A 71,749-nucleotide genomic window follows, 5' to 3' on the forward strand; every position below is an offset into this window, starting at 1 on the left:
GCAATTTACACGCAGCCTGTTTGAAAGTTCTTTGTGTTTTTCTCAGGAAGCGTGTTCACAACAGTATTCAGTTTATTAACTAACATAGGCTTTCTATAAAACACAAAAAAGGAGGTAGGATCAGAAGTCTAACTACTACTCGCTGTTTCTTAGAAGTCTGAGAAATCTGTCCTTTGGATTAATGTATGCAAACAGCAGAAACTACTTTGCTTGGAACTACATTTTTAGAGCAAACAAAGTTGCCTCTTGGCACCACCTATATCAGCACCACTTAAGCTACAGTAGAAACAATGAATCTTTGTTTGCTCGAGTCAATGGACTGCTGTTCCTCACCCGGATAAAGAGCAGACAGACATTAGAAATCTCTTTCTCTGTCTCTACAATGTCAATCTGAAGACTCAGAGCCAGGCTTAGGCTCAGGGGCATTGTTATAAATTACGATGGCCGCAGACGACCAGTCTGTGCGGTGAGTCTGTCTCTAACCTCGTTTTCCCCTGCAACCTCTCGATGCTCACCCCTTTGATGTACGCCGCCATTATGCCTAATGGCCCTCATCTCACACAGGCTGTTGGGGCTTCATTAGGAGCTGATCAGGTGGCTGGAAGAACAGACATGTTCCTGATAAATCAATGCCAAAGTTTGAAGAGTTTGCAGAGAGACTGGAACCATATGGACCTGTGATAAGTCCTGCTCATCTGTAAAACGATGTGAATAAATCCAAGCTGATGGCTTCTATAATGGGCCAGAAGATCATGACTCGTTATCATCTAAAGGCTGTTGGAAATCATGCATATTTTCCTAATCAATGCATTTTTTCTAACTTTCGATCTATTTTCTGGAAAATCTACTTGCATGAACAATAATCACGAAAGCAACGGTTCATTAGCTGAACTAAATCCTTCACCATTGACTTGTCAGATTGATGACTGTCATCTCATCATCATACCACGATGACACAGTTCTAACAAGACAAATATCAGGGAGACACACACCACTTTCTTTGATTGGATCAGCACTTGGAACGACATTTCCATTTTTGGGGAGGGGGAAACGGTTTGAGGATTTCCTCCCAGTGTATCCTGGGGACAATTAGCGTACCAGTCAGCAAAACTAAGTGTGTCCATCTAAACCAATTACACAGCCTTAGTGGAGGCAACGCTAGCCGGTGGCAGGGCGGATGGCTCCTGTACTGATTAACCAGCAGACACATTGACCCTTGGTGCCCCCTGAACTCCCTAAGGGGGAAAACCACTGTCATAAACAATAAATCCAGCCCTTGCTCCACTTCAGCTTAGCCAAGACCTCCGAATAAGCAATATCCCATTAGACATGAAGTGAGTATGGATAATAACAAACATGGCTCCTGCTCCACTGATCTTTGTGACTGTTTATGTTACGGTCGGATCAGACAGTGATACAATACGGAACCAAACAAAAGGACGGAACGTGATGCGATTAGGAGTTTAGAGGAAGTCCTTTGGGCTTCTGGGTTTTCCTTTGTCTTGAAGATTCGGGGATTGTGAAATGGATGTGATTAGTAAGATACACTTCTCCGAGACTCATTTAATGACTCTAGGCGTACTCTATCAAATGTACGTAATATAACAGAGCACATAGAAGTCCAGTTATTGAACAAAGTTTGATCTTCGAAATAAAAAAAAAGAAGCAGCTAATAGCAATAGAACTGTTTATCTGTATTAAAGGATAATTAATACATACAAGTGGCATTACATAAATATGAAATGATTCTTGTACAAAATATTGAAAGTTTAATTGTGATAAAAAAAAAAATACGATTGCACTTCAAGAGCCAAAAAACATCTGGTCAGGTCTTTTTTTGAAATTTTTGAAAAGCACAAACAAATAGAAATTTGCTGACATGCGCTTGATTTCTGTCTCCTGAAATACCGCAGGCACATGCAAAACCTTTTGTGTTTGTAAAAACATTTTACTTCTATAGATTTTTTTAAAAATACGTCTAAAACGTGATCCTGTTTCGCTTTCCGCCTGCATCAAAATACATACATACCCTTATTGTGTTTAATTCAATAACAAGCACAAGCCGTTCTTCAGGCCTTCCATAACCAAATCAGAGGGAGAACAGGATCCATTAATACCCTGAGGAATGAGAAGTCTCTCCATTCCCTGTCTGTCAAAGAGAAAACGCATTTCACCATTTCCCTCTTGCCTTTTGATAGATCCCTTTGCTCCAGGCACCATTACGCATGTCAAGCTGTAACAGAATTTCCACAAGCTGAAGCACAGGTTAGAATTAGGAACCATTATCCTGAATCATATTTGAAAATGTCAGAGCCCAACAAAGCAGGAGGTGTGCTGTAGCTCTGGCTTCAGACTCAGTATGACGTACCAGGCACTGATTGTATTATATTAATGTATCAATTACATTAAATGTGATTGCCCTTTAACTGGGATCAAAGCTGGGGCTCTTGTTCAAGGAGATCATCAGATTAGACGGGGCGACAGATACATGGCTAAAATAATCAGCAAAGGGTGCTTGGAGGGTCATGTGCTGCCTGTTAAAAGCGTTCTTTTATGTTGATTCGATCTGATACCAGTGATGTTTCGGTTGTAGTAAACGACATCTGTATGGGATGCGGTTTGGGGGTCAGCATTTTCAGCATCATGTTTTATCATTTGGGTTTCTGCTTTTGTTTCAGCACTTCAGTATACTGATTTTGTTCAATGCAGCTTTTTATACAGCTTCATTTGGCTGTGTAAAATAGAAATGCATCAATACCATTACTGGTGTCAGCCCATTGTGTGATCTATTGTTTGTCTTCATACTCGCAAACCATTCGACATTATACAATATACTGGACATACAGGTGCATCTCAATAAATATAAAAAAAAAAGTTGATTTATTTTAATAATTCAATACAAAAAGTGAAAAATATATAAATTTATCACACATAGAATAATATATTTTAGATCACCTCACATGCATGTTCATACTTTTCAGTAGTCCAACATTTCTGATTTTTTTTAAAAAAATTTATTGGTCTTAAGTAATATACAGAATTTTTGAGATACTGAATTTTTGGATTTTCATTAGCTGTAAGCCATAATCATCAAAATGAAAAGAAATAAACACTCGAAATATATCAGTCTGTGTGTGATGAATCTGATGTGTATATAATATACGAGTTTACATTTTTTTTTATTGAATTACTAAAATAAATCAACTTTTTAATGATATTCTAATTTATTGAGATGCATCTGTTTTGCATAATTAATGATCAATGAATATTTTAATTACAATAAGAAATGACAGGCAGGTGCTCATAAAAAAAAAATAAAAAATACAAATGGTTACTTTTAAACTTTGGTTAAAAAAAGGTACTTAATAGTAGTAAAACTAAACACTCTGGCCAGGAGTTTTTGATTTCTGTGCAGCCTCTTTCTCAGCGTTGAATTCCTGCAAAATAGTGAGTTTCGAAAAACTTTTTTTATAAAGTTTTATAACTGCATAACACATGTAGAATGTTTGCTGTTGCATTCCAGAGCAATCACAGGGTCCACAGGTGCAGATGATTCCCATCATAAACATGTGAATCTCACATACTAAGCTATGTGCAAAAAAAGGACCACTAGTGTTACAACCGCATTAAACTGAAACGACGCTATCGCACAATAGGGAGGCATCATGATTTATCATTCCACCTCCACTACTTTAACTATAGTTTTGTATTTAAAAAGAAAAAGCTAATATTTAGCTTCATACTGTAACTCATATTAATGGATATCTAGGATTGTTAAAATGATGTTTAACATAATATATTATAGTTTTTAACTTACACAATATCTGATGCAGATCTGGAATTTCTGTGTTGCCTTCCATGTTATTTTAAAGCAATCTTACCTCACACTAAGTGCGTGTCCCTCAGACACCTCCTCATACCAACACGCCTCCTTTAAGGCAGGTGATCCATCATTCTCCATCTATCTCGCTCCTGCACTCAGACAAACCCTGAGCCGGTCGCCTCACCAGTCTGATGTTAACACACAGACTTGAGAGCAGCGGCCGAGAGAGAAGTGCTCCCTTGTCAATTTAACGCCATTACGGAGGGTGCAGGCTTAACGGCTGTCAGAAACACTTCACACTCACTCCTGCTCTCAGATAAAGTGTCTCTATATACAACAAGGTGGACAAAAAACTATACCAAAACACAGGAACAGAAAATTTTATTTATCCTGGTTTAAATACAGTTTATTTTGAAACAAGGCCATTACTGTGCAAAGATTTAGGATTTTTTTAGGCTAAAGAATAAGGTATATAATTAACCAATTATACCAAGCAATTGCTAATGAACATCGATTTCATATGTAGGTTGAATCACAGTCATTAACTGAAACAGAAACAGGGGTACAGGAGACTTTAAGCTGGGTGAGGAAAAGCCGAACTGTCTGTGGAAGACAGTTTCATGTCGCAGGTCACACACCGTGGCAAGATGGAGCAGAAACCACTGGCAGAAACGAGTGGGACTGCAGCCAAAAAGTCATACCTCCAACATGGAAACAAGGCAAAGGGACTTAACTGAGCATCACCAGAACCCTGGATACCTCACAATTAATTCCTTTGGGGTTGTTTGGGGAGGAGAGATGACTGAATCAAATCAACTGGTCACTGGGGTTCTTCAGAGATCAGTTCTTGGACCGTTCATCTTTTGTATATACAGTCCATCACTGGGACCCTTCATTCAGGCACATTGTTTTTCCTACCATTTTCTAAACTGATGACACACAGTGCTATCTCTCATTTTAACCAGATGATCCAAAAGTCATGGTGGAGGTTAGGTTTCCTACAAGAGGCATGGTGGAGGTTTCCTACAAGTTTGGGGCTACATTTTTGCAAACAGAGTTGGATTAAAGTAGAGTGCATAGACTTGTCCATCAAGCAGAACCACCAGTAAGGCGTCTGACTGACCCTCAATTTATTCTGCAGGACAACGACAATAAAAATACTGCCAGTGTCAGTTAATACTATCATCAGCACAGAAAAGAACAAGAATTCCTAGAAGTGATGATTTGGCCCCCACAAATCCCTGATCTCAACATTATCGAGTGTGTCTGGCACAAAACTTCTAACCATTAGTATACCATCTCTCGTTCACACCATCATTAGGTTTGTGCAAAGTGCCAACCAAAATGTCAGCAAAACAAGTCAATTATTAGGGAATTAATCACAAGGTACTATTTACCTGTTCAAGATTAGTGTCTTAGAAACAAGGATAAGAAACAAGTATGCCACAATTTATTGAAGTGTATTGTATTTTATGTTGAAGGACCCCTTTAAAAGCACCTTCCAGAAGCCTAAATAACAGCATCAAAAAACAGCACACTTTATTAGAAAATTGTATTGCGTAATCAAGAGTTTTGGAAACGTATGTGATCAGACTCCGGTCTGTGCTGCCGCCTAGTGGACAATTGTAATACCGCAGCTCAAAATTCCCATCCATAACTCTGGGGTGGCAAATCTTTAAAGCTGGGTTTAATATTATTGTATCATTCATTTTATTATTAGCAATGGTTAAATACTATGAATTACATACTATTGCTGCAATTGGAATTGTAAAATGTAGACGAATAAACCATTAGAAAAAAATATTAAAAAAGTTTGATATTATAAACCGTTTATAAAACTAATTAGCACTTACCTTGGTCTCATGGTTTCATGGCCTCCACACACTCATGGTCATGGTTTTAGGCTCAGGGTGATTTCCTTCTTCGTAACAGTGTCTCTTTTTTAAACAACGTAGTGCTTTTATAACAGTGGTGGTGAGTGTTCGCGTCATCTTTTTCATTGGGAATAATTGGCGCAATTTCTGTGTCCTATGAATTTATGACTCAAATTTATGACAATTTGACTCTATGAAAGAGTCAAATTGTCAGGCCCAATTAGCAGTGGATGTAAAATGATGTTTATCTCACTGGCTTTATGGTTATATACTCAATTACACTCTATGGTCATTGTAAATGTGCATTATTGAGTAACTTCATGACTTCATGCTACACTGCAAATCTTGTGTGTCATCCATTCAAATTTCCTGACCCTGAACCACAGGCTTGCATTAGTTACTGTACATTTCTAACTCCCTCAATAGCCTTTTCCTCCCAAGCCAACACCTGTGTAGTGTGAGAGGATTACTTACCTCCACATGAAAGCTTTTTCTCCTTATCATTCACAGAGCACATTAAAAACAAACACACCAAAAAATAATCAGGTATAAAAAATGTCTGTCATCCCTCTGAATGCATCACTGCTCACTTTCTATTCTAATGTAACCCTTCGAAAGAAAGAAATGATGAATTTATATCATTCCAAACACCTGATTTATTTACATTACGAAGGATTCAACTGTCAAAAGGTTTAATAGAGAACTTCAGTGATTTCTTGTGCTTTTTTTTATTTTTTTTTTACATAGTCACTTCTAAAGTAGGGAAGGAATTATGCTGTTACAGAAAAACTGGAAAATGAAAGTAATGTCACACAAGGCAAAGCATGACCAAGCCAATGGTGATGTTTTTCCAATGACCGCATGCCCTGCAATGTTTTATTCCTCTGCCACAGTCAGTTTTAAAAAAATAAGTTGTTTATACTCACAAAAAGCTCCTCCATATAACTGATGTTTCCTTTGCTGAATCTTGTTTTCTTAATTATAAATTATTATAAATTGTGTAGAGCATCTCTCTCTCTCTCTCTCTCTCTCTCTCTTTCTCTCTCTCTCTCTCTCTCTCTCTCGTGTTATATATGTGAGGTATGAAATGCACCAGAATATCTGTATACAGTAACAAGACTTACACAATGGTAATAAAGCTTTTTATTTGTGTATCCCATTAATAATTCCTGCACAACATAATACCGAACCCTAATTTTAATTTGTAATATAAACATTGTACAAACCCGATTCCAAAAAAGTTGGGACACTGTACAAATTGTGAGCAAAAAAGGAATGCAATAATTTACAAATCTCAAACTTTTATATTTTATTTACAATAGAATATAGAGAACATATCAAATGTTAAAAGTGATACATTCTGCATTTAATGAGAGCTGCACATTCCAAAAAAGTTGGAACAGGTAGCTATAAGAGGCCGGAAAAGTTAGATGTACATATAAGGAACAGCTGGAGGACAATTTGCAACTTATTAGATCAACTGGCAATATGACTGGGTATAAAAAGAGCCTCTCAGTGTGGCAGTGTCTCTCAGAAGTCAAGATGGGCAGAGGATCACCAATTCCCCCAATGCTGCGGTGAAATATAATGGAGCAACATCAGAAAGGAGTTTCTCAGAGAAAAGATTGAAGTTATCATCATCTACAGTGCATAATATCATCCAACGATTCAGAGAATCTGGAACAATCTTTGTACGAAAGGGTCAAGGCTGGAAAACCATACTGGATGCCCGTGATCTTCGGGCTCTTAGACGCCACTGCATCACATACAGGAAAGCTCCTGTAATGGAAATCACTACATGGGCTCAGGAATACTTCCAGAAAGCATTGTCGGTGAACACAATCCATCGTACCATTTGGCATTGACGGCTAAAACTCTATAGGTCAAAAAAGAAGCCGTATCTAAACATGATCCAGAAGCGCAGGTGTTTTCTCCGGGCCACGGCTCATTTAAAATGGACCGTTGCAAAGTGGAAAACTGTTCGGTGGTCAGACGAATCAAAATTTGAAATTCTTTTTGGAAAACTGGGACGCCATGTCATCCGGACTAAAGAGGATAAGGACAACCCAAGTTGTTATCAGCGCTCAGTTCAGAAGCCTGCATCTCTGATGGTATGGGGTTGCATGAGTGCGTGTGGCATGGGCAGCTTACACATCTGGAAAGGCACCATTAATGATTAAAGGTATATCCAAGTTCTAGAACAACATATGCTCCCATCCAGACGTCGTCTCTTTCAGGGAAGACCTTGTATTTTCCAACATGACAATACCAGACCACATACTGCATCAATTACAGCATCATGGCTGCATGGAAGAAGGATCCGGGTACTGAAATGGCCATCCTGCAGTCCAGATCTTTCACCAATAGAAAACATTTGGCGCATCATAAAGAGGAAGATGCGACAAAGAAGACCTGAGACAGTTGAGCAACTAGAAGTCTGTATTAGACAAGAATGGGACAACATTCCTATTCCTAAACTAGAGCAGCTTGTCTCCTCAGTCCCCAGACATTTGCAGACTGTTATAAAGAGAAGAGGAGATGCCACACTGTCGTAAACATGGCCTTGTGCCAGTTTTTTTTAGATCTGTTGATGGCATGGAATTTAAAATCAACTTATTTTTCCATAAAAATGAAAATTTTTCTTAGTTTAAACATTTGATATGTCATATATGTTGTATTCTAAATAAAATATTGAAATTCGAAACTTCCACATCATTGCATTCTGTTTTTATACACAATTTGTACAGTGTCCCAAATTTTTTTGGAATCGGGTTTGTATATATATAAAAGAAGGGCATCCAGCGTAAAACATGTGCCAAATCGAACATGCAGATCACGAAATGTTGATCCGCTGTGGCGACCCCTAGAGGGAAAAGCCGAAAGAAGAAGAAGAAATATATATATATATATATATATATATATATATATATATATATATATATATATATATATATATATATATATATTCTTTTTCTTTTTTTTCGTCTTTCAGTTGTTTAATGGCCTCAGATAACATATCTGTAGTTGAAAATCCATCCAGATAACCATATTTAAAAACAATAATCATCGTACATTATATTGTTCATAAATGAAAAAACAAATATGCTGTATTCTTTGACTAAGCCTCTGGTGTGCGCTGTTTAAGTTTATTATAACGCTTGTTTTATATCACAGTTATTACACTTACCGACAGCATTTATGAATTCAAGTGGTGTGTTCTGGCGTCCAGATGTGGTACATGGCTGTTACATAAAAAACATTCATTAAATATGTAATAATTCACAGTGTCTTATACTTTTAACAAAAAAATGATTTTAAATAAGGATAAGATTACATAACACTACTGTAAGAAAGGTTGTAAGATGTACGCTGATCCCACGTGCATTAAATATTAGCATAACTCAGACCACAAAATAACTGTATATATATATATTTCTGTTCTACTTCAACTAAAATATCTTCAGTAAAGAAAAAAAGGATCAACCCAGCCATTTCGGTTGCACAAGCCAGTGCACTCTTAGTGCCGTTCCCAAGCTCGGATAAATGTGGAGGGTTGCGTTATGAAGGGCATTCAGCGTAAAAACATGCAAATCAAACATGCGGATCACGAATCAGAATTTTGTAACGTAGTCCATAACCTAAACCTGACAACTCACCTGTGTCTCTTGTTCACTTTGTTTACTAATTTCTTCGCGCCGTGAGTCTGTTGCTGGATTCTCTTTCTAATGAGGTAAAACAAAGTACACAGAATTCTGGTCTATTATATACATTAATAATAAAATTGAGCATTCATGAAAATATATATAAAAAAACATTTAATAATATTTTTTTTTTTTTATCTAAATTGTCACTCTAATCATTATACTGCAGTTAATATGTACACTGGACCGAATTCACATACACAGAATTCAAAGTTAATTGAATTCTGGTCTACTTTACTGCATACACAAATTCAAGAAAAGGAAAAGAAATCAGTGGAAATGTGTTTCCATACTTACATGTGTAGAAGGTCTCTGTTTACTTTTATTGTTTCTATTGAACCATTCTAAATAAGTTAAATTTATTTTATTAATTGTTTTACATTCATAATAAGAGCATCATCTTGTAAAACAACTTATTTATATATAAAGTAACAAATATTCTTACCTTTAAATAATTGGATCTGTATTTAAAAAAATAAAACATAGTTTAAGCAGTGTACTTATACAACTCCAGAATTGTTTAAATTATATAGTCTCATCAAATGAACAAACAAGGATGAATTAATAGAAGAAAACATTCGATATCTCTTTATTTTCAACTCAATGTCACAATCACCATGGACAGTACCAAAATTTCAAGGCTACAAAATTTGCTGCGAAACCTTGAATTATGGTCCTGAAGGCACCTACTCAGGTTTGGGTCATTGCTGTTCGGCCAATTTAGCCTTACTTCCTGTTGGAAACTTCTCTGTTAGATACAATAATTACAGGAAGACCTCATGATGTTATCAATTATTTTAAAAACATTTTGAGGCTCAATCTGAGAATACATTGTTAACTTGTTTATTTGGTGAAGATACGTGGTAATCCAGGGGTGTCCATGGAAACATGGTTCAAAAGTTGACAATAAACAATCCTCCTAATAAGACCTAAAGTTGAACTTTAGAGCATTAGGAGCACTTGTCCAAAATCTGGTTAGAATGTTCCCTAAACCCTCTTTAATGCATCCATCAGAGTTCACAAACTGACAAATTAGCCGTAATAATAAAAAAATATATTATAATAATGATTATTCTAATTATTGCATTTATTAAAAAAAAAATTCACAATTATTTAAAAAAATCTTTTTACTGTTTATTATGTTGAAGCATTTAAATAACTCTGGAATTCTGGATTGTATACTTAATAATTGCTGGTATGAATATGCAGAAATGTATATCTTGTCTTCAGAATGAACAGCAATATATTCTTAATTTTTTGTTGCTTTTTCCTCTACATGAGAACATATTGCTGGTGAAAGATCATATCAGTTATACCTTTTTAATGGGTATACATGAATAAGAGCTTGGAAAAGCAAACTTTTGTTAAAATAAATACCTTTGTTTTTGTTTTTATCTGTGTTTTAATATTGTTGATGACATCAGCATTCCTCTTGCATTGCAGTAATCCCTGATCTTCATAGAACAGACAGTCATATGTGATCATATTCTCTCTGGTTACGGCTCTGCTGCTGTCTGATACTAAACACTCTGGATCAAACGTGTGATGGAGCACCACCAGAACAGCAGGTTTTGTGGCTTTTGAAAAATATAAAAATATTAATTTACACATTTTATATAATAAAGTTATGAGTTTTAACTACAAATTAGTAAAAAAAGATTGTTTTCTACCTGAAATTTTATGAAGACTTTTCTCTGCTGCTTCAATGTCAGTTCCAGCTCGTGACACAACAGGGCAGAAAACCAGAATAAAATCACATTCATCCACTGTTTTCACCTCCTGCAGGCAGGGTGTGCGCTTTTTTAGCCGATCCATAAAATACTTATGAGAATTCAATGTTTTTCCAGTTACATGAATAAAGAACTTGTTCCCGAGCAATACAGGTTTTATATTTTCTGTAAATAAAGACAAATAATTTGTATAAATAATAAAACATTTATTTCCTTGAAATGCTCAAGTCAGTGTGGGCCTGTAGGAAACAAACAACAACAAAAAGTTTTTGATCATCATTTCTGAAACATAAACGTGATGAATCATGGTGTCTGATTGATCTGCAAATTACATACTATTGCTTTGTTGTGAATTTGAAAAAAGCTTTTGATGTGAATTTGTACCAGCAATCCTTTGATCTTCTGAGTTTTCCCTTTGATTTGTTTTATCTTCTGAACTTGTACTGGGCTTTTCACCTTCTGGTACAGTATTCATTGGCTTTGACTGATCCGTCTGAAACTGCTCGTGCGGCTCATCACAGTTGCTAGCCATCTTATTTCGCTACAAGACACAAACAAATTGATAATGAAATATGAACAAAATTCTTGTTCATTGATGATCATTCATGTGTCCGAACTCGGGCTACAAAATAGCAATAAGCATTACTACTGTAACTAATGTCCTAAATTATTTGCGTAAATAAATTCAGTAAAAAGGAAATAATAAATAAAATGTAGCTATGTTTTGTTATTTTAAAATTAGTATGTTAATATGTATAATGGACCCGAAATTTTTATTGTTGATAGATAAAGATAATTGAATTTACTAACCTAAAAATTAATGCATACACATTCAGAAAGAATAAAGAAAAGAAACACATGAAAATAAATGTCATGTGTTTTCATACTAACCTATGTGGAAGATCTTTGTTCACTTGTATTATTTATATTTAACAATCCTAAATAAGTAAATGTAATTATATAAAGTTAAGTGAATGTAATTATATCACATACATGATAATATTATACTATTTTAAACAATTACTTAATATTTTTATTTTATAATATTTTTTATGTTTTTGATTGATAAAATTCTGATTGTATACTTAATCATTACTGGTAAGAATGAAACTTTATGTGAAGAAATACATGTCTCATCTTTATAATGCTACAAACAGCTATATTTTTTTAATTTGTCTATTTCTACGTGAACACATACAGTATTTCTTGTAAAAAGTCACAGCTGTTATTTCTCATTCATGGGAATAGAAGGAGCTTGTATTCATAGGAACTTGCAAAACACGGCATTACTTGGTTTTTGCAAAGATCTAGATTTGACCATAGTCAGGAAAATATTTGATAAGTTGAATATTTACTAAATAAATAAATTTGAACACTTAAATGTGGCAGCCATGTATTCCAAATCCCACACCACATCTTTAACATTAATTAATACTCTGATTGCGTACACTGTTTTTTCAGCTACACAAGGATTTAATGGTTGTTGTTTTTTTGTTTTTTTTATCTTGTATATTTGTTTGCTACTTTAATCCTGGTCTGTTTGTTTAATTATTATCTCTGCTATCTATTATTAAATCTGTCTAAAACTGCAGCCACATCTGTCTAGTGCCTTATATGTATTCAGTAGACTAACTCTGTTTATAAAGAGGAAAAGAAAGAGGAAGTAAATTTATTTTTTTTTGCTTTTCCTGTTTTCCTTTTTTCCCCTTTAGAACTCTTTAAAACAATGAATACTGTAACAGCAACAGCGTCACTGTTATAGAAAACAATATAACAGAAGTACAGTAGCACAGACATTTTAGACAAACTTGTAAGAACCCGTGCAGATAAAATAATTCACTTACATCACACACACACACACACACACACACACACACACACACACACACACACACATGATCATTCACACACACACACACACGCACACACTCACGATCATTCACACACACACGTACACACACACGCACGCACACACACGCACACACACAAACACACACACACACGCACACACACACACAAACACAAACACACACACATACACATGATCATTCACACACACACACACACACACACACACACACACACACACGCACACACGCACACACTCACGATCATTCACACACACACGTACACACACACACACACACACACACGCACACACACAAACACACACACATGCACGCACACACAAACACACACACACACACACACACACACAAACACAAACACACACACACACACACACACACACACACACACACACACACACGCACACACACAAACACACACACACACACACACACACAGCCCCCACAACATAAATGAATTGAATAAATAAGCAAGATTTTTGTATAATGCATGTAGAAAATACCTGCTGCTGCTCCACTGCTCTATCAGAATGACTGTGCAAACACACAACACACTTTCACTTTTGTTTTCAATAACTGAATAATTCATCAGTATGAACTCTCTCACTGCCGGCTTTGTGTAACACTTGATTTTATAGACTCACACACACCCTGAATTTGATGCCTGTTTTAGGATTGAAATAATTTGGCTTGATTTAAGTGATTATAATTCAGCAGTGTTGAACTCTAACATCAGCAACTATAAACGTTTATTTGATTACCACCTACACATCATGTGCTCTGGAGGCAGATGTGTCACTCAGAACATTCATTATGTGTTTTCTATACTAAAGGTGGAATCTGATGTTTTAATACCACTATACTTTCAAACATTTATATAATATTTTCACTAGATTTTAAATGTATGTATTGAAATATTTAAATGTATGTATTCTGTTTTCATTGTGTGATCATCTTTGTTTCTGATTGTTGACCTTGAGAACATCATAAAGGAAAGGGAAATTCAATTTTTTTTTTTGGTATGGGTTCAGAATTTGGCTTTTTTTTTTTTATATGAATTTTAATTGGAATGAGATTTTTTTTTAAATAAAAACCCAACATGGCCTGCTTTTTACAGGAAAATAACCATAATCCTATAAAACCATTTTCTTTTGAATTTTGACTTAAAAAAAAAAAAACTACTTTTTTATAGAAACGCATAAACATATGTTTGTCTTCAGATCTTGTTCCCAATTATTCTCTTACCAGCTTCTTTCATGAAGTAAAAAATAAACAAACAGAAATAAATTCATTATTTTAGAATGATCCTGAAGGAGAAGTGTTGGTTTGACCATCAAGTTTGTTACATAAAAACATCAAACTTCATATCAGCATATACATTATCCAAACAATATTATATATGAGATAAATGAGTACAGTAAAAGACTTGGAAAGTAGAGTAGAGAGATGAAGTGGAGGACGGGGAAACATGTTAAAGTTTGGAAAAACAGAACTTATATATGCAACAATTAACAAATGAAATATATATATATATTAACAGTAATATATATTAACAGTTAACATACTTCTCTACATTTCATGCAAGGTAATCTTCATTTCTTTTCTCTCTGCCTCCATGGTGACCCCTTCTTCATGCACTTCCTGGCTTCCTATCTCAGTATTTACGTTGAGTTGTTGTACATGTTGCTCCATTGCCTGATTTTTGGGTTTTCTCTTTATCATTTTATTCCCTGCTTCATCAAGTTTCTTTCATTTCTCACTAATCTTTTCCTCAATCTTTCCAATCTGAGCAAACGTCTTCAGATAAATGTCACTGCTATAGAATTTCTCACTTCCTTTCATCATGTTCTCTATCTTCTCAAACAACTCGGAGACTTGTGAACCACCTCCACTCTCCTTAATGTTGAGACAGAAAAACCTGTTCCCACATTTTTTTAAAAGGGTCTGGACCTCCTCATTTTCTGATTGGATCAAAATCTCAGTATTTTTTCTCTGATGTTCATCAGTAATAGTAAAAAGTATTATGGTGTTTCTGTAACATCTTTCTCCAAACATCTCCTCCATCTTTGGAATAATCACTTTTAATTCATCTTCTATATGAACTTTGTTTGTGTAATGCCTCACTGGTATGACCAGGAGGAAGGCATGGGGTCCTGGAGAGGACATCTGGACACAGAGATCTACATCTTGTCTTACTCTCTCCAGAGAAAGTCCAGGATTGAACCAGTCAGGAGTGTCCACCACAATCACCTTCTTCCCAGCCACCTCCCCCTGTGTGCTCTCACTCTGCTGGGTGGATGTAGATGTAGCTGCAGTTGCAGTTGCAGCAGCCTGGATCTTCTCCTCTATGCCCAGGATGCTGTTTCTTGCTGAACTTTTTCCAGCGTCCTTTCTTCCCAACATCACTAACCTCAGTGGAGTTTCTGAAAATTTAGAATATTTTACATCTCAATGAAAAGAATAAAAAGGTGAAAATGCATGTTATTTGTGCTTCTACCACTAGGGTTATAAGAGAAAATATTAGTTTTCTTTTATTAGGGAGGAGTAAACGATTAGGAAGTAATGTGGAATGAATATAAATCCAGTCATAATAATACAAAAATGTAATTTTAAAAAGTTCAATTGCTCATGTTATATTAGGACTCTGCAAAACCCACTTTTGAAACCACCGCTTACCAACTGCATACAGTGTAAATTTCAGAAAAACAGCGTACATACTTTCATACGCATTTTTCTCCAGATCTTGTTCCGAGTTTTTTGGTTCTTCTAAGCTTTTGTACTAAAAAAGAAGATAATGAAAGATGATTTTGCAACAAATCTAAGATCAGGTATAATGCACAGGTTTCTTGAACAAATCAAATCAAATTTAATTTTAATGTATTTTTATTTCTCTCAATCCTTCACTTGTAAACCTTTATGTCGTTGCTAACATGGCTGGGTCAAGATTATCAATCACTAATAAGTTTGCATGTAATAAATGATCACAAACACACACACACACACACACACACACACACACACACACACACACACACCACAGAATACATTTTTTTCTTTCATTTTTATATATATGCTATTATTACAGTATTGAAGTCAAAGATTATTACCTCACTGCCATCACAATGGAATAGATTACAGAACCAGAACCACACAGTCTGCAGACATTTAACTAATAAATATAAATAATAATGAATGAAAACCAATAACATCACAATTGATTGTAGCAACATGAATATATTTATGAAACAATATTATTGCAGTCATCCTCATCTCAAATAAAATCCTTCTAAATGTGCATAATCTATAATCTTTATAAATAAAAATACAATACCGAAAGAGATCCAAAAAGTTCGACCTGTCTCCTGAAAGAAAAAAGTAAACATATCAGTTACACACCTTTTGCAGTAACCAGTTTACAAATGCTTTTGAAAGTGGGTGCAGAAAAAGCTTGAACCCTCTTATTATGCTTCCTGGATCCCACTTGAAAATCTGATGTGTAGTAACAAAAAAAATAAAAACTGTGTGACAAAAATCGATTTCATTATCTTACCTACTACAATATATAACTCTATAAACCTGCCGAAACTATTTCAAAAAATAAACAAATCAAACAAACAATTGCAAATTAAATGATATTCATCATATAATTCCTGGAATTTACATAACATTGCTTAATAATAAATTAATAAAATAATAATAATAAAAAGTGCACTCCTAGAGCCGGTCACAAGCCCGGATAAATAGGGAGAGTTACATCAGGAAGGGCATCCAGCGTAAAAACACGTGCCAAATCAAGCAGGAGTGATTTGTGATAGAAGAGTATCTGTGAGAGTGAAAGGGAAAGTTTATAGGACTGTGGTGAGACCTGAGATGTTGTATGGTTTAGAGACAGTGGTATTGAGTAAAAGACAGGAGGTGGAGCTGGAGGTAGCAGAGCTGAAGATGTTGAGGTTTTGGGAGTGACGACGATGGACAGGATTAGAAATGAGTTTATTAGAGGGACAGCGCATGTAGGACGTTTTGGAGACAAGATGAGGGAGGCGAGATTGAGATGGTTTGGACATGTGCAGAGGAGGGACATGGGGTATATCAGTAGGAGAATGCTGAGGATGGAACCATCAGAAAGGAGGAAAAGAGGAAGACCAAGGAGGAGGTTTATGGATGTGGTGAGGGAAGACATGCAGGTAGTTGGTGTGAAAGAGGCAGATGTAGAGGACAGAGGGGTATGGAGACGGATGATCCGCTGTGGCGCCCCCTAATTGGAGAAGCCAAAAAAAAGAAGAAGAAGAAGAATAGGAAAGGAACAAATAAACAAAATGTAGGCATATTTTGGTATTTTGCATTGTTTCCATAGTCATGTCACGGAAGCAGAAGCAGATGCAATTTCAATACACTTACATGCATGTATATAAAAAACACAGAACTATGGTTAAACATAAACAAAATTTGCTGCGAAACCTTATTATAACAATAATTACAATAACAATAACAAAAGAAAAAGAAGGAGAAAAAGAAGGAGAAATGAAGGTAAAATAAGTTAAATACCTACATTCCTTTGCTCATAATAATAATATTAAAGTTTATTTTAATAAAAAATCTTTTTTGAATAATTGTATTTACTGTTTATTATTTTAAAGCATTTAAATAACAGCAAAATGTTCTTAATAGTTCCCTTATTCATGGGTATACATGAATAGGAGCTTGGAAAAACAATCATTTGTTAAAATAAATACCTTTGTTTTTATCTGTGTTTTAATATTGTTGATGACATCAGCATTCCTCTTGCATTGCAGTAATCCCTGATCTTCATAGAACAGACAGTCATATGTGATCATATTCTCTCTGGTTACGGCTCTGCTGCTGTCTGATACTAAACACTCTGGATCAGACGTGTGATGGAGCACCACCAGAACAGCAGGTTTTGTGGCTTTTGAAAAATATAAAAAATATTAATTTACACATTTTATTAAAAAAATAAAATAAAATAAAAAAAATAAAAAAATAAAAAGATTGTTTTCTACCTGAAATTTTATGAAGACTTTTCTCTGCTGCTTCAATGTCAGTTCCAGCTCGTGACACAACAGGGCAGAAAACCAGAATGAAATCACATTCATCCACTTTTTCCACCTCCTGCAGCCAGGGTGTGCTCTTTTTTAGCAGATCCATGAAATCTTTACGAGAATTCAATGTTTTTCCAGTTACATGAATAAAGAACTTGTTCCCGAGCAAGACAGGTTTTATATTTTCTGTAAATAAAGACAAATAATTTGTATTATCATTTTTATGAACATTTATTCCTTTGAAACGCTCAAGCCAGTGTGGGCCTGTAGAAAACAAACAACAACAAAAAGTCATCATTTCTATAACATTAATGTGATGGATCATGATGTCTGATTGATCAAAGTAAGCAATTAGACAGGTTTTATCTGCAAATTACATACTATTGCTTTGTTGTGAATTTGAAAAAAGCTTTTGATGTGATTTTGTACCAGCAATCCTTTGATCTTCTGAGGTTTCCCTTTGATTTGTTTTATCTTCTGAACTTGTACTGGGCTTTTCACCTTCTGGTACAGTATTCATTGGCTTTGACTGATCCGTTTGGAACTGCTTGTGCGGCTCATCACAGTTGCTAGCCATCTTATTTCGCTACAAGACACAAACAAATTAATAATGAAATATGAACAAAATTCTTGTTCATTGATGATCATTCATGTGTCTGAACTCGGGCTACAAAATAACAATAAGCATTACTACTGTAACTAATGTCCTAAATTATTTGCGTAAATAAATTTAGTAAAAAAGAAATAATATATAAAATTTAGCTATGTTTTAAAATTTTGAAGTTCGTATTTTAATATTGTACAATTAATATTGTATTGTAAAATTGTACATTGGACCCGAAATTTGTATTGTTGCTGGATAAAGTTCATTCAGAAAGAATAAAGAAAAGTAACACATGAAAATAAATAATGTCATGTGTTTTCATACTAACATTTTTATTTATATTTCTTCTTCTTCTTCTTCTTTCGGCTGCTCCCATTAGGGGTCGCCACAGCGAATCATCCGTCTCCATACCACCCTGTCCTCTATATCTGCCTCTTTTACACTAACTACCTGCATGTCTTCCCTCACCACATCCATGAACCTCCTCCTTGGCCTTCCTCTTTTCCTCCTACCTGGTGGCTCCATCTTCAGCATTTTTCTACCAATATAATTCATGTCCCTCCTCTGCACATGTCCAAACCATCTCAATCTCGCCTCCCTCATCTTGTCACCAAAACATCCTACATGTGCTGTCCCTCTAATAAACTCATTTCTAATCTTGTCCATCCTCGTCACTCCCAACGACAACCTCAACATCTTCAGCTCTGCTACCTCCAGCTCCACCTCCTGTTTTTTACTCAATGCCACTGTCTCTAATCCATACAACATCGCAGGTCTCACCACAGTCCTATAAACTTTCCCTTTCATTCTTGCAGATACTCTTCTATCACAAATCACTCCTGTCACTCTTCTCCACCCACTCCACCCTGCCTGCACTCTTTTCTTTACTTCCCTAACACACTCTCCATTACTTTGCACTGTTGACCCCAGGTACCTGAACTCCTCCACCTTCTCCACCTCTTCTCCCTGCAACCGCATCACTCCACTGCCCTCATCACTCCACTGCACCTCTCCAGGCTCTTCTCAACCTGCTCCCTACTCTCACCACAAATCACAATATCATCTGCAAACATCATAGTCCAGGGAGACTCCTGTCTGACCTCGTCCGTCAACCTGTCCATCACCACTGCAAACAGGAAAGGGCTCAGGGCCGATCCTTGATGCAGTCCAACCTTCACCCTGAACCAGTCTGTCGTACCTACTGCACACTTTACTGCCGTCACACTGTCCTCATACATGTCCTGCACCACCCTCACATACTTCTCTGACACACCTGACTTCCTCATACAATACCACAACTCCTCTCTCGGCACCCTGTCGTACGCTTTCTCTAAATCCACAAATCCACAATGCAGCTCCTTCTGTCCTTCTCTATACTTCTCCATCAACATCCTCAAAGCAAATAAGGCATCTGTGGTGCTCTTCCTCGGCATGAAACCATACTGTTGCTCACAGATGGTCACCTCTTCTCTCAGCCTGGCTTCCACTACTCTTTCCCATAACTTCATGGTGTGACTGATCAACTTAATTTCCCTGTAGTTACTGCAGGTCTGCACATCTCCCTTATGCTTAAAGATCGGTACCAGCACACTCCTTCTCCATTCCTCAGGCATCCTCTCCCCTTCCAGAATCCTGTTAAACAATCTGGTTAAAAACTCCACTGCCATCTCTCCTAAACATCTAAACGCTTCTACCGGTATGTCATCTGGTCCAACCGACTTTCCATTCTTCATCCTCTTAATCGCTGCTCTCACTTCCTCCTTACTAATCCTATCTACATCCTGCTTCACCAACTCCACATCCTCCAACCTTCTCTCTCTCTGATTTTCCTCATTCATCAGCTGCTCAAAATACTCCCTCCATCTTCTCAACACACTCTCCTCACTAGTCAACACATTTCCCTCTCCATCCTTTATTGCTCTAACTTGCAGTACATCCTTCCCAGCTCGGTCTCTCTGCCTGGCCAATCGGTATAAATCCTTTTCTCCTTCCTTAGTGTCCAACCTCTTATACAGCTCCTCATATGCCTTTTCCTTGGCTTTCGCCACATCCCTTTTAACCTGCTGCCGCATCTCCTTGTACTCCTGCCTACTCTTCTCATCACTCTGTCGATCCCACTTCTGTTTTGCCAATCTCTTTCCCCTAATGCTCTCCTGCACTTCCTCATTCCACCACCACGTCTCCTTGTCTTGCTTTCTATTTCCAGATGTCACACCAAGTACTTTTCTAGCTGCCTCCCTCATCACTCCTGCAGTAGTTGCCCAATCATCCGGCACCTCTTCACCACCACCAAGCCCCTGTCTGACCTCTTCCCTGAACCTCACACTACACTCTTCCTCCTTCAGTTTCCACCATCTTATTCTTCTTTCAAACCTTACTTTCCTCCTCTTCTTCTTCGCCTCCAAAACCATCCTACAGACCACCATCCGATGCTGTCTAGCTACACTGTCCCCTGCCAACACCTTACAGTCTCCAATCTCCTTCAGGTTGCATCTCCTACACAGAAGATAATCCACCTGTGTGCTCCTTCCTCCACTCTTATACGTCACCCTATGATCCTCCTTCTTCTTAAAATACGTGTTCACCACTGCCATTTCCATCCTTTTAGCAAAATCTACCACCATCTGCCCTTCCACATTCCTCTCCTTAAAACCATACCTACCCATCACCTCCTCATCACCTCTGTTCCCTTCACCTACATGCCCATTAAAGTCTGCCCCAATCACCAATCGTTCTTTCCTAGGTACACCATCTACCACTTCATCTAATTCACTCCAGAATCTTTCTTTCTCCTCCATCTCACAGCCAACTTGTGGAGCATAGGCACTGATGACATTTATCATCATCCCTTTAACTTCCACCTTCACGATCATCACCCTATCAGAAACTCTCTTCACCTCCACTACACTCTTACTGTATGCTTCTTTCAGAATCACCCCTACACCATTTCTCTTCCCATCCACACCATGATAAAAACAGTTTAAACCCACCTCCAATGTTCCTGGCCTTACTCCCTTTCCACTTGGTTTCCTGAACACACAACACATCTACCTTTCTCCTCTCCATCATATCAGCTATCTCTCTCCCTTTACCCGTCATAGTACCAACATTTAAAGTACCAACCCGAACCTCTACTCTCCTACACTGCTCCTTTTCCTGCCGTCTCTGTAGACGCCTTCCTCCTCTCCTTCTCCTCCTTCGGCCAACAGTAGCCCAATTTCCACCGGTACCCTGTCGGCTAACGATACCTGTGGCGGTCGTTGTTAACCCAGGCCTCGACCGATCCGGTATGAAATTCTCATTTGTGATCCGCATATTTGATTTGGCACATGTTTTACGCTGGATGCCCTTCCTAACGCAACCCTCCCCATTTACCCGGGCTTGGGACCGGCACTAAGAGTACACTGGCTTGTGCCCCCCTAATGGCTGGGTTATTTTTATTTATATTTAACAATCCTAAATGAGTAAATGTAATTATATAAAGTTAAGTACATTTAATTATATAAACTTAAAAACATGTAATTATAACCCATACATGGTAATAACATGATATTTTAAACAATCACTTAATATTTTTATTTTAAAATGTTTTATGTTTCTTATTGATGATATTCTGATTGTATCACTGTAAATTATTTGACTGTAAATTCACAGTAAATTACTGGCAACTAGTTGCATTACTTTCACAGGAAGGTACTGTATGTAACTTCACAGTAAATTACTGTCATGTTGTTACTGTACTTTCACAGAATGTTACAGTGTCATTTTTACAGTAAAGACTTGTGAAATGACAGCTGCTTACTGTAACCTTACAGTAGTTAGGCCTTCGTATTACTGTGATTTAGCAGTATGCTCCTGTAGTAATATATTATTTTACTGTGAAATTACAAGTAATGTCTTTTAGATTACTGTGATATAGCAGCATTATTCCATATAATAATTGCATTTAGCTGTTAAGTTACAGTTAATGTAATTCAATTTAGCATTAGTCTGCTGTAGATTTACAGTGTACACTGTAATAGTACTGGCTATACCAATAACTTAACATTAAAACAATGTTAAATTCAAATAAACACAAAAACAAAAATTTAATACATTTATTTCATACATTTATTACAAACATACATTTATTTATTAATAAATGACTCGAAAAAGATTTTCCTTATACTTTACACTGTAAAAACCTGCACTTACATTTTTTAATTAAATTAACTTGAATTTACTATTAAATTTCACCTTCTTGCCCAATGAGAAGTTGCTATACATTTTAAAAATGAATTTTAATTAGCTTAAGTTATTTTAAGTTTATTTTATAATTAATAGCAACTCCTCACCTGTCAAGAAAGTTTAAATGAATTGTAATTTCAAGTTGATTCAACTTCATTAAAATGTAATTGCAACAAGGCTTTTTACAGCGTAGACTGACATTAACTCATTTGTTGTGTTTCTTTATTGAACAAAGAGACAATATAGAACATAGTAATTTTATAAAGTGCATAACTGCCTCTAGCTAAACAAAGAACAAATATTTTGGATCACACTAGACTGACATCCATTCAAAATCAATAAGTTTTCTTATGAGTGTACAGACTTGCTGGTTGATGAGTCCTTTCTGCTTCTTTGACTTTGTGCCTGTCTCCAGATTAATACCCAAAAAGCACCTATAAACAGAAAGGCAGAGAGAAAAACTGTTACTTTCTTCCAAGTGCGATGAAAAAGTAGCCTTCAGTTGGTCAATGCTTTTGCAGTACAGAGCAAAACTAAAGTTAGCTCAGTTCGAACAAGGTGACAATACTTTGGTCCAGTTAAACACCAAACATTTAAATAAACAATTTTGGCATGGATTTTCTCCTCAATAAAATTAACATTTTATCAATTTGCTTGAATTTGCTCCACCCAACAGGAAGAATGTGCCAGTGACATGGATCACAGAGTGCCTCCTAATGTATGCTTCAGTTTAATCATTTTCACATTCTGACTTTTGGGCTACTCCTAATTTGCAATAGACACCAATGTCACTTAGCTTCACAAAAGTATATTTTTGAGTCACAAACTACACAGACTTATTAAAAACAATGATGAAATGAATCTTTCCAGTACTACATCATTTCTCTCAAGCAAAAAATACATCCCCTTTCGGTATACTGTGCCTTTCACTGTCACTTCATTGCAAGTGCACTACTGTAGATTGTGACTCCAAATTTTGACCAGCAACTGATGCCCTGACCCTGTGATTATAATCACTTACATAAAACTCTGTACCCTTTTCAACATGCACAACCAAAGGGAACAGACTGCCTGAACTTAAGAAACTGATCTTGTTACTTAGGATATAGATAGCAGATTGCCCTAATAACTCAAAGTGAATATATTTGGTTCACACACATGAAAGTGAACAACCTAAAAGTTAAAAAACATCTTAAATGTACTGTGTCACTTAACACAGTACATTTAACCCTTAACACAGTACATTTAACCATTAACACAGTACACTTAACACAGTACATTTAACACTTAACACAGTTCACTTAACACAGTACACTTAACCCTTAACACAGTACATTTAACCCTTAACACAGTACACTTAACACAGTACACTTAACCCTTAACACAGTACACTTAACACAGTACATTTAACCCTTAACACAGTTCATTTAACACTTAACACAGTACACTTAACACAGTACACTTAACCCTTAACACAGTACACTTAACATAGTACACTTAACCCTTAACACAGTACATTTAACCCTTAACACAGTACACTTAACACAGTACATTTAACCCTTAACACAGTACACTTAACACAGTACATTTAACCCTTAACACAGTACATTTAACCCTTAACACAGTACACTTAACACAGTACACTTAACCCTTAACACAGTACACTTAACACAGTACATTTAACCCTTAACACAGTACATTTAACACTTAACACAGTACACTTAACACAGTACACTTAACCCTTAACACAGTACATTTAACCCTTAACACAGTACACTTAACACAGTACACTTAACCCTTAACACAGTACACTTAACACAGTACATTTAACCCTTAACACAGTACATTTAACACTTAACACAGTACACTTAACACAGTACACTTAACCCTTAACACAGTACACTTAACATAGTACACTTAACCCTTAACACAGTACATTTAACCCTTAACACAGTACACTTAACACAGTACATTTAACCCTTAACACAGTACACTTAACACAGTACATTTAACCCTTAACACAGTACATTTAACCCTTAACACAGTACACTTAACACAGTACATTTAACACTTAACACAGTACACTCAACACAGTACATTTAACACTTAACACAGTACACTCAACACAGTACATTTAACACTTAACACAGTACACTTAACACAGTACACTTAACACAGTACACTTAACACAGTACATTTAACACTTAACACAGTACACTTAAAACACTACACTTAACACAGTACATTTAACACTCAACACAGTACACTTAACACAGTACATTTAACCCTTAACACAGCACACTTAACACAGTACATTTAACACTTAACACAGTACACTTAACACAGTACATTTAACCCTCAACACAGTACATTTAACACTTAACACAGTACACTTAACACAGTACATTTAACCCTTAACACAGTACATTTAACCATTAACACAGTACCCTTAACACAGTACATTTAACACTTAACACAGTACACTTAACCCTTAACACAGTACACTTAACATAGTACACTTAACCCTTAACACAGTACATTTAACCCTTAACACAGTACACTTAACACAGTACACTTAACACAGTACACTTAACACAGTACACTTAACACTTAACACAGTACACTTAACACAGTACACTTAACACAGTACACTTAACACTTAACACAGCACACTTAACACAGTACACTTAACACTTAACACAGCACACTTAACACAGTACATTTAACACTTAACACAGTACATTTAACACTTAACACAGTACACTTAACACCGTGCATTTAACACTTAACACAGTACATTTAACACTTAACACAGTACACTTAACACAGTACACTTAACCCTTAACACAGTACACTTAACACAGTACATTTAACCCTTAACACAGTACACTTAACACAGTACATTTAACCCTTAACACAGTACACTTAACACAGTACACTTAACACAGTACATTTAACACTTAACACAGTACACTTAACACAGTACATTTAACACTTAACACAGTACACTTAACACAGTACATTTAACACTTAACACAGTACACTTAACACGGTACACTTAACACAGTACACTTAACACTTAACACAGCACACTTAACACAGTACACTTAACACAGTGCATTTAACACTTAACACAGTACACTTAACACAGTACATTTAACACTTAACACAGTACAATTAACACAGTACATTTAACACTCAACACAGTACACTTAACACAGTACATTTAACACTTAACACAGTACACTTAACACAGTACATTTAACACTTAACACAGTACACTTAACACAGTACATTTAACCCTTAACACAGTACACTTAACACAGTACATTTAACCCTTAACACAGTACACTTAACACAGTACATTTAACACTTAACACAGTACACTTAACACAGTACATTTAACACTTAACACAGTACATTTAACACAGTACATTTAACACTTAACACAGAACACAGTACACTTAACACAGTACATTTAACACTTAACACAGTACATTTAACACTTGACACAGTACACTTAACACAGTACATTTAACACTTGACACAGTACATTTAACACTTAACACAGTACATTTAACACTTGACACAGTACACTTAACACAGTACATTTAACACTTAACACAGTACATTTAACACTTGACACAGTACACTTAACACAGTACATTTAACACTTGACACAGTACATTTAACACTTAACACAGTACATTTAACACTTGACACAGTACACTTAACACAGTACATTTAACACAACACAGAACACAGTACAATTAACATTCCAACGTCTGTTCATTTCTTTCTTTTTTTAATTCCGCGGTCCAACCTACAGCGCGACAACAAAACCTACAACTAACGAAATTTGGCTGATACTTCATGCACTATCACATATAAAAAAAAAAAATCTGTCATTTAATTGACAAATTTGCACATTTTAAAACTTACCACTGAATCCGCAGAGATGAGAGAACTCAGAAATAGCGCGAGCGCGGGAGGAAAGTCACAGCCGTTTCCCATGACTTCGCTGATGGCATTATTTTCACAATAAAAGTCTCAACACTGTACTATATTGTGAAATGTCATAGTTAATGCCTGTGAAATGCTACTAATGTAAGCTACTGTGAAATATTACTGTTACATCTTGTGAAATCCCGGAAATGTTTTACAGTATACTTAATCATTACTGGTCAAAATGAAAATGTATATGTAGAAATACATGTCTTGCCTTGCTAGTTGTTTATTGATTCTGTACCTCTACTACCTGCTATTAAATCTGTCTTAAACTGCAGCCACATCTGTCTAGTGCCTTATATGTATTCAGTAGAGTCACTCTGTTTATAAACAGGAAAAGAATGAGGAAGTACACGAGAAAGTACTTTTTTTTTTTTGCTTTTCCGGTTTTAAAAACCGCTGATATTTAAGATCAGTGAGTTTTTTTCCCCTTTAGAACTCTTTAAAACAATGAATACTGTAACAGCGTCACTGTTATAGAAAAGAATATAACAGAAGTTCAGTAGCACAGACATTTCAGACAAACTTGTAAGAACCCGTGCAGATAAAATAATATAATTACATCACACACACGTACACACACACACACACACATACACACACACACACACACATACACACACACACACACATATAAAAATTTTTTGTCTTCAGATCTTGTTCCCAATTATTCTCTCACCAGCTTCAAGTAAACAAACAGAAATAAATTCATTAATTCAGAATTATCTTGAAGAAGTAAAATTGTTGGCTTGACCATCAAGTTTATTACATAAAATCGAGATGCAATCAAACATCAAACTTCATATCAGCATATACATTATCCAATCATATATATATATATATTTTAATTGTGTATGGGCCACAGGGGGTACAGATATGGATGATCAGCAGTGGCGACCCCTAATGGGAGAAGCCGAAAGAAGAAGAAGAAGAAGAAGAAGAAGAAGAAGAAGAAGAGAAACTGGACCTACAAATAGCACAGGTATGATTTTGTTGATATAGTAATTTTTCTAGATTTCTCTATGCAGATGGACAGATTTTCAGAGACTCTAATATGGTGTATAATGGACATTGTGGCATGACAGAAAAGCAAATAACATTCATGAATTTAAAGCATAAATAATCTTTGTTCAAAGTATTAGTTTTGTTCTAAACCCAAACAGCAGAACAGTTAGAAATTCATCACATTCAACAGTGAAAAAAAAATGCTTTGTGAATTCTTTTTACATAACAAAACACAAAAGTACAAATAAGTGAACAGGATAAATACACCGTGAATATGAATGATAGCAACCCTGAAAGATGACAAATGTGTTACCATGAGTAATATAATAGGTGATGTTTTATACCAGGGGTCACCACCTTTTTGAAACTGAGAGCTACTTCTTGGGTACTGATTAATGTGAAGGGCTACCAGTTTGATACACACAGTTTTCAGTTTGATCTGAAATAACAAATTTGCTCAAGTTACCTTTTATTATATGTTATTATTAATAATTAATAATATTCATCTATGTGAAGACACTGATCATGTTAATGATTTCTCATATTAAATATCAACAATGATTTAACAAAGTAAAATTATTCTATTTTTACAAAAGGCCCATGGGCTACTCATGTGGTCCTTGCCATGTTGGTGACCCCTGTTTTATCCTATATAAAAGTCTAGATAAGTGTCTGACTGTCAAATCAGACACTAGGCATATACTGTACATGCACATGTACTGCAGGAGTAATAATGTTTACATTTACATTTCAAAATTTCACCTTCATCTAAAGTAAATACAAACATTTCAATCAATAAATAATTGACTACAATGTCAGAATAATGTGATTATACATTTACAAATATCGATATGATAATTTGAGCAGTATATCTACTGTAGAACAACATGCAACCAGGAATTCGAAATTAAACTGTGTATAACAGGACCATAAAAACTGCAGGTCAGCACATAATTCACAATCTTGGAAAATGAGATTGGAGTTGAATATGGCAACAGGACCTGCATCTCACATTCGGTATCCACCACATTCACCTTCCCAATGAGCTCTCATTTCACTGGGCTCTCTCTTTTGCCCTCTTCATCATGATCTCTGATCTCTTAGAAAAAAAAAAGCATTTATTTGTGTATATTTTGCAAAGGGGGTCCCTTACGAGGGAAATATCAAGGTCCGTGACGTCGGAATGACGTGGGGCCGCCTTCCCGTGGGCTCACCACCTGCAGGAGGGACCGTAAGGGACGGTGCTGTGAGGATTGGGCAGCAGTCGAAGGCGGGGGTCTGCTTAGACTGCTGCCCCCGCGACCCGAATTACGGATAAGCGGGAGAAAATGAATGAATGAATGAATATTTTGTAAAGGAAACTCACATTTGGAAAATAAAACATAAAAAGGAAAGCTTTAAGGACTTAGAAAAAAAAATTTATACATTTAGATGACTTAAATTGTCAAACAACAAAATGTAGAAATCCTATTAGCTTCTACTCACTTTGTTTTTCAAGAATGAACTGACAATTTTGTGAGATCCATTAACTTACTGTCAAATGCTTAATCTGTAATTTGGTAAAGTCTTTAAATAAACACTTCAAATACAAACGAGTAAATTGTTGTGTGTGCAATGCATTTACAAATGTTTTAGTGTTGTTTAGGATCTATATGATGCAAAAGCACTACTTCAGCTTGTGTCTCTTTGTTGCTCAACATAAGTTTCAGTGATGCCATGATGTCCGTATAACAGACTTGTAAAGTTCAGTTCATGCAGTAGGCAGCAGGATGGGATACCTGATTAATGTCGGTTTGTTTATTTAAGTGTAAAATATAAATGAACTAAATTCGGGTCATTTCTTTTCGTATTTCAAGCTATTCTGCATTTATGATCATAAACATGTATGTAAACAGGTGTAATTAAAAATGCTAACAATACAATTACAATAAATTTGCTGATTAAAAAAACTTGCAAATTCAATTTACTGATAAATAATTGTAAGTATAAATATATATTTTAATGAACAAAATCACTTACTGACATCTACCTCAGTCATAAGAATCCCAACTACTTTCACTTTTCTTCTCCTGTGTTAACAACTGAAAACATGATTTATGAAAGAATGGTATAAGTACAATAATAATAAGTATATCATTATAATAATTCACCTTAGCTAGTGGACTTCACAACATTTTTTATTATACATGCTGCTAAATATAACTGCTGAATATTCTCCATGAAATATAAGTATGAATTTTTTACACACTATATTTTTACTCTAGTTGTAATTAAGGAAGGCATTAAAATAAAAGTGTAATACCTGGGTGGTTAATCCTGATATCTGACTTAATATTAACTGAGGCAGATGTGCTGCAATACATAAAAAAAAGTCACAAACAATGTAAAAGTAATGATTTCAAGTTAAACAATTACAAATTTGCATATAAATATAAAAAAATCCTACCTAAAAGTTGTTGTAAAATAATGACTATGATAATAATAATGACTAAAATAATGAATTCTAAAAGCAGAAAAGAAAAATGAGATGAAATTCTGTTACTTAAAGAAAAAACACTACCTGCTAATAATTGCTCCACATGCATTCCCCGAATAATTGGAGTTACTTTTATAGATATGACAGTTAATTATGGACATGTTTTCTCTGTTAACAGCTCTGCTGATGTTTAGTTCAACACACTTTGGCTCAGTTTCATGAGGAGGTAGCACCACAACAGCAGGTTTGGTATCTAAAAATGTATAACATTTAGTCAGTATACAGCTTTAATCATTCATACAATTATAATTTCATTGTGTATACAATTATGCAATATACAATTATAACCATGCACATATGCCCCATAAAGTGAATTCTAGAATTTAAATAAAAAAAACCCTGAAATATCACTTGTACATAAGTATTCAGACCCTTTACACAGTACTTTAAGTAACTTTGACGACAATTACAGCATTACGTCTTTTTGCGTTTGATGCAACAACTTTTTACACCTGGATTGGGGGATTTACTGCCATTCTTCATGGCAAATCCTCTCAAGCTGGGAATGAGATGTTCAATAGGGTTCAAGTCAGGGGTCAGACAGGACTATTCCAGGACACTTACAGAGTTTCTAAGGCACTCTTTTGTTGTCTTGGCTGTGTGCTTAGGGTTGTTGTCATGTAGGAACCTTTGGCCCAGACTGAGGTCCTGAGTGCTCTTCTGTTCATTTCCTTTCAATATTGTTAATATTTATAATATATAGCATTTTTTTTTACAACAGCCTAAAACCTTTAAAGAAATACACACACACACACACACACACACACACACACACACACACACACACACACACACACACACACACACACAAACCTGGTGTATCCTGGAGCTTTTTCAGTGCTAATTCCATGCCAGTTTCATCTTGTGAAACAGCAGAATAGAAAGCGAGAATCAAATCGCACTCCTCCACAGTAGACACCTCATGAAGTCCTGGTATTTTATTCTTAAAATGTTCCCCGGATGTCCAATTTGAATTCTGTTTATTTTCAAGGGAAATAATGAAACACTTTTTCCCTGAAAACCTCTGAGATATGTTTTCTATAAAAACAAAAAAAAGATATTGATTATGAGTTCTCTTTTTCTTCATACTCTTTGCATATTGCAGTAAATGCTAAACATCACGTTAAACATCAACAGTGCTTAGATCATATAGAAAAACATTTCATATACTAAATTTATATAAATCTTAAATGTAAAACAAATCTTATAAGTAAATACAATTCGTATATATACATTTAAAATGTGCATCACTGGGAAAACAGGTTTAAGATTTAACACCATACCGTACTATTTTGAAACAGTTCAACCAGTGTTATGAGTAAGTCCAAATGCGACTATGATTTATTGTTTGGGTACAATCTAAAGAGGCTTTCTGATCATTGTATTTACTACAAATTATGTACTAATTTTCTGTTTCTACATGTTTGCAATTTCATAACAGAAACTACCTGTGCTTTGCTTTCCCTTGACACACACCCTGAGGTGTAGCCAAATATCATGTTAATGAAAGATTTAAAAAAAAATATTTAACATTTAAATTTCATTTCATCATTTCATTTCATCTTCTCCCGCTTATCCGTAATTCGGGTCGCGGGGGCAGCAGTCTAAGCAGATTCCCCAGACACTTCTCCGTGTCCAGGGATCGGGCTGTCAAGGCCCCTGCCTTCGACTGCTGCCCAATCCTCTCAGCACCGGTCCCTTACGATCCCTCCTGCAGGTGGTGAGCCCATATATATAATAGTATATTATAATAGTAATGACATTCTGTTCTAAACTTTGACAAAGTTCCTATTAACTTACAAGTTTTGAACAAGTTCCTATTAACTTCACACATCTAGACTTTGGAATTTTATTCCTCGATTCTTAGCAAAACAGTTTGTTATTTTAAATTGTGAGAGGACCTCTTATGTATATCTCTTTTAAGGCCATTCAATTGGGATTGAGGTCTTATAACTAATGGTAACAATTGCTGACGCCCCTGGGTCGCCAACTCCTAGTTCCAAAATTTCCTATTTCCTTGCACCCCCCTGTGTATCTTGCCATTCTGCTCCCAACCCAGTTTGGACTCTGGACTGTGTTTTTTGTTTTGCATTTTTGATCTGCCCTGTATGGTTTTGCCGGTATTTCAGATTATTGACTGTGGACTCTGAGTTTTGTTTTTTTCTGCATTATTTTGTCTGCTGGCTCTCAGATAAAAGGACTGTTATATCAGACTATATTTTTTTCCTCCTGTTTCTTTAATTAAAGAACTTTATTTTATTCCAGTCTGTGTCCTGCATTTGGGTCCTTTCAGTTGGTCACTGACATTCATTAGGTTTGGTAGACTTGTTATATCTACTGTACAGATAAAACTTGTCAATTTTTTTACACTCTTATAGTGAAACCTATATTTATTATTAATCAAACATACAGTCTGCAGTACAATTAAATAGGTATGTTTGCTAAGCATAAAACAGAACCATTACCTGCAATTTGGCCATATAACACCTAAAACAAAGAGTAGAACATTTGCATCAGAATGATTCAACTAACCTAAAATGGACAAATCTTAAGAGAAAAATATGATAAAGCCGCCTAAAACGGAACAAGTATCTGGTGTTTTATGTATATAATATGAAGTTGTGGTCATTGATGGTGCATTTTTTTCAGCATACCTGCTCCTTAATCCAGTATTTAATTTTGTTGTAAGCCACATTATTCTTTGTGCATTGCAGTAATCCCTGATCTTCATGGAACAGACAGTTGACTGTGAGCACATTCTTTCTGGTTACGGCTCTGCTGCTGTCTGGTGCTACAAACTTTGGATCAAATGTGTGATGGAGCACCACCAGAACAGCAGGTTTGGTTTCTAGATTTAAAAAAAAGTATTAGACATATTCAGAATATACAATGCATTTACAGTATTACATATTACATATATTTTTCTGTAATAAATGTACCTGTATTTTATATAAATATATATGATATAAATTTATTTTGAAAAAAATTTACTAAATAAATATTATACCTGAAATATTCTGAAGCTTGTGCTCTGCTGCTTCAATGTCAGTTCCAGCTCGTGAAACAACAGGGCAGAAAACCAGAATGAAATCACTCTGATCTACTCTATCCACCTTCTGCAGATCTGATATTTCTCCTTGAAGATGATCCACAAACGTCTTATGTGCATTCAGTGTATTTCCAGTCAGAAGAACTAAAAACCTTTTTCCTACTGATGTTATATTATCTGTAAATAAAAATGGATCTTTAAAATGTGCAATGTAAGTTTGTGTGTACTTTATCAGTATTGTGAGCTTTGGTTAGCTTTTTGATTAGCATTAGCTTCCTTGTGAGGAGGATAAATGGATGGAGAAAAATCTAAAATGTGTTCCTGTACAAAGATTTATGGACTTCGGAGAGTGAGAAGAAGTATAAATAACTATCTGAGTGCTGATATGGTCAGTCCATTTTCTATGGAGCTTTTTTAAATTTTGCTTTTAAACTTTGTTTCCCTGGATGGTTTGACCCTAAGAACAATAAACATTTAGCTCTGTTGTTAATTCCTGAGTAAACATTTTACTCTGTTCTCAGTTCTTCACCCAGTACCTGAACCGTAATTGCTTTATTTCCTTGTCATTACAGGCTGTATAGTTTGAAAAATATTTAGTGGTTATGTAAGATCATGGGTTTAATTTTAGTTTCTAAGTCATTTAAAAATATATTTCTGTTATTTTTGTCAATTCAGCTGTTCTGTCTGTTCACATGTATATGTTAAGATGAAACCCCAACTCCAGAAATATTGGGACACTGTAAAATGTAAAAAAAAAAAAAAAAAACCAGAATGCAGCGATTTGCAAATTTTATAAACCTATATTCTATTCAGAATAAATCAAACTAAAAAAACATCAAATGTTTATACCATTTAAAAGAAAAAATTAAGTATTTTAAATTTGATTGCTGCAACAGGTCTAAGAAAAAGTTGGGACAGGTTTACCACTGTGTAGCATCACGTCTTTTGTCTGTATACATCTAAAAATTGAGGAAACCAGTTGCTGAAGTTTTGGGAAAGTAATGTTTTCTCATACAAACTTGATACAGGATTTTAGATTCTCAAAAGTTCTGTGTGTCCTCTGTTGTATTTTTAGATTCATTAAAGAGATTTAACCTGCATTTGTCGATGACATTGCAAACTGGAGGTGTTAATGAGCCCATGCAGTTTTTTATTACAGAATCATGACTGTTTTAAATGCTTTGCTGCCTGAGAGCCTGAAGATCACGGACATGCAGTATTGATTTTCACATTTGTCACTTGTGCACAAAGATTTCTCCAGAATTGTATAGTAAATAATAAAATATTCAACTGTTTTGGAATTTAATGTTGAGAAACATTATTCTGAAATTGTTCCACAATTTGTAGACAAAGTCTTTCACAGATTGGTGAAGCTCTGCCCATCTTTACTTCAGAAAGACTAAACAGTTCTAAGATACACTACTTATACCCAATCATCTTACTGCCCTGTTGTCAATTAATCGCATTAGTTGCAAAATGTTTCTCCAACTGTAAAATGTTAATAGCACTTACTTTTTTCCCAAGTTTTCTGTCCCAACTTTTTTTAAATATGTTGCAGCCATCAGGTTTAAAATGACCTTATTTTTTCCATGAAATTATAAATTTCCTCATTTTGAACTTTTTGTATGTTTTCTATGTTCTATTGTAAATAAATTATGGGTTTATGAGATTTGCAATTCATTGCATTCTGTTTTTTAGTCACATTTTATACAGTGTCCTAACTTTTATGGACTTGGGGTTGTAGGTGTCTGAAAAACAAACATTAAACAGTTGATAATATTTTGTTTAAAAATATCACTTACTGACTTATTTAACTCAGATGTAGGCATAAGAATTCTTCATACTTACCTACTAATACAAAATCGTCCACTTCATTGCATGTTTTAATGTCTTTCTCCTGTGCAAACAAGTGAATACATGAATTATATAAGAATGGAAGTATAATAATAAACATCAGGTACTGGATTTTCACTAAAATGTATTGTACATGTTGCTATTTATAATTGTGGATTCAACTTAAATATAGTGTATAATATGATATACAAATATAAAATATAAAAACAATTGATTTTTTCTACAATATATTTTACTCTATTTGCAATTAGTGCAGTATTTAAATGAAAAAGTAAGGTTTAGTTATAGTTATAGGAATAGATATAGTTGTTGATTTTTCACATACCTGAGGGACAAGTGCTGAAATATCTAAAAAAATAATAATCACAGACCTTTAACTGATTTCAATTTAAACAATTACAGAAAACAGATCTTTAGAAATAAATATAAAAAAACCTACTTGAATGTTGTTGTGAATGGCTGGAATCTAAAAGCAGAAAAGAAAAAGGAGTACATAATTTACTCACTTATCTGCTATTTTAGCCTTTTCATTATAATCTTAAAATAGAGATGACTGTAATAATATTGGTAAGATTTTGTTTTCAACAGATGGCACTTGGGAATAAAATGTATTCCATAATTCACACAATGATTCAACCCAGCCATTAGGGAGGCACAAGCCAGTGCACTCTTAGTGCTGGTCCCAAGCCTGGATCAATGGGGAGGGTTGCGTTATGAAGGACATCCAGCGTGAAACATGTTCCAAATCAAATATGCGATCACGAAAGAGAAATTCATGCGAGGCCCGGGTTACCAACGACCGCCATAGGTGTCTTTAGCCAACAGGGTACCAGTAGAAATCGGGCTACTGTTGGCCGAAGGAGGAGAAGGAGAGGAGGAAGACGTCTACAGAGACGGCAGGGAACGGAGCAGTGTAGGAGAGTGGAGGTTCGGGTTGGTACTTTAAATGTTGGTACTATGACTGGTAAAGGGAGAGAGGAAGCTGATATAATGGAGAGGAGAAAGGTAGATATGTTGTGTGTTCAGAAGACCAGGTGGATCTAGGGTGATGATCATGAAGCTGGAAGTTGAAGGGTGATAATAAATGTCATCATTGCTTATGCTCCACAAGTGGGCTGTGAGATGGAAGAGAATGAAAAATACTGGAGTGAATTAGATGAAGTGGTAGATGGTGTACCTAGGAATGAAAGATTGGTGATTGGGGCAGACTTTAATGGGCATGTAGGTGAAGGGAACAGAGGTGATGAGGAGGTGATGGTAGGTATGGCCTGAAGGAGAGGAATGTGGAAGGGCAGATGGCGGTAGATTTTGTTAAAGGATGGAAATGACAGTGGTGAATACTCATTTTAATAAGAAGGAGGATCATAGGGTGACGTATAAGAGTAGAGGAAGGTGCACACAGGTGTACTATGTTCTATGTAGGGGATGCAACCTGAAGGAGATTGGAGACTGTAAGGTGTTGGCGGGGGACAGTGTAGCTAGACATCGAATGGTGGTCTGTAGGATCATTTTGGACGTGAAGAAGAAGAGGAGGAGAGTGAGGACTGAAAGAAGAAGATGGTGGAAACTGAAGGAGGAAGACTGTAGTTCAGGGAAGAGGTCAGACAAGGGCTCGGTATTGGTGAAGAGGTGCTGGATGATTGGGTAACTACTGCTGAAGTGATAAGAGAGACAGCTAGAAAGGTACTTGGTGTGACATCTGGAAATAGAAAGGAAGACAAAGAGACGTGGTGGTGGAATGAGGAAGTGTAGAGCAGCAGAAGGAGAAAGTGTTTGGCGAAACAGAATTGGAATCGACAGAGTGATGAGAAAATTAGGCACGAGTACAAGGAGATGCAGCAGGTAGAGAGGGATGTGGCGAAAGCCAAAGAGAAGGCATATAAGGAGCCAGAGGAATGGAGAAAGAGTGTGCTGGTAAGAAGCAAGTCAGAAGAAGTATTTAATAATAAGGGAGATGTGCAGACCTGCAGTAACTACAGGAGAATAAAGTTGATCAGTCACACCACGAAGTTATGGGAAAGAATAGCGGAATACAGGCTGAGAGAAGAGGTGACCATCTGTGAGGATCCGACAGGGTGGAGAGAGGAGTTGTGGTATTGTATGAGCAAGTCTGGTGTGTCAGAGAAGTATGTGAGGGTGGTGCAGGACATGTATGAGGACAGTGTGACAACAGTGAAGTGTTTATATTCAGGATTCCACATACCCTGTGTCTGTCTTTATTCTTGCTCCAGTTTACATTTAATGACAAAATGGTTTTAATTTTAGGGGGAGTGGTGGCTCCAGCGGTTAAGGCGCTGGGTTGCCAATCGGAAGGTCTGGGGTTCAAGCCCCGGTATCGCCCAGCTGCCATTCTTGGGCCCATGAGCAAGGCTCTTAACCCTCTATGCTCCGGGGGTCCCTTATGAGGGAACTATCAAGGTCCGTGACGTCGGCGTGAGTGGGGCTCACCACCTGCAGGAGGGACCGTAAGGGACGGTGCTGTGAGGATTGGGCAGCAGTCGAAGGCGGGGGCCTGCTTAGACTGCTGCCCCCGCGACCCGAATTACGGATAAGCGGGAGAAAATGAATGAGTTTTAATTTTACTACAAATTATAATGATAGTCGTCCTTTTGCATGGTTTTGCTTCTAAAGCCTCTAATTTACTTGAAATTCACACATGAACAATAACGTGTCTGAAGATAAATGATTTCTTGTCCTACCCCTACAACACTGGTTTAACCTTCATGTAATAAAACAATGACACATGCCTGAAGGAAAATACTTTTTGTTGGAATAATCTAAAGTTTGTTCCTGTATGAGGATAAATGGAATTTGGTGTGTAAGAAGAAGTACAAACTTAATGAATTTAAAACATTTTCTACAGTGTATAACAGTGTAAAGAAATAGGAAACTACTGTTTAGAACTCATACCAGAACTCTTTAGCTCTTGTGGCTGACTCTGCTCGTCATCAGATGAGTTTTGACTGCCATTTTTAGAAACTTCTGTAACATTTAGGTCCTCCCAAGATTCATCACCCTCTGTTTTTTTGTTTTTAGAATAAATAAAAAAATCATTACAAGAAAAATGTAAGGAAGACACACTGAGGTGAAAAAGAAAAGAGAAGAGAAAACTGTTTGGAGGAATGAGCAAAACAATACAAATTATAGTTCTGTATTTTATCAGCTACTGCAGTTTACTTAAATGGGTATAACTGCTAAACATAAAACCGAAAAATTACCTGCAATTTCATTATCTTTCATCACCTAAAACAGAGTAAAACCTTTACATCAGAATGATTAAATGAAATCTTAAGAGGAAAATATGATAAAGCCGCCTAAAAACAGAATAAGTATCTGGTGTTTTCTGTATATAATATGAAGTTGTGGTCATTGATGGTGCATTTTTTCAGCATACCTGCTCCTTAATCCAGTATTTAACTGTGTTGTAAGTCACATTATTCTTTGTGCATTGCAGTAATCCCTGATCTTCATGGAACAGACAGTCGACTGTGAGCACATTCTTTCTGGTTACGGCTCTGCTGCTGTCTGGTGCTACAAACTCTGGATCAAATGTGTGATGGAGCACCACCAGAACAGCAGGTTTGGTTTCTAGATAAACAGTATAAGACATATTCAGAATATACAATGCATTTATTACTCATTACATATATTTTTTTTTACATAATACATACAAATATTAATGTATTTATAAAAAGTATGATTGAAAAGTTCTGATCATGTTCCTCATGCAGCATGTCCTGTCCAGTTTTATTCCTTAACACATTTCAATACCTGAAATTCTCTGAAGCTTGTGCTCTGCTGCTTCAATGTCAGTTCCAGCTCGTGAAACAACAGGGCAGAAAACCAGAATGAAATCACTCTGATCCACTCTATCCACCTTCTGCAGATCTGATATTTCTCCTTGAAGATGATCCACAAAGGTCTTATGTGCATTCAGTGTATTTCCAGTCAGAAGAAATGAAAACCTTTTTCCTACTGATGTTATATTATCTGTAAATAAGTAAATTATTTTTTTTTACAAGATTGTATGTATCATTATTAACTGTCCATGCTGCAGAAAAACATTTGTACCACCGTTAATCAGACATCAGATGCTGTTAAAGGTTGTTGAAAGACTCCTTGAAAGCATTAGTCTTTCAGAGATTCAGGAAGTAATGCATAACAGGTAAAAAATTGTTTGCAACCTGATCACCTCAGATTGGGAAATATGTTATATTGTTGATTCAGCAACATTAGTTTGTTGAAAAAAAAAAAAGTGACATGGCTAATCCAGACAGAAATAAAACCACATAGGCACACCTGCAAATTAAAAAATGTATAGTTTATATAGTTTAACATTTTAAATACAGAAGAGTTAATAATGTTTCCGTCTCTTGCACTTTTTTCCTGTAACTGACGTTTGCAAATTATATTTGAAGTGGAGTTCAGGTACCTGGGGTCAACAGTGAAAAGTAATAGAAGAGTGTGTTAGAGAAGTGAAGAAAAGAGTGCAGGCAGGGTGGAGTGGGTGGAGAAGAGTGATAGCAGGAGTGATTTGTGATAGAAGAGTATCTGTGAGAGTAAAAGGGAAAGTTTATAGGACTGTGGTGAGACCTGAGATGTTGTATGGTTTAGAGACAGTGGTATTGAGTAAAAGACAGGAGGTGGAGCTGGAGGTAGCAGAGCTGAAGATGTTGAGGATTTCGTTTGGAGTGTCGACGATGGACAGGATTAGAAATGAATTTATTAGAGAGACGGCACATGTAGGATGATTTAGAGACAAGGTGAGGGAGGTGAGATTGAGATAGTTTGGATGTGTGCAGAGGAGGGACATGGGGTATATCAGTAGGAGAATGCTGAGGATGGAGCCAACAGGAGGGAGGAAAAGAGGAAGACCAATGAGGAGGTTTATGGATGCGGTAAAGGAAGACATGCAGGTAGTTGGTTTGAAAAAGGGAGATTTAGAGGACAGAGTAGTGTGGAGACGGATGATCCGCTGTGGCGCCCCCCTAATGGGAGCAGCCAATTGAAGACGTAGGAGAAGAAGATTGTATCATATTGTAGAAAAACCATTTGTACAGCAGGGAGTATGTTAAAGTGGATCAACCTAATAATCTATTCTATTCTTTATAATATAATATAATATCTATTATTTATAATAGTTTCTATCATACACTAGCATGTTTTGTTCAGCAAAATTCCTAAAAGGCAGCAGCAAATAAGAATGGCATCTAATCTGAGAAAAAAAAAACATGAATAAGAACCTAGTTTTGAATTCCTACCAGAGGTTGTTGGTTCATTACTACTTCTCTTTATCTCAGTGGAGTTAACACTTTCACATTCAGACGTCGCTGCAAGGTTCAAATCATCAGATGTACTGCTCTCTGGTTTTTCCTTTAGCAAGGTCTCATTCTGTATAGGCGTGTTTTCCTCCATGTCTTTTGGTTGCCAAAAAATATTAGCTAAAAATATTAAATAGGAAGCAAAAAAGGAAAATGTTTCAAATTCCTCCCAATTTTGCATGTCTTAAAAATGTGTATATTGTATATAATCCACACCTTATCTATCTACGTATGTATTTAGGACTTGTATGGCTTGTTAAATTTTTTTTTAATCCTGTAGATAGATAGATAGATAGATAGATAGATAGATAGATAGATAGATAGATAGATAGATAGATAGATAGATAGATAGATAGATAGATAGATAGATAGATGTCTTGGTTTTCTTAACGCTTTACCTTTTCTCCAGCTGCTTCTGTCTCTCAGTATTGGTAGCTGATTAAAACCCCCCAAAAAAGTTCAAGAACAAACAGTAGAAGAAGCTTCTCGATGTCAAATTGAGATTTGTTCACTTTTACAGCTTGCTTTACTGTTTACTGAAGACCAGAAATATCAGAGAGGGGGGGGGGGATGGGGGTAGCAAGACAAAACAATGTAAATTTACATTATAAATACATATATACATTTGCATATAAATACATATTCATAGGAATCACACGATCACACAACACACCATTAACATGACATTAATATACGAAAAAGTCCAAAAAAAGTCATTATCATGTTGAAAAGCTCTTCAGGAGGATTTACTCACCTCGATTGTTGTCTTGAGTCTGAAAAACAACTGCGGAGAAAAAAACATTCAGCTTTTACTTTCGATAAGAATGTGTTCCGCCTTAACTGCGATTTTAATTCCTTCACCAACCACTAGGGTTCAGTATTGTTATATAAATAAGCACACGCTGTCTGACTTGTGTTAAAACTGTATTTGTCTTCTAGTGTGCAATTTTGCTTAATCTTATAGCGATCAAATGTGAAAAAATCGTTCAACTCAAAACGATCTTTCTTTTTTTTCCACTAAACAAATATTCACAAACACGCATGCGCAGAAACGTATCCTTTTTGCATGCAGCTCAGTGGTTTGCTCTTTTCACTTGTTTTTCTTCTTTGAAGAAAACAAATCATTTGAGTTCATTTCCGTGCACAGAGAATCCGTATGTTGGGCTTCCTGTCTCAAAGCCCATAAATACATAACCGTCACACTAAAGCCGCAGGGGTTTGTGAGAAGACCAGTAAAGGTAAGAGAGGAACGTTCTATTAAAAGTTGCATTAATGTATAGACAATATATTCATTATATCACATATATTCTCTATTTCTCTAAAGGATTTGATTGAATTGAAATCAGAGATGGCTGCAGCATCCAACAGTAAGTTAAATATTAAAATTTTAAGCCTCATATGTTTCCAACACAGAACAGACATTAAAATGTTCCCATGATGGCTTATATCATTAATTAAGGGAAAACATAGTACTCTTTATCTAACTATGTTTTTTAAAACATAGTACTTGTTATCTATGAACCAAATTTGAATCAGATGTTATGCCTAAAATAGTGTCAAAAACTGTATTTATACACGTATTCACATGTTCATATGTTCAGGTCACTTTTAAGCCTGGACGTTTCATTGGCATTTTTATAGCAAAACAAGGTACAAGGTACACTTTAAGTACATCTCATGCGCATCTTGACGTAGCAAATGGAACAGGAGTAGTGTGACAAAATAACAAGGGCGTCAAAGAGGAAGTTGGATGATGCAGCAGAAACTGTAGAAGCCTCACAGCTACAGGTTCATAGTACTGAGATTGAATTATTGTCTGTCTGGAATTTGGCTTGTTTACTACCAATTTCCGCATACTGTCTAATATCATGCAGGCAGGTGAATTGGCAGTGCTAAAAATGTGTGAGTGAGTGTGTGAGTGCATCTATGCATGATGTTCTCTGATGGACAGGTTTAATGTCTTTGGTGAATTCTCCTCCCTTCTGCCCAGTGTTTACAGGGTCCTGAGTCTCCACATCCATGAGCAAGAAAAAGAGCTACTAAAGATAAAAGACTGGATTAAGAAATTGTTAATACTAAAATCCTTTTTTTCTACAAGCGAGTTTTTTTTTTTTTTAATTAGCTCTTGTTTTTATGTGCTAAAGGAGAAAACTGTATAGTAATAAAGTGCACTTTTTTAGATAGTTTTAACTTGTGAAGAAAAGTGGTGCCATGCATTGGTGTGTTACATTAAAAGAAGCATCAGGTTGCTTGAGAAAGTGTTAAGAAATGCAAATTTGGACAGTGTGAGGCAAATAATCTTACTTCTACGATTTCAATGTACTTATGTTATAATATTGTGCATAAAAGGTGAGTAAAAGATGTGATAAATTCAATTGTGTGTTACTTTATCACACAGACGAGTTAAAACTCATTTTGCACCAAGATAAACGGGTTCAGCTTGGCTCCACTGTCACGTTGTCCTGCTGTCTGTCTCCTGAAATCAGTGCTGTTGATATGGAGATCCGGTGGTTTAAGGGGACAGACTGTGTTTTCCTCTATAAGAGCAAAAAGATGACCGAGGGAAGAGGTTATAAAGGCAGAGTGAGTCTTCTCACTCAGGAGCTGGACAAAGGAAACATCAACTTACAGCTGAGAGAAAGTCGTGAATCAGATATAGGACATTACCTGTGTCATGTGACTAATGGAGAAAGAACGGGGAGGCTTGCAATAAGACTTTGGTGGCGTAAGTATCCCAGAACATTACTCACCAACAGCACTTGTAAAAGGGCAAAGTTTGACAAAAACTATGGGCACTAATATAAAGTTGGGATAGCAGCACACAGGGGTGTGATGTGATATAGCCCACATACACTATATTTCCAAAAGTATTGGGTCACCTGGTCACAAGTACAGCATGTGATTTTTGAGCATTGTATTCCACATTTAGTCCCAATTCACTCTTATAATTCCCTCCACGATTCTGGAAAGATGTTCCACTAGATTTTGGAGTGTGCTTATGGATTATGTTCATCAGCCACAAGGGTGTTACATAAGGCAGGTACTGATGCAGGTGAGAAGGTGAGGAGACCTGGGGTGTTCACATTCATCCCAAAGGTGTTCAGTAGGGATTAGATCAGAGCTCTATAGCAGGCCACTCAAGATCTTCCTCTATAACGCATGTAAACCAGATCTTCAAGGAGCTTACTTTGTGCACAGTGGCATTGCCATGCTGGAACAGGTTTGGGTTTCTAAATTTCAAGTAAATGCTAAATTTGATCATCTAATGACAATTGAGTGGCTCCAGCTTCGTGGTAACAGTTTGGAAAAAAACCACATATAGCAGGAAAGGTCAGGTGACTCAATACTTTTGGAAAAATAGTGTGCATTTGCCCATAGACACCGATCGGGCATAACATTATGACCACTGACAGGTGAGTGAATAACACTGATTATATCTTTATCATGGCACCTGTTACTGGATGGATATATTTATTAGGCAGCAAGTGAACATTTTGTCCTCAAAGTTGACGTGATAGAAGCAGGAAAAATGGGCAAGCGTAAGGATTTGAGCGAATTTGACAAGGGCTAGATTGTGACATCTAGACGACTAAGTCTGAGCATCTCCAAACCTGCAGCTCTTGTGGGATCTTCCTGGTCTGCAGTAATCTGTAATCTGTAATCAGTAATCTGCAGTAAACAGTGGTGAACCTGACAACAGGGTCGAGGGTGGCCGAGTCTCATTGATGCATGTGGGTAGCGAAGGCTGGTCCATGTGGTCCGATCCAACACACAAGCTACTGTAGCTCAAACTGCTGAAGAAGTTCATGCTGTTAATGCCCAAATGTTATGCCTGATAGATGTAGTATAAGAAATAAAACACTTAGAAATGCTAGAGTAAAATACCACAGGAGTAAAGATAATTACAAAACACAGTATGTCCCCAAGTGTTGTACAAACCATGAATATTTCACTGGCAGAAAGCTCTGGAACTGGGGACTGCTTTGAACATACATGTGTACAATTCTGTAACTCAGAGATTTTTCCTGCATTTTAACAAAAGTTCTAGTTTATGTAGTGTTCTAGCTTTGCATCCTGTGTGCTGCTGAGTGTTTTGTAAAATGATACAGGTTGCCAGTTTAACTTCCTGTTTCACCTTTTTGTTTGCTGCAGTGTGTGAGGTACCTTCCTGTTTTTCTTATTTTAGTTTCACACATTGAAGCTGCTTTGCCTGTCACGGCACCACAATCCCACATTTACTAGTGATTTAGGACCAGGTTTATGCAAACTTACAATATGCAATGGTCTGTTGGTTTTATTAAATCTTTCCCACTAGGTGCCACTGTTGTTCATTTTAAATTCATTTAATAGCAAACTGTGGTCCAGATGCAGAGTAACTCACAAACAGTAATTATTACAAATACTGTATAAAAATGAACCAGCGCGGATTCTACTGCTGATTTTTTTATTGATTTGTCCAATAGGAAGGCTATTGCCTATATTATATAGTAGAATGCAAATATTCATATGAATTATTTAACTAATGTCACCTCCTGTGACCAGTCCTATTAGATGTTAGTCGCATTAAGTCGGAAAGGTAAGAATTGATTGCAAACTCATAGATTTTTTTTTTATTATTTATTTTTTTAGTTTTTTAGTTTAGAGGTGCCTATGAAAGATTTTTTTCCTATGATTGGGCAAAAAATTAATCTTGATTGAGGGCCAGTAAAATTTTTAGTATACCAAAATGTATTATATTAAAATTACTTTTGTCATAGTTCCTCAAATTTATGATTTCATAAAATGTCTGAAATTAATACAGTAAATAACATTAGACTTAAAAACGTATAGAAACATATACAACTTAAAACTTATAGAACAATGAAAACATAGAAACAATCTCATTGATAGTACAGAACAATGGAATTTAATGCCTAATGCAGCTATTCAAGCTCTAAGAAATGCAGCTGTATGTTTGCAAAATTTGCTAATGATAAATATAAAGCTACAAATTTGTGGCAATGGCAATGGTCATACATGACATAGCAATCTATTTCCATTATATGCATAAAACAGGGCTTTCAGGTAAAAAAAAATTATAAATATGTAATATGTGTAAACAGAGTCTATTATTTAGAGCAGTTGTTGGTCTGTTGGACTTAAATTCTCTTTATTGATCTCATGCAGATCCTCTCCAAAGCCTCAGCAGACTCTTTCAGGTAATTCTTATAGTTTGTATATGTTTATGTCAAATTCTGTATGCATTTCTTCTACTGCTCCTGATTATTTTTTTCTTGTGGCATATAAAATGTTTTATCACAAACATATCTTGCTAGTTTTTTGTTCTGTAGATAATCAGGTTCTTTCTTCTAGTGCGGTGTCATTCCTTATATTTACATCCAGCAGGTAGGCACATGTATATTTCAAACTGAAATCTGTTATATAATGAGGGTATAATCCTGCATCATCCTGAATTGACCAGTCTCACTGCTATTAGTAAGGATGATCGATAGATGGCAGCATTGTGCAAATTCTCATGTGCAGATAAATATATCTACAGCAACGAAATATAAAGGCTCTGGGTGTGCAGAATCTGATTAATAAGTACAGTAAGAGTTTACTGCATATGGAAATTTTAAATTAGGAATATATTCAGGGTGTGTGTAAAGCACAATAGATGTAGAAAAATATAAGATATATAAATTTACACTATAATATATGTATATGGTATATTGAATGCACATTGGCACCAAGATAATGCAAAGTGTATATACTGATGGTATACAGATATATAGAAGATAATCTTGGATATGCTCTGACTTACAGAGAAGAACTGCATAATGATTACTGGCAGTAAAACTGTAAAGCATCAGTAAGCCACCAGTGTCCTTGCGGTGTAGTGTAGAGTTCAGTAGCATGATGGTTGTTGAATATAAATTATATAGTATATTGCCATTATCTACTCTTATTTGCTTGCATTTGCAGTGGGGAAGAAAATTGACAGATGAGGACAAAATGAAAATGGAAGAGTCTTCACTGCTGACTGGTGGGTTTTGTCAGGTCACTAATCAAACTCCATTTCCCATCAGACACCACAGCTTTCAAACATGGCCGCCCTTGAACGCCAACTCCCAACACACACTTGCAAGTTCAGAATCATCCTCATACTGATCTGTTATACCTGTTTCTATTTATATTCATCACAGCCACAGTTTAAAAAGACTCTCATTCGTTCAGCTCCATTCAGTTTGTTCTCTGTTGTTTATTCATTGTTCATGTTAATAATTACAGAATATAATATGGATGTTAAAAGCATCATGAAGGAACTCATAAAGAAGCAAAGCACACTAGAGAAAACCGAGGAGCAACTGAAAAACACAAAGCTGGACTTACAAAGAGCAACAGATGATTTCGAGAATATCACAGTTCCAGACCAATCAGGTTCCATGCTAAAGGTGGATCCCAGTGAGTGGCCATTGGCTATACATTATATAATGTCAATTTTAAAAAGCTAAAATATTATATGTACCTGAATCTAATTAAGTTGATTAACAGTCATTTAAGTTTTTCATTATTGTTTCTATTATCAGTGAGTGGAAAATTATCATGTTCAGATTCTTCACAATTGAGGCTGCTGCTGCTGGGGAGGACGGGGTCTGGAAAGACTGCAGCAATAAACACCATCCTGGGCAAAGAGGAGGGGAACCAGACTGAAACAGCTACACCTTCATCTATATCCACACAGCAAAGTGAGAGCACACAAGCAGACGTGGCTGGGAGAAAACTGACTGTGGTGGACACTCCTGACTGGTTCTCTCCTGGACTCTCTCTGGAAATATTAAAGCAAGATGTAGAACTCTGCATTCATCTCTCTGCTCCCGGACCCCACGCCTTCCTCCTGGTCATACCTGTAAAGCAGCCTACAGGAGAGGAAAGGGGGATGCTGGAGAAAATAGAGGAGGTTTTTGGAGAGAACTGTTGGGAAATGGCCATCCTCCTTTTTACTGTTTTTGATGAAGCTCAGAAGGAGACCATCAAGGAGTTTGTTCAATCAGGAGACCAAGAAGTCCAAAAACTTATGGAGAAATGTGGGAACAGGTTTTACTGTCTCAACATTAAGGACAGTGGAGATGGTTCTCAGATCTCAGAGCTGCTGGAAAAGGTAGAGAAGATGGTGTCAGAAAATAAAGAGGGATTCCACAGTAGGGAGATCTTTCTGGATACAGAATCTGAGATTGAAAAAATGCTCCAGTGGGCTAAGGATAAGAAGGTAGCGAATAAAGAAAGAGAAATGAAGGTGAAGTTGGAGCAGGAGGTCCAGAATTCTCAAAGAAAAATTGAAGGAATGATCCAGGAACATGAGGAAGATATCAAGCAGCTCAACAGTCAAATAGCCGAACTGGAAGGGAAAATAAAAGAAGAAATGGATGAAATAAAAAAAGAGGAACTGAAAGGAGAACTGGAAGGAGAAATGCAAAGGAAGACAAAGATTGAGAATATAGTTATGATACTGAATAAAAAGATAGAATGGGAGAAGAGAAAGATGGAGGACAGTCTCAGAAAAACGGTGGAGGAAATCAAAAAGCCCTACGAAGAAGAGGCTGCAATGGAAGCAGAGAGAAACCTTATGAAGATAATGCTTCCTGAAATCCAGAGGCATTTTATGACCTCCAAAATAAAGATGGAGGAAGATTTTAGAGGACAAATGGAAGAGAAGGATAGAGAACTGGAGTTACTGAAACAGACTCTGATGAAGCTTAGAGAAGAGGCAAAACAATCCACTTTGCGGAACGAGGGTCAAGAGCCCTCTGGAGAAGTTGTCCCTCAAAACCAGTGTAGAAAACGTACTGGGAGCATCTAAATACTGAGAATTTACCCAAACAAATCCATAATTGATTCTGACAAAATATTCTGGAGAGAAATAAATCTACTCTTGTCTGCGTCACAGACCTGGCAACCGGACTCATACAATAGTGCTGCAAATGATTTTGTTGGATTAAATAGGAATTACAGAAGAAAAGCCATTAGGGTGTTTATGCATTCCAGATCTGACACTCATGTCAAATCAAGTCAAGTTTATTTGAGTCTTTGAGTATTTGAGTTTATTGTCTCAAAGCAGCTTTACAGAATTTAAGAGTTGAACGATGTGTATTTATCCCTGATGAGCAGCCTCATCGACTGTGGCGAGGAAAAACTTCTTTAGATGTTGTGAGGGAGAAACCTTGAGAGGAACCAGACTCAAACGGGGAACCCATCCTCATTTGAGTGACATAAAGAGTGTGATTATAGTCTTCAAACAATACAGAACACTGGAGAGTGAGAACTAACATGAGCACTGGAACATAAGATTATGAGTAATGATCTTTCTACAGTCTTCTACAGTCTTTCGAGGTTATGGAACCATAATTTAATGTGATGGATCATGTAATCCTTAAAAATTACTATTTTTCCCTGTTGTTTATGGTCATGAATTGTATAATTAGACTTTCTGCAATGCTGTATAACAGTGCATCAGTGGCAGTCCGATAAATGTTATAGAGAAACATGACGAGGCAATGATGTGATGATCACACTATAATCTTTATATGAGTTTTTACAACCAAAAACACAAACAGTTATGACTAATAATTGTATTTAATAAATGTATGCGCCAAACATTTATGGAAGACACGTGTAAATAAACTTTCACAGGCTCCAATGTTTAAAATGCTGAAGACACCTATTTTCTTCAGTAAACACACACACACACACACACACACACACACACACACACATATATATATATATATATATATATATATATATATATATATATATATATATATATAAAACACAGTATTACTTAGGTATGTCATTTAACATTTAGGTATGTTATGAAATATAAAATACAATATTACTTAGGTATGTTTTTGTGCTGCTTTTTCACACACCCATCCTTCACCCATCTTGGTGTCAGGGGTCCCACCAAAGAAGTCACAGTCATATGCATCATCATCATCGACACCATCATCATGAAAATCCTGAAAAGAGATTTGATCCCAGTTATTAACATGCTGCATTATTTACATTTTATCTGAATATATTATATACACAGGACTGGTGGAATGTTCCCATTTTTTGTATGACAAATATTAATTAGGGAACAAAAGTTCATGTAATCATGCCGACTGCTCAAAATCGCATTTTTAAATACGCCACGATTGTTTTTTAATAATAAAAATGTCTTTTTGTAACTTTTAAACTTCAAACTGCAATATATAATTTCAGATTAAAATTGTATTGGTTGCTTACTTAACCATTAACAGTATAAATTCTCTGTTATTTATTATTTTATTTTTTGTACTTTTTTTTATGTAAAACATATGTATATGTAAAGTATATTTTTCAATCTGAAACCAATATTCAATTAAGTCCAGTTTAATTGTATTTGTAGATTTGTAGAGAGCTTTTAATAATAAACATTGTCCAAAAGCAGTTTATGAGGAAACAGTTTATGTAACATTTTCAGTAGAAGTTGCGAGTGTCAGCACATTGAATATAAGGTTTCAGACGCAGGAAAATCTTTAGGACTCAGGGATTTATGCTTTGGGGTTTGTTAGTAACACGACAAACTGTATTTGTATGTATTATTAAAGGCTGGCAAGAGACCAACTGTTTATAGCAACTATATTGCAAGTGATAACAAGTAAACATTCATTATAGCAGCACACCAACTCATCATGGAGTAAAGAACCATCTCCAAAGCTATCTTCTGATATTCTTTTGGTCTGGTCCTTTTTCACTAGCATGCGCTTTCCATTGATCTGTAACCGCAGCCAGTCCTACACACACACACACATACACACATATACACACACACACACACATACACACACATTCAGGAGGCAAATGAAACAGAATTAGGACATGACCCGTACAATCTTTCACAGTTTTACAGTTTTTCTGTACACCTACTGTATGTACAGACACTGACTGATTTCTTATCTTTTTTTGAAAGAAGGCATAAACAGGACGTTTTTACTATCATGCAGTGGGAACTCTGGGAAAGTTCATTAACAGGAACACTATTCTGTACACACCAACAGTGTGCCCAATGTTCTTGCTGAAACAGTGCAAACCAATTGTTAAAGTAAATAAAGTGTTATTTGGTAGTAATTGTTGTTTAAACTGGTTATGCTAGTTCCCTTAGCTTACCCAGTCGGATTAGATAGCGTAGCAAAGTATTTGTTTTTCCTGCAGCCCAATGGTGTCCAGTAGAGTGAACATAAAACAAACCTTCCTTTTCTAGATTACTCCAAGCTTAAATCTGAATTTTTCAAGGTTTGATTTATCGAAAGATTCAAATGGGTAAAACCGAACTTCTCACCACAAGAGATGTTTTTGCAGCTACACACTTGTATGCATGTTTTAAGCAGCCATCTATAGGCTCGAAGTGAGTGATCGAAACAAAAATGCAGATGTTGTGGCTTGTGGTTCTAGAAGCTTCACTGAACATCAAAAGCATTAACACAAACTACATTCTTAGGAAAACTATTAAAGGCTTCACAGGCTTTGTTCAACTCTGTTACAGTAAATGCCTACAGTTTGTGTGTGTGTGTGTGTGTGTGTGTGTGTGTGTGTGTGTGTGTGTGTGTGTGTGTGTGTGTGTGTGTGTGTGTGTGTGTATACCTTGTTGAATGTTGTAACAGTTGCGAGTTTGGCCGTCCTCTCTGCACAAAAACGTTTAGCTATCTCACACTGTCCCTGGTTACTCCAGAACAAATAGAATGTTTCATAATGGAGATACCAGCTCTCTGGAAGATCACAGAAAATATCATATGATGTTTTCTGATTTTTATGTACTGTACGATCCAAAATATGTGGAAACCTGACACATCACACCCATATGTATAAATAACATTTATGTACAGGTATGATACTCATACACTAAATGGACAATAGATTGACAACACCTGAACATCTCATTCCACATTTAGTCCCCATTTGCTGTTATAATAGCCTTCACTCTTCTGGGAAGATGTTCGCCTAAATTTTGGTGTGTGCTTGTGGAGTTTTCTAATCATTCAGGTTTATGGGTGTTAGTAACGTCAGCTACTGATGTTGTATGAGGAGGTCTGGGGTGCACTAAAATCCCCCACCCCACCACCAGCTGTTAAAAAAAGTAATGAAAAAACTCAGTAATTAACTACTTTTTTACTTTTACTTCAGTAAATTTTTGACTTGTAACTTAACTTGATCTTAAGCAAAATGTCATTGAAATGGCAGTACTTTTATTAAGTACAATATTTTATTACTTTTTCCACCTCTGTTTATCAGCCACAATTAAGTAACTTTATGGTTCATATGTACAGTGAGAAATGATTGGAAATGTACCTTTGGTAGACTTTTGGTAGTTCATCATTTCTGCCCCAGTTTGTTTTGAGTGGTGGTCTAAAAAAAAATTACATTTGTTTATTACAACTATATTGCAATGCCATTATTTGTATTTTTTATCAGTTTAGTGCTTCAGATTATTGTATGTTGTTAGATTGGAAATCCTTAAGACCCTAAAAAATATGGTTACTAGCGCTACCTATATATATATATATATATTCTGTATGGTGCAGTGGTTGTTCGTGACAAAATTAAGTTTCATTCATCGTTTTTGTCACACAAACTAAACAATGAGGGCACCAAAAAGGGCAAAAAAATGGGTTTTTGCCACTGATGAAAGTTAAAGACACTTGCAATGCACCAAGGCAAGAAGATGCATAGGTTAAGCTCAGTGATAAAACAATCAAGATTTTAGACATCATAGAATTCATCAAGGCATTATAGAATACATTTTTTGTTTATTCTGTTTAATCTGTTTATAATCAGTTGCTTTACTACAGCCAGAGTGCACTGTGTACTTTACCCTCCCCACTCAAAACCCACTCAAACCACTAACCACTGAAACATGACAACAAATATATAAAATAAAATATATTTTCTAGCAATGGTAAGTTAAAGCTGTTATTAAATAACAAACCTGACTAATGAATAAAAATAACAATTTATTGTTAGTTATTTTATCTACAGATCCGAAATTTAGCACAAATAAAGATTAGATATATTTATGTTTATATTTGTGTAAATGACGTCCTCACTTTTAATCTGAAGGATGGTATTTTTCTCTCTCGGATGTAAATTTGCACATGATGTTTCACAGCAATGCCTACATTTACCAGATAAAGTGAAGAAAACTCACAGTTCATCCCAGTGACTGAAAGATTGGCGGTCAGTAACACGATGAATATGGTGAAAAGTAGAACTATTATCTTCTGCCCTAGATTTGAAAGGCAATTAAAATTATATACAAATGAAATTATATTTTAAAAAAATACAAAATTAACCAGAAATCATTCCAGTTTCTGGTATAAAGTCACACGAAGACATCTTTCATTCAAGAATCCATTGGTTTGTTCACTTATCTTTGCATTTAGTCACCCTTTTCTTACCTGAACTTTTTCTTGCAGTTGCTGTATGTGGGGTCTGCAGACATTGGTATATGTCCTCAGTTTTTGTTTGTTCATCTGAATTATCATACACGTTCATTAGCACAGCACTTCTCTGTTGCAGTTCCATCGTCTGAAAAATACTCACGACACGACCAGACAAAAAAGGAACCCAGATACTTCAATGAAGGCTGGAGATGTTTTACTTAGTGATGAAGTCCAACCTTATATACACGTTTCAAAGATCTCGCATACACCCAAACAGCACAATGTCTTAACCACACTTCCTTCTACATGTAGTTTCTCCTCCCAAACTACATGAAAGTTGCATTTTTTCATTTTTTATAGATTTTTACTTAAACAACTAAAACCAAAAACCCATACATTAAATGTTTAAGGGTTATATATAAAACATATTGAATGTTTTGTAAAAACTGGGTGTAAATTATGAGAAAACTAGTGTAGGTTTTTGATGTTCTTTGTCTGCCTGGAAAGATACACCAGTACCTTATGGTAAAACAAAAAAGAGAAATAGAGTAAAGCAAATTTTAAACTTAATGTTAGGATACAAAGATACACATTATGCCTCAAAAATTCATATATAAAGTTTAATTTTCTTGCCTACATTTTTACTAAAGGCCATTAATAGAGCTTCTACTGCAGTTGGTGCATGTAGAGTCAAACTCTGAATTATTGCAGCCTTTGAATACAAAATGAACACAAAATTGTACCAACCACTCTTCATGTTCTTCATTTTATTTTTGTAAGAAGAAAACCACACGAATGTGGTTGTACCCGTTTTTTTTTTTCATGTGTACAAACCCAACCAAACCATGTACTGTGAAACACTTTTAATAGATGGCATGTGTGTTTAAGATATTTTGCATTATATTATTAGGAAATGTCCTGAATTATTGTCTCTGTATTTTTTTCTCAATGCAGAAATACCAATAATAAATCCATTTTATAAGGTCAAAGGTCTTTGTTCTTTTTGCAATGATACGCTGACGTGAATGAATAAGACGAAAGACTTTAGTTGGATGATTTAGATTGTGATGAAGAAGCAAAACGTTTGCTTCTTAATGTCAGCTGATGCTCCTTGGTCTTCTTCTATTTAAGCTAATAAAATACAAGGGATGATTTAACTTTGAATAATCACAGAGCAGAAGGTCTGTTAGAACATTGCCTAAATAAACGTACAGTATTTGTATAACCTTGTGAGTGTATTATCCTGTAAAGAAATGTGAAAGCAAATTCAAACTGAAGACCTTTTTTTGTTGGTGGTGGTGGTACAAACTCTTCTATAATAGATTCTCTGAAAGGAAAAGGAAAAAAAGTCATGAAATGTGTATTAACATTTTTCTTTCTTTAATGCTTTTCAGTCAAACCAATGCAGCATGTTACATATTAAATGCAAAATCTAAAGACTGCAGCTTCAACTTAAAATTCTGGCACTGTTCACTTTGTTTTACTATATTCATCTATTTCTCTACAGAAAGCTTCACCTGAGCCATGTGCATATTTCTATCTGTTGATCATTAGACAATGAAGGGAAGTCAGAATAGGGGAGAGGCTCAGCAGACGCATTTTTTTGGGACGAACAAGGTTGGCTGACTTAATGAAGTAATCTTGGGAAAAAAGTACACCATGCTTTAATTAAGGTTCTCACCATGTTCGGCCGTGATCAATTACAGGAGGGTGTGCTAACTTTTCATCATGACTGCATATCGAGAAAGTGAGGATGAAAGTGATATCTTTGATATCTTGAAATGATAAGCTGTTTTTTTGTTGGTTTAGCAATGGCTCTTCTAGTTAGATTATTCGGAATTGAAAGCTTATCTAAGATTTACCACAACATATCTGCTCTATCTATGGTGGAAGCAGGCTGATTGAGAAAGTTGTTTGGCTTATAACATGTCCCTGAGAGATGAAAGTCGAAATGAAAACTATAGCAATGAATTATTCTACTGAGAAGTGTGATTTCGACCGACAGTGTGATCGTTACCACCGTTATGAATTTCACCTCACGGTATGACATTCTTTATCAACAATGGCCAATATAGTTCTAAACAATAAATGAGATAAACAGATATTTATATATATTTACAGTCATGTTTGCAATTTACAAACCTTTTCAGAAATTGCTCTGTCCTGTCCTGACAATCAATTACTAGTTCTAATCTGTTCAACGCAGGAATAAGAACTTATCAATGCAACACTTTACTGAGAAGCAGCTTAAAAGACATAAACAAAAAGGTTGATTGTGTTTGTTTTTGATTGAATTTTTTCCCTAGTTATAAATTAATAAAAAAAATCAGTTTTTAAACAATTATGTAAATAAATGTATTTTTGAGTGTTGCATATTCACGTTCAGAATCTTATGGACAAACATTTTTCCATAAAGTACTTTCACATCATCTCAGCTCAAAACTCTATTATTAAGTCGGTATGTACAGTTGCAGTATAATATCGGCAATAATGGACAAGAGAGACATTTTCCATTGCAAAAATGTTGACATTTTTAAACTTAAGATTCCTTTATGATCTTGTGATTAAGATCTTGTGTTTTATTAACTGCAAAACGGAAGATGTAAATAAATTACTCTTTACGACTGCATTACAATTGATTTATTGCAATCGATAATAGAAACATTTCTCTTTTTTTTACACTATTAATTAATGTAAAATGTCTACTCACTAAATTAATACAAATATTAATGTTGACCACGTGCTGTTGTTTTTATTGTAGCAACACGCCCCCTAGGGTTTCATGTTTGACATTTATTATCACATACTAATACATGTAACTGCTTATTAGAATTATTTCATTTACTCATATTGTATCTATCATATAGTCTATTACAGGTTCCACTGATCATAAATAAATGAGAAGGTTGAAGTAGGAAGACCACAGCCACAAATAAACACGAGTCATAAGGAAACTTGTATTTAGCAGTACTACAAACATTAGTCAATTAAAGCTACTGTGCAGTTGTGCGTCAGTTAAAACACTTTAAGATGAATCAAAGGTCCTTCAGGGTCTGGCAGATGGTCCATGCAGAACATGGATTCTTTATTCCAGGTAAAGAGAAATAAAACACATTTTACATTTTAAACATGTTCAATCCTTGAATTAAGTATGAGGTAAATATATTTTAAAAAATCACTTACTGTTATGTTCAGGAACTTTTTGAACCCAATCTCGCGATACATTTTACTGAATAAAACAACATTCAGTAGTGTTAATAAAATTGTTATTGTCAATGTCATGTTACTAATATTTGCCAGACGTTTTCCTTAAAGTAAAGGACTATTTTACAGCCAGTATAATAGCTTAAGTGAATTTCAAATCTTGTCATACTCACAAGGTTCGGTTCTGTTACTCTTTTCTGAATTTTTATCATCCTGCAAACATACACAAAATAAACAAACCGTTAAATGCTAATGAACAAACACCATTTAAACCCATTACAGAAGAACTATTTGAAAGTGATTTCTGCATATTTCTAAGAAAAAGAAGACGGCTACAAATAGCTACATTTTAGGAGAATTGACTTTAGAAATCATTTATGCTTTAATGCCGTTTGTTACAGAATCTTTAATTAGTCTTAAACTGTGATCATTTTAGAAAAGTCCTGCCATAAATTATTATTCTGTTTTGTAGCCACAAGTTAAGTATTCAGATTAATCCAGATTTATCTCATTTATCTAATATCAGAATTGCTTAACTTTATCATTTGTTGTGAAAAAAGCTTCAGGTGTATGTTATTATGAGTATCAGAGATATCAAATGCTATCAAAAGCTAATTATGGCCACAAGATGATAAGCATGGACATGACTGATAATATTAGTCAAGTCAAGTCACGTCAATTCAAGTCAAGTCAAGTCAAGAAGCTTTTATTGTCATTTCTACTATACACAGAGTTACACAGTCCACAGTGAAAATGAGACAACATTCCTCCAGAACCCTGGTGCTACACTAAAAAACATAGAGCTACAACACACAACATAAAGCTACATAAAGTGCATTGAGTGCAACAGAGTACAAACAGTGCAGACGAAAAACAGTACAGACAGACAGACAACGGTACAAACGGACAGACAACACAAGACAACACAAGACAATACACATAACACAAGAGAGTGCAGACCAGTAAACCTACTGTATACTCTGAATATACAGTACTGTGCAAAGAGGACCATAAAAACTAGGATTATATGTAAAGAAACACAATGCAGTGAAATTACACTTCAATAATGAGATTATACATATGCTGCAGGATATGCTGATGTTGTGTCAACAGTGAATATAGAATTTGACGATATAATAAGTCATAATCACCTAATTGTAATCACAGTAATAGCTTGTGGCCACAATTTACTAAAAATGACTAACGTCAACTCAGAGGCTCCATGGTGCTTTTAAAAGTTTTCATCTTACTCACATTAAATATAATCCATTTCTTGGTCTTTGGTACTACCTGCTTACCAGAGAAAAAAAAACAATCATTATATTAGTAACAATATGGACTAGCAAATCATGCAAATAAAAAGGCAGAGTGGGTGTGGAATTGTTAGATAGAAATTGAACAAAACCATTTGAAATCTTAAAACAAACCTACCCGAGTCTTAATCCAGTGTGAAACTGAGGTTAAAGCCTCTTTATTCTTTCCACACCGCAGTAATCCCTGATCTTCATGGAACAGACAGTCGACCGTAACCGTATTCTCTCTGGTTACGGCTCTGCTGCTGTCCACTACAACACATTCTGGATCAAATGTGTGATGAAGCACCACCAGAACAGCAGGTTTGTTGCCTTTTGATAGAGATATACACGACATCAATTATTAAACGAAATTTACTTTTCATAAAAAACATTTTGTTAATTATAACCCACTTCCTCATTGCCCCCAATAAATAAATTATAAAAATTAATATGATTTAATGAAAATGAAAAAAATTATAATAATTTAAAGATCAATGCTTTATGTTAGTAGAGGTTATCAAATACACATTTTTACAAAGAAAGGAAAGGAAAGTGAAGTGAAGTGAAGAAAAGAAAAGAAAAGAAAAGATATCTGTTTTACCTTGTCGTGTACTAAGATTCTTCACTGCTGCTTCAATATCAGTTCCAGCTCGTGAAACAACAGGGCAGAAAACCAGAATGAAATCGCACTCCTCCAAATTCTTCACCTTCTGCAGACCTGGTATTAGATTTTGAAGCTTCTTCTCAATGCTCACATCTTGTCCTAATGTTTCTCCGGTGGTAAGAGTGAAGTGTTTTATACGAGGACACTTCAGCTTCTGGATAAAGGTGTGAGCTAAAGAACAATAAATTATGAGTGACACATTTATTTATTGTCATTTAAACACAACAATTACACAAATAAGAAAGCAAAAGCATTTCATGTGTTACACTTTAACTTTGGACAAAAATAAAAGGTAAATTAAAGCTGCAATCTTTAAGTGATCATTTGCATTGTTGACTGCCATCTGGTATCTGTAATCTTGTTTCTATTAATCGACGTCTTGTGATCGGTCAATATAATATATATATATTGATAGTGTTGTATTGAACATATCAAACTGTTTGTAACAATGTGACTTACTTGCACTTTGACTTGGTGTCCTTTTTAAACCATCCTGTAGAATCTTGCTGTCTGGTTCAACACACTCTGGTTTAAACATTTAATGACGCACCATGTCAGGGATCCACCAGCCACACCCTCACCAAACCCTCCAATCACTCAAAGCAGCTCACCAACTTACTAATAATCCACACCTGCTCCAAATCAGTCACCACACTATAATAACCCCGTTTATCCACAAGCTCATTGTCCGTTCTACAGCTTAGGCTAATGAACATTCCGGACTACCCAGGCGACGCCGTTTGGTTTCGCGTAGCGTGCAAGATTATGTGTGTTATTTGTTCTCACTCTGCCATAGATTTCCCCTGGTTTGGTTTACCCTAGTTTGGTGCTATTTCTTGTGCTTTCTGCCTTGCCCTTTTGTTTCTCAATAAAAGGCCGTCGTCGAATTCACTTTGGTTTCCAGTACGTTCTTTGCGCCTGACACACCACTAGAGCTGCAGGTTTGTTACCTTTTAAAGGAGATATTTGTGAAAGGGTTCAATGGATTTATCAGAAGTATAGAAACATAGCCATTGAGATGTTGCTGTTTAATTTTGATTAATAGAGAGTATCTATAAAAATATAATATTCCAATCCCAGATTATCAGATAGAATTGATTCAATTACCAGCCGTCCAAATTCAACAATTCCACAAAAACAAATCAAAAGAATTTTAAATGATGTAGTCTAAATTAAGTTCAAATAAAAAGTCAGTATAATAATAAATAATTTCTGTGAATATTTTAGCTGTATTAAACAATTTAGGCTAATTATTCAACAATAAAAGTGATAGTGTTGTATTGAACATATCGAACTGTTTGTAACAATGTGACTTACTTTCACTTTGACTTGGTGTCCTTTTTGAACCGTCCTGTAGAATCTATTGTTTGAAGAAATATAAAGCTAATGATTTAATTTTGTTGTAAAGTATGAAAATCACCAGAAATAGTAATAGAGGAAAAATAGAGGAAATCTTTACCCAGTTTATTATTTTGGACAGTGCTTCGTCATTTTTGGAACACTGCAGCAAAATTCTTTGTGCATTGCAGTAATCCCTGATCTTCATTTAACAGACAGTCGACTGTGATTGTATTCTTTCTGTTTACAGCTCTGCTGCTGTCTGGTACAACACACTCTGACTCAAACGTCTGATGAAGCACCACTAGAGCTGCAGGTTTGTTACCTTTTAATGGAGATTTTTAAGAAAGGGTTTAATAAATTTATCAGAGTACAGAAATATAGCCACTGAGATGTTGCTCAGATTATTATATAGAATTGATACCAGCCATCCAAACGCAACAATTCCACAAATGAAAACGCAAAAGACTCTTAAATGGTGAATTATAAATTAAGTTACCATAAAAAGTCACTTAAACATGCAAGCAGAATATTTAAGGGCCAAGCACCCAGACTTGGTGAGCCGCATATTCACATACAAGCTACAATAATTGCCTAAGCAATCAGATGACAGTGGGTTTAGCCAAAGTGATTCAAGAGTGATTTGTATCTTTACATTATAAATGATTAGGTGGTCTGACTGAACAAGGAAAGATCCAGAAATCAAATTGGTACCATGGTAGCATTGTTTGTTTCTATTTTGACCAGTGGTCATGATTGATACTGTTCATGACTAGCCTCACTACATTGTCCTGAAGATTCTCACCAAGATTTGTGTCAGTGTGCATGGATGTTGCTAAGATATATAATCTTGCTTTCTGTTTTTGTCAGCTTTGCTATCCGATTCATTGGTCTATGCAAACCATATAGAAGTTTCAGCATAAAAGATTTTGACCTTCTGCCACTTTGGAGTTTTTTTACATTTACATTACATGTTCAGCTTTTACATTTTGGACACATAGTTCGAAAGTTAAGACCATAAATGTACAAACGTAACCAATGGTGCTGCTAAAGCACTTACACCACTCGGCCCAATATTTGGTCAGAATATACCTTAACCTTCATGGATTCCACACTGACTCTATGTTAAATATTAGACAGGTATTGAAATAGTGAGTGATTTACCTGGTAGAGTGTTAAGGATCTTCACTGCTGCTTCTATGCCAATTCTAGCTTGTGAAAAAGCAGACCAAATAAAGAAAATGATATCACACTCCTCCAAAAACTGCACCTCCTGCAAACCTGGTATTGGTTCTTCAAGTCTCTTCACTATGCCCACATCATGTCCTAATGTGTAGTACTTTTGAGGAGGATGGTTATGAGCTATAAAAATGAATTGCAGAGAAACACCAAATGATCAGTCACCAGAATATAATATAATTCATTCCTGTGATTATTTTAGCCATATTGCACAATTCAGGATACTTTATGAACAATAAAAGTAATATTTCAAAAACAAAAAAACTAAAATACAATACTGTAAATATTATAATACACTAAATAAAAGCCTGGATAATTAGAAATCACACACACACACACACACACACACACACACACACACACACACACACACACACACACACACACACACAGTGTCTAGTGTTCCATAGAACTATAAATTCTTATAAAAAAAAAAAATATTAATATTGAGTGCTTTATCTGGTAGTTTATCCTGTCACTGCTGCTTTAATATACACACACACACACACACACACACACACACACACACACACACACACACACACACACACACACACACACACCTATTTCTGTAGTTTTTGTGGTGATGTGTTGTTCACCCCAGAAATCATTTTGAAAGTAAAACTTTTACTTACATTTTGACTGAAAGTAAATGTAATTTTTTTATTTTAAAACTCATATCATGAACACGGGTCTTGGTTAACCTCATTTTGTGGATTTTATACCTTTTTAAAAAAAATTCCTAAACTTTGAACTCATCAAAATGCTAAAAAAATAAAAATAAAAATTAAAGTAATTGGAAATAAATAAATAAAATTATTTTAAATTGAATTCCTATTATAGATTTACTAATTACCATTTTTAAACAGTAATAAACAAATAAATAAACAAAATATAAGAGCTAAATAGCACCCCATTTATTTACCATTAGAGAACCAAACAACATCCTTTAAACACACACACACACACACACACACACACACACACACACACACACACACACACAAAAAAGACAATAAAAACACAATAACGTGACATTAACATACCCATTGTTGCTGTCGCCATTTCTTTTAGTGACTGGATATATGTGTATATATACTACAATGAGAGATTTCCGAGAATCCCCTGTATAAAGCTCAACACTTTTACTGCAAACGCGTCAGAGATTTTCTCTGAATATTTTACTTTCACTTTTGTTTTTGAGCAATGGATTATTGTTAACTATTATCCAGTACAGATCACACAGGTCATACACAGGGATAAAGTCATGCAATAAGATCACTTTTATTTTTACTTTATCTTTTTATTTGACATACGCAATGGTATCATAAATAAATAAATAAATAAATAAATAAATAAATAAAATCAGACATGACTGTAAAACGGGGGGGGGGGGGTAATTTATATATTATGCAAATTTTCCACTAATACAGAGCTTCTGCACAACATCACACTGACTCTTTCATTATTTAATTAGAATTTCATTATTACCTCTTATTTCTCTTTCATTATTTAATTAGAATTTCATTATTACCTCTTATTTCTCTTTAATTATTCAATTATAATTTCATTATTACCTTTACATTCTTTCGATTTTTTCACTCAGCTGTAACTGTATGCCAATATTTAAGAATAATGTACATATGACCAACAAACAAAAACTAAAAAAAAAAAAAAAAAAAAAATAACCAATCTACTCAATTTTCTCATCTTAGATTCTTCTATCATGTTCTGTTACTCCTCAAACTTCAGGAACGCATTTTCGAAACGCATCTGGTTTGTTCACTTCGGCTCGCCGTAGCGGCATGATTTTGAAAATGGCGGAGAAGAAAATCGCAGGTTGGTGTGTGTGTGTGTGTGTGTGTGTGTGTGTGTGTGTGTTTGTTTATTTATTTATTTTGTCGAAAACGTTTGGATAATGTTTAATATTTTGCATAAACGTTTGTTAGCTAGCTGGTTATAATCTTATTTAATCTGTAACTGATTTATTAATAATAAAAAAGCTGAGCCAAATTGGTCAATATTCATGGTTCAGTTTACATTATTATAAATTATTATGGGAAAAATATAAATATTTAAATTATATATAAAGTGCATTCAAGAAGTATTCAGACCCGATTCATTTTTTTTTATTTTGTTATGTTGTAACCTGAAACTAATCATCAAATTATTTATTTCCTCATTAATCTACACTCAATTCCCCATAATGACGAATTCAAGAAATTACTGTCATACATTTTTTTATATAAAAAAACCCACATATTCATCAGTATTCAGACCCTTTACTCAGCACTTAGCTGAAGCCTCAAGTCTTTTTGGATTTGGCACAAGATTTCCACACCTGGATTGGGGGATTTTCTGCCATTTTTCAGGGCAAATCCTCTCAAACTGGGGCAGGTTGGATGGGGATTGTTGGTGGACATCCGTGTTCAGGCCCCTTTAGATATTTTAAGTAGTCTGAGCCACTCTAGGATATTCAGGAGTCATCTCTATGCCCCTGGTGTGTTGTTTTGCCTGTGTGTTCAGCTTCGTTGTCATGTAGGAAGATGAACTTTCAGCCCAGTCTAAGGTCCTGGAAGCTCATGCGAGAATCTCTGTATTTAGCTCCATTCAACTTTTAATAACCCCTGACCAGTCTCCCAGTTCCTGCTGTGGAAAACATCCCCACAGCATGATGCTGCCTCCACCATGCTTCACTTTTGGGATGGTTTTGGGCAGGTGGCTGGTTTACTCCTGATGTAATGTTTAGAATTGTGTTGCCAAACAGTTAATTCTTGTTTTCCCTTCAGTGCGCTCTCAGGACCCGAGTCAGCGGCGTGTGCTGGATGTAGCGACCCGGCAGAGGAGGCTCACTCGCCAGCTCGAGGCACTGGAGAAGGACAACTTTCAGGACGACCCGCACGCGAGTCTTCCACCGCCGGTCAAGCGCCTGCCGCATTTCGACGAGAGCGATGAACCCGGTATGAGCTACACTCGGAGACGTGCGGTCAGGAGAGGCAGTGAATTGATCATTTTTAAACAAAGCTTTTTCTCTTTGATCTGTGTTATGACTGCACTTTCTCTAGGAGTCTGATTGCCTGTAATTTCCAGCAGGGCACAAAGTGCAGAAGCCAACAGTTTGGATTAAATATCCTATTAAAACTGAACTGAGCGCAGGGAATAAGCGCGATCCTGTGACTGTGTCAATATAGACCTCTAATTTGCATCCCCTTCTATAGACCAGGGAACTTTTTTGACATCTGTGTAAAATTTGTTTATTGATAAAAGTGCCATGGTGCAATGATGAGGTGTGTGAGAGCCCAAGAACTGAATTTCATTTGTAAATAAAGATAAAACTATGTGGAATCAATGCTGAACGGAAAAAAGGGCGGTTTGGAAATGTAACAGGTTCTTCTTTGGTTCCTCTCCACACCGTTCCAGTTCTGCTTTTTGATATCATTTTGAAGTCTTTGGTTTTTGTTGTTTTTTTTCTGGGCTATGAACCTGTCTTGAAATGCTTCTATACAAAATATATAAAACCCTGCGTGAGTGATGTTTCCAGCCCAGAGAACATCTGTATTAATTATCATCGGTCACACGGCAGGGAGGGCCGGCATGGCGTTCATCTTCGCTACTCCGAAAGACCTCTTTTGTGTTGACGTCTGTTCACACGCGAGATCTCTGCGCCTTTGTTTTAGCCTTTTGCTCCCGTTCTTTAACTGGACACGTCTGTGTTTTTGTTGCATCTCATAAGGGAAACGGAGGAAAAAAACCAGAGGCGACCATTTCAAGCAGCGCTTCCGGAAGAACTTCCAGGCCCTGCTCGAGGAGGAGGTGAGGCACTCGCAAGCGTTTAGAGATCGAATACACAGTGTGATGTTTTCCGGGTGGCAAAAATAGGAAATAAATGAAAAAAATTCCATCTGCTTAGCTGAAGCGCTATACATTTTTTTTTTCTAATTTCCCAGCAATGTTAGGAAGCTGGGGTCAGAGCACAGGGTCAGACATGGTACATCGCCCCCTGGAGCACAGAGGGTCAAGGGCCTTGCTCAAGGGCCACATGAGTGGCAGGTGGCGATACTGACGCTTGAACTCAGTAAATCGGAGCTTTAACACTGAGCTCCAGTTTCCCCCTGAGAAAAAGTCAAAGGATCATTTGAGCGAATGAAAGAAAGAATGAAAATCTAAAATACATTTTTGCTTTGAACATGGTTTCATTTCTCTCTCAATTCAAATTCTTTTTTATTCATTGGTTTTATTGGCATGACAAAAAATTGTACATTTGTATGGCAAATATGTGTAGAAAAAAAAGTTTAATATACATTAAAGTAACAGAATAAAGTAATATCAGTTTATCTCTCTCTCGCTCTCTCTTTCTCTCTATCTAGGACTTGAGTGTGAGCGATGGTCCGAACTATCTGACAGCCTGCGCCGAGCCGTCAAAACTCCCCCAGCGTCACTTCTGCGCCATCTGCGGCTTCCCTTCCAACTACACCTGCGTGTCCTGCGGCGCTCGCTACTGCTGCGTACGCTGCCTGACGACACATCACGAGACACGGTAACGCACGTCCGCTTTTCACAATATATAACGTGACGCTATCGCAGCAACTCGGATATGTTTCAGCGTTATATCGCAGAAGACCCCGTGTGAGAACATTCAATTATACCAACGTTCTAAACCGTGTTCAAAGCAGGAAGTCGAAGAACCTTCTTTTTTCCATTTTTTTTATATTTCTCCCTGAAGTGATAATGAATCAGTTTTGGTCCATACGATCAGGATTATTATTTTGTTATGCAACTGTAAATCCATAAACCAAAAAATCCTAATGATTGACTGTGTTTGTTTCACTCTGTTCATCCAGGCTGCGTTTGATATTTCTTTTGTTTTTTCTTTCAGGTGTCTAAAGTGGACCGTATGATCGATCGCAGTCCACAGATGAAAGAATCGCATTAGATCGCCTTAGAATTAAAACCCTGTATTAACCTACAGCGCTGTTGGTTCAAAAACCCTGGTGTTTGATGTACGAGTGTGTCGTGAAGAGAACCGGGTCCAGGATGAAGCACCTACAGTGGTGTGAGAACAATAGCTGTGAAACTATGATCTGATTTTCTGAAATTGCATCGTCGATGTATAAAAATAAAACCATGGCGGCACGACTGCAGCGGAACGGGATCGTGTTTCCTCCAACAGCACCGGATTTACTCCCAAAAACCCACGGTTAGAAATCCAGAGAAACACGTTCTGAAGATGTCTTTCGTTTCCAAGTGACGGCGTCTGATCCCAGTGTGTACTTCAGGTGTGTTTACATGGTGTAAATTGCCGTCAGTTTTTTTTTGTAGTCTAGCTGAAGGCTTGTACACACTAAACCTTTCGCTTGTTAAGACTTTTGTCTTGTTGCTTTATCGATGCTGAAATAACACAAGTGAATAAATACTATAATAAATACACTTGCGTGCAAAATCTCTGCTGGACTAAACTCAGAATCACTGACTTGCGGTTTAAATCACATGGGCTGCTCTGCCCCCGTGTGCAATCAAAAGTAACCCACCCCCACCCCCCCAGTAATGACCAGATGAAAGCTGCTTCAAGGGGATTTGTTTATTTGTGCAAATTGTATCAAATTTACACAATAAACATAAAATAATATAAAAAAAACAAATGAAGTGCACATATTAATCTCAGTGTCTAGCATCAAGCTTCATCTCGCATTTGAAATTCATATTTTATATTGAATCGATATCAATTATATACTGGATGCTAACAGATGGATTATTTCCAGATTATGACATCAATCTAATGCAGTTACAAAAAAAAAAAAGAGAAAAGGCAATGAATTATTTTAAAAGATTTATCATTAAAAAACACTCTACAGGCCCTGGTTTTATTTTAGTAAAGATCTGGCAACATTTATCCACCCAGGGCAAAATGTGTGTCAATTATTCAATATGGCCCTGTAGTTTAGTTTAAAAACTGCAGGCCATGACTGGATCTAAAGAATCAATTATTCACAAACTGTACAAGTAAACACGATTGTATCGATGCTTCTTTGGTTTAAACTATAAAAAAATAAAATTCCTGAGACCTTCTTGTCCTGCTGTGTGTGTATATAAAATGTGTTCAGTGTTCAGATGATGCGTAGTTGGTGTGTGTCGGCGAGTCCACTGCTGGATTTGTGTGCGTGGAAGAGTTTGGACAGAGACTCCATGTACAGCTTGTGATAGTGGTCCACCTGCTGTTCAGATGGATTGCATACATGAGGCACAGAGATGGGGCTTCCAACTGAGGCAGAGAACAAAGAGAGAACAATTCAGCATGTGTCTCATGTATCACAATATGTCACGGGCAGAACTGCGTGCTGAAAGATTTCCTGTACAGGATGAGCTTTAGGTCGAGAGAAAAGATTTCAAGTGCAAAGCAGTCTGAAGCTCTAAGTTAATACCAAATAATCTGTGCAATGTTTTTTTTCTTTTCTTTTCTTTTCTTTAACACACACTGGTGTATTTCTGCGTCAGGAAAGATTGCACAGTATCCTCTCCTGCCAAACCCGAAAACAAAGGAATGGCTTGGCCAAGATACAAATTCCAAGTCCAATATTATTAGTCCTACTACACAAAAACCACATGCAGGACCGATGCATAAAATGAAATAATAAAAAAATATCTGATTTTTGGTAAGTTAACTTCTACGCTCACATACACTATATGGACAAAATCTTTTGGACACCTGACCATGATTTTTGAGTATCCAATTCCACATTTAGTCCCCGTTTGCTCTTCTGAGATGATGTTCCACTAGATTTTGGAGTGTGTTTGTGGAGATTTGGGTTCGTTCAGCCAGGTCCTGATGTAGGTGAGGTGATGGGTTCAGAGCTCTATAGCAGGAGATCTTCCACTCCAACCCATGTAAAGCATATCTTGATGGAGCTGGCTTTGTGCACAGGAGCATCCCGTTTGGAAAAGAAACACATTTAGCTGCAAAAGTCAGGTGTCCCAGTGCTTTTGTTCATATAGTGTATATTATGGTCATATGGTTTGTCTTGATATAAGATTTATGCATCACTCATAGCACTACGTTGTAATTGTAAGTATTGCAGATGTCCTCCTGTACTGAACCAAGTACAGAGGTTCATTCCCACAGCGTTGCTACACTCACCCACAGTAGTGATGGGTCTCCTGTAAGGCAGGAACAACCAGCGTCCTCCAGTGAAGAGACATGGCGCAAAACCCATCACGCGCTTAAACAGATCCTGGAGCTTGCGGCCCACGCTGCCCTCGGACAGCAGCACCTGGGGGAACAGCTCATTCTCCCCGAACGAGTACACTGGGACCAGGTCAGCCCTGAAAACACAACCAAGGAATATGTGTCGGAGCATTCGCAAAGTCCAGCACGCTGAAGCACCTTCAAAACAAAGGAAGTGTTTCTTCTGACTTTTGTCAGAACTTCCACAGGATTAAATGAACATCGCCCTGGTAGAAAAAGAACCATGTGTTGTTTGGAAAAGTCAAATGACCTTCCAGGTGTGACACTGAGAAGGACATTACTTTACTCAGATTTACATTTACTCAAAAGTGATGAGTCGCTACTGGAACGCGTTCGTTCGTAAGTGCACTTCCTTTATGATCTGGCCTTTCGATAATGGTGTATTTTCTCTCCTCACCCGTTCTCCAGAGCGAGACGAACAAAGCCTTTCCTATGCTTCATGACTACAGTGTTTATTCCAGGAGAGGAAGCCAGAGACTCCTCAGCTCCTCCGATGATGATCACTATGGCGTTGCCTACACCTTTTTGTCTCAGCATGTACCCAAGAGCCGCCCTACTGACTGGCAAGAGGCCTGAAAGAGAGAGAGAAACAGAGAGAGAGAGAAACAGAGAGAGAAAGAGAGAGAGAGAGATAAAAGGAGAGAGAGAGATTTCTTATGATCTTTGTGGGTTTTTTTTTACTTTGCTTTGAATTCCTTAAAGCGCCTTAAAATTCAACACGTACACTATTAATGAAACTGTTAATCGTGTTTATTGAAAAGTAAAAAGAATTCATGCAGGAAGGAGGCGTATTAAAATTTTATTCAAGTGTAATTCAATTTTCTGCATGTGCTTTGAGGATTTTCTTTTTTTTTTTCCCCACCAGGACAATAACACGGTTAAATGCCCAGTAATGCAATAGAATTGTAATGATTTCACATAAAAGCTGTGTGATTTAAAGAAAAAAACCCTGTAGTCTGCACCAGTTGCTATTTTAATTATATTCTCAATATTACAGACCGTATACTGTACTTCTGTGACAAATTTCTATTTATACAGTAGGCACATGTGTGTGTACTCTATAAAAATAATTCTGAATTCATTTTTACAGTGTACCGGTATATACATACACACACACACACACACTGACCTGCAGACATGACGTATTCTCTGAAGAGTGGTATACGGAAGAGGCCAGCCAGTATAGCCAGAGAGGAGTGTATTCCCGGGAACATCTGTTCAAACCCGCCGGCGTCTGTGTTGAAGCAGGAGAAGGCGCCGATGCTCATGATGCCGTGCGGGTGGCAACCCAGGATATAGTTCTTACTGGGATTCAGCTCAGCCGTCTTCACCAACTGAAAGAGCGAAATCATTCTGGAATTGTCCAAAACATTTTACACCCAAGCGTAGCTTTCTAAGTGACACGCTCATCACGGTGTAATGGACAGATTACTAGCATGCTAACTAGCATTGTTTTGGTACATGAAAATATTCTTGCAAATCTAATTTGAATATAAAGCAAATGTCTTATGCTTTTTTCCATGTTCACTACCTGGAATATTAGAACTCCTCATGCATATGTTCTGCATCTCAGATCTTCAGCTATGTGTATTTTTTGGCTTAGAGCTAATGAATCTCTAAACCAGTTCCTATAGTGGTTATAGTCTCCCAGTGGAATTGGCTTGGAGACAGGAGTCGAGACAAGTAGTGGAAATGGAGGCCGGGTTTATTTTACCTTTACTGGGAAGTAGTCTTTAAAGTGCTTCCACACTCTCCATCTCCTCACAAACGCATTTTTTCTGCCACCTGATTAACACACAAAGATGGGATTATAACTTGTACAACTGTAGCGTCATATCTTGGTTCCTAAATTGTCATTTTGCAACGACTTTAATCTTAGAAAAAAACTTTTAAACAGAAAGAAACACATTTACGAGGCAAATACAGAAATAAATTAAAATCACCTTTTGAAAAAAGTGTTCTTTCCATAATAGGAATTGTGTGTGAGTGACATTTCAACAAAGCATCACGATATCCATATTTAATACTGTGGTAAAGAAGACAAAAATGCACAACATCTACTTTTTTTCCCCCACTTATAACATGAGCATGTCCCAGTGTTCCAAAGGGTCTGTCTGTCAGGATTAAGATCCCATCAGCCACTGCAAACCCCCCCAACATGCCCCTATTACATGATTGTATACTTACCTGTTTCTAATTCAACATAATTATATTCAGATTTATGTATATCTACACTTATAGCCTAATTTAGAGCTCATTTATACACCTGAGCATTTTAGGATTAAGGGTCTTACTCAGGAGCGGCAGCTTGGTGGTGCTCGGATTTGAACTCACAACCTTCTGATCAGAAGTCCAACATCTTAACCACTGCAACGCTTTGTTTTTCATTTATCGTCTCATGCCCTAATGTTTGCATTCTGTGCCTTTGTGCTCAGGTTAGAGTTTCTTTGCACAGTAACTCTGCTGGTTTGAACGTCAATCGAATATCGATTATTTCCGATTTTATGAATTATAGCAGAATCTCAAACCGTCTTATTTAGATAATGTTTAGCTAAATTTCATCTCTCTTATATATCAGCTTGAAAGTTCTAACTAATCAGAAATAATGACTTGGCCATGATTTATGAATGAGTAATAAACGTATAATCATGCATTTGTTTTTGTTTTCACTTTAACAGTGTGGTTTGAGCAGTAAGAAGCCTGACAGCCAGGCTGATGAAGGTTCCTACTTTTTTACGATATCAGTGTGAGAACTCACAGGTGTTCGCGTATGAGACGGTGATACGGTAAGACGTTGCATTGCTCCCGTTTCGCACGTGTTTACGTTGTGTTTGTGTTTAAAACCTCGCTCAGGTGAATCCCAGTCCACCAACTGCCACGTGAAGTAGAGAGTGGGAATGGGCCAGAGTGGCGTGAACATCAGATAAATCATCAACACCAGACAGGACACGGCTGCACACACAAAATACAGTAGCATCAATACGATACATTACAACGATAAAGAAATCTACCACTGAACCAAATCTGATTTCTGATGCAATTTTCACACAAGTGTTGATTTGATCTCATTAACATACCCCACAGCAGTGTTTTCTTTTTTTGGTAAGATCCTCGACCAGAATGAACCCAGAGTCTAACAAATCGCTTAAATGTAAGCTAAAATGCTGACTCATTACAGTAGCTGCCCGTTAGCTAGCATGATAACAAGCCAGCTGACATTGAAAGTTCAAAAACAGCACTACAGATCGAAGATCTAGTTTGGATATATTGGCTTTTACCTTCATCTGTCTCATATTAATGCATATTTTAAGACTTTTGGATTTGTAGCAACTGGATACTGTAGGTGAGTTTCTCATAATCACACAGTCTACAGATTAGATTTCAGGACAATGCTGGTGTTTTTACTTCAATAAGAGGACGATCGTAACAGTACAGGAACCCGGATGAACTTCTGCCAGCTGTGTGACTTCCAGCTGTTATCAATTTATACCACAGCATTGTTAAATTCTCAATGAATCAAAAATCTGTTTGTTTTCTATGACATTGTGTTTCATATCGGTTTTTTTGAGCATCCAATCAGCCAGAACATTAGCTATTCTCCTCATATTGTCTCCTGGTACCACCAGACCAGCTTAGAACCATTAAGACGCACTCCAACACCTCAAA

General features: G+C 36.2%; 7 protein-coding genes and 1 long non-coding RNA gene across 14 annotated transcripts in view; 2 read left to right on the plus strand and 6 right to left on the minus strand.

The window, feature by feature from the left end:
• Window positions 1-8,677: 8,677 nt before the first annotated feature.
• LOC310720669 (uncharacterized protein) lies at window positions 8,678-15,399 on the minus strand (the record flags this gene model as incomplete). The annotated part of the gene is made up of 8 exons (XM_083531444.1): window positions 8,678-8,715; window positions 8,885-8,939; window positions 9,354-9,419; window positions 10,776-10,975; window positions 11,069-11,293; window positions 11,513-11,669; window positions 13,500-13,530; window positions 15,116-15,399. Coding segments are annotated over 8 exons (1,056 nt in total), but the record flags the coding sequence as incomplete, so codon positions are not given.
• Window positions 15,400-16,120: 721 nt separating this feature from the next.
• On the minus strand, window positions 16,121-40,776 carry LOC310720284 (uncharacterized protein). 3 transcript variants are annotated; one of them, XM_083530751.1, is made up of 7 exons: window positions 35,334-35,662; window positions 33,444-33,662; window positions 33,091-33,284; window positions 32,902-32,923; window positions 31,250-31,474; window positions 17,730-17,923; window positions 16,121-17,251 (listed from the first exon to the last, which is right to left on the minus strand). In XM_083530751.1, the coding sequence occupies exons 1-7, from the start codon at window positions 35,437-35,439 to the stop codon at window positions 16,721-16,723; spliced, it is 1,491 nt and encodes a 496-aa protein (XP_083386877.1). In that variant the 5' UTR covers window positions 35,440-35,662; the 3' UTR covers window positions 16,121-16,720. The 3 variants fall into 3 exon arrangements, 2 of the variants coding, with proteins under 2 accessions (XP_083386877.1, XP_083386876.1); XM_083530750.1 differs by lacking the exons at window positions 33,091-33,284; window positions 33,444-33,662; window positions 35,334-35,662 and adding exons at window positions 38,734-38,927; window positions 39,111-39,329; window positions 40,601-40,776 and having other exon boundaries at window positions 16,132-17,251; XR_014531701.1 differs by lacking the exons at window positions 16,121-17,251; window positions 17,730-17,923; window positions 31,250-31,474; ... (2 more) ...; window positions 33,444-33,662; window positions 35,334-35,662 and adding exons at window positions 35,690-35,805; window positions 38,250-38,582; window positions 38,734-38,927; window positions 39,111-39,329; window positions 40,601-40,776.
• Window positions 40,777-41,772: 996 nt separating this feature from the next.
• LOC310720279 (uncharacterized protein) lies at window positions 41,773-49,344 on the plus strand. 2 transcript variants are annotated; one of them, XM_083530743.1, is made up of 8 exons: window positions 41,773-41,898; window positions 41,985-42,027; window positions 43,059-43,385; window positions 45,827-45,858; window positions 46,013-46,045; window positions 46,625-46,685; window positions 46,931-47,104; window positions 47,230-49,344. In XM_083530743.1, the coding sequence occupies exons 2-8, from the start codon at window positions 42,009-42,011 to the stop codon at window positions 48,498-48,500; spliced, it is 1,917 nt and encodes a 638-aa protein (XP_083386869.1). In that variant the 5' UTR covers window positions 41,773-41,898; window positions 41,985-42,008; the 3' UTR covers window positions 48,501-49,344. The 2 variants fall into 2 exon arrangements, with proteins under 2 accessions (XP_083386869.1, XP_083386870.1); XM_083530744.1 differs by lacking the exon at window positions 43,059-43,385.
• On the minus strand, window positions 49,199-53,623 carry LOC310720292 (uncharacterized protein). Of its 3 annotated transcripts, XM_083530768.1 has the most exons (6): window positions 53,119-53,623; window positions 52,869-52,946; window positions 52,013-52,069; window positions 51,308-51,432; window positions 50,373-50,460; window positions 49,199-49,659 (listed from the first exon to the last, which is right to left on the minus strand). In XM_083530768.1, the coding sequence occupies exons 1-6, from the start codon at window positions 53,243-53,245 to the stop codon at window positions 49,649-49,651; spliced, it is 486 nt and encodes a 161-aa protein (XP_083386894.1). In that variant the 5' UTR covers window positions 53,246-53,623; the 3' UTR covers window positions 49,199-49,648. The 3 variants fall into 3 exon arrangements, 1 of the variants encoding a protein (XP_083386894.1); XR_014531702.1 differs by lacking the exon at window positions 51,308-51,432; XR_014531703.1 differs by lacking the exons at window positions 49,199-49,659; window positions 51,308-51,432 and having other exon boundaries at window positions 50,357-50,460.
• A 3,696-nt stretch (window positions 53,624-57,319) lies between these two features.
• On the minus strand, window positions 57,320-58,982 carry LOC310720670 (uncharacterized protein; the record flags this gene model as incomplete). The annotated part of the gene is made up of 4 exons (XM_083531445.1): window positions 57,320-57,600; window positions 57,739-57,932; window positions 58,204-58,437; window positions 58,886-58,982. 4 exons carry the CDS (start codon window positions 58,980-58,982, stop codon window positions 57,514-57,516), a joined length of 612 nt encoding a protein of 203 aa, XP_083387571.1. The 3' UTR covers window positions 57,320-57,513.
• An 811-nt stretch (window positions 58,983-59,793) lies between these two features.
• Window positions 59,794-61,998, minus strand: LOC310720296. The gene is made up of 3 exons (XR_014531704.1): window positions 61,890-61,998; window positions 60,769-60,966; window positions 59,794-59,929 (listed from the first exon to the last, which is right to left on the minus strand). It is a non-coding gene; the product is annotated as an uncharacterized lncRNA (long non-coding RNA).
• Window positions 61,999-62,609: 611 nt separating this feature from the next.
• znhit1 (zinc finger, HIT-type containing 1) lies at window positions 62,610-66,671 on the plus strand. Its single transcript, XM_083530769.1, has 5 exons — window positions 62,610-62,682; window positions 63,633-63,803; window positions 64,577-64,656; window positions 65,211-65,380; window positions 65,720-66,671. The coding sequence occupies exons 1-5, from the start codon at window positions 62,649-62,651 to the stop codon at window positions 65,739-65,741; spliced, it is 477 nt and encodes a 158-aa protein (XP_083386895.1). The 5' UTR covers window positions 62,610-62,648; the 3' UTR covers window positions 65,742-66,671.
• mogat3b (monoacylglycerol O-acyltransferase 3b) overlaps window positions 66,407-71,749 on the minus strand; it is a 7,834-nt gene continuing 2,491 nt past the window's right edge. For both annotated transcript variants that reach the window (XM_083530765.1, XM_083530764.1), the window contains exons 3-8: window positions 70,928-71,035; window positions 69,798-69,868; window positions 69,213-69,417; window positions 68,481-68,655; window positions 67,976-68,160; window positions 66,407-67,102 (exon numbers count right to left, since the gene is read on the minus strand). In XM_083530765.1, coding sequence (XP_083386891.1) covers window positions 66,948-67,102; window positions 67,976-68,160; window positions 68,481-68,655; window positions 69,213-69,417; window positions 69,798-69,868; window positions 70,928-71,035 — 899 coding nt within the window. In that variant the 3' untranslated portion in view covers window positions 66,407-66,947. The remainder of the gene's footprint in view (window positions 67,103-67,975; window positions 68,161-68,480; window positions 68,656-69,212; window positions 69,418-69,797; window positions 69,869-70,927; window positions 71,036-71,749) is intronic.

This window comes from Silurus aristotelis (assembly GCF_946808225.1).
Source record: "Silurus aristotelis genome assembly, chromosome: 26".
Taxonomy (NCBI): Eukaryota; Metazoa; Chordata; class Actinopteri; order Siluriformes; family Siluridae; genus Silurus; species Silurus aristotelis.

Coding starts and splice junctions, on each gene's coding strand:
- LOC310720284 (XM_083530750.1), bottom strand. CDS start 40,754: ATGGAGGAAAACACGCCTATACAGAATGAGACCTTGCTAAAGGAAAAA. Junction 39,330..40,600: donor TAATGAACCAACAACCTCTG/GTAGGAATTCAA, acceptor ACTTATTTACAG/ATAATATAACATCAGTAGGA. Junction 31,475..32,901: donor GTTATATGGCCAAATTGCAG/GTAATGGTTCTG, acceptor TTGTTTTTATAG/AAAACATATCTCAGAGGTTT.
- LOC310720279 (XM_083530743.1), top strand. Junction 43,386..45,826: donor TGCAATAAGACTTTGGTGGC/GTAAGTATCCCA, acceptor GATCTCATGCAG/ATCCTCTCCAAAGCCTCAGC. Junction 47,105..47,229: donor CATGCTAAAGGTGGATCCCA/GTGAGTGGCCAT, acceptor TTCTATTATCAG/TGAGTGGAAAATTATCATGT.
- LOC310720292 (XM_083530768.1), bottom strand. CDS start 53,245: ATGGAACTGCAACAGAGAAGTGCTGTGCTAATGAACGTGTATGATAAT. Junction 52,947..53,118: donor AACTGCAAGAAAAAGTTCAG/GTAAGAAAAGGG, acceptor TTTCAAATCTAG/GGCAGAAGATAATAGTTCTA. Junction 51,433..52,012: donor CTACCAAAAGTCTACCAAAG/GTACATTTCCAA, acceptor GTGATCTTCCAG/AGAGCTGGTATCTCCATTAT.
- znhit1 (XM_083530769.1), top strand. CDS start 62,649: ATGATTTTGAAAATGGCGGAGAAGAAAATCGCAG. Junction 64,657..65,210: donor AGGCCCTGCTCGAGGAGGAG/GTGAGGCACTCG, acceptor CTCTCTATCTAG/GACTTGAGTGTGAGCGATGG. Junction 65,381..65,719: donor ACGACACATCACGAGACACG/GTAACGCACGTC, acceptor TTTTTCTTTCAG/GTGTCTAAAGTGGACCGTAT.